General features: G+C 40.6%; 1 protein-coding gene and 1 non-coding gene across 6 annotated transcripts; both read right to left on the reverse strand.

Moving 5' to 3' along the window:
* Positions 1 to 203: 203 nt before the first annotated feature.
* On the reverse strand, positions 204 to 56,493 carry PCGF5 (polycomb group ring finger 5). 5 transcript variants are annotated; one of them, XM_063132905.1, is made up of 10 exons: positions 56,391 to 56,493; positions 29,487 to 29,794; positions 28,280 to 28,376; positions 21,863 to 21,918; positions 21,688 to 21,747; positions 16,489 to 16,634; positions 15,571 to 15,669; positions 13,610 to 13,699; positions 10,886 to 10,945; positions 204 to 8,751 (listed from the first exon to the last, which is right to left on the reverse strand). In XM_063132905.1, the coding sequence occupies exons 2-10, from the start codon at positions 29,596 to 29,598 to the stop codon at positions 8,740 to 8,742; spliced, it is 732 nt and encodes a 243-aa protein (XP_062988975.1). In that variant the 5' UTR covers positions 29,599 to 29,794; positions 56,391 to 56,493; the 3' UTR covers positions 204 to 8,739. The 5 variants fall into 5 exon arrangements, with proteins under 5 accessions (XP_062988975.1, XP_062988971.1, XP_062988973.1 ...); XM_063132901.1 differs by having other exon boundaries at positions 204 to 8,855; XM_063132903.1 differs by lacking the exon at positions 56,391 to 56,493 and adding an exon at positions 30,618 to 30,710 and having other exon boundaries at positions 204 to 8,855.
* Positions 56,494 to 63,343: 6,850 nt separating this feature from the next.
* LOC134403236 (5S ribosomal RNA) lies at positions 63,344 to 63,462 on the reverse strand. Its single transcript, XR_010025775.1, has one exon. It is a non-coding gene; the product is annotated as a 5S ribosomal RNA (ribosomal RNA).
* Between the last annotated feature and the right edge of the window lie 8,627 nt (positions 63,463 to 72,089).

Here is a 72,089-nt window from a genome sequence, read left to right on the forward strand (position 1 = left end):
TTCCAGGAAGACATATGAGTGGTATGGTAAATGTGGAAAGATTATCTGAACTGAAATTAAATGACAACTAAGTGTTGGTGTGAATACAGTTATCACAATTACGTGAAATGATTACCAGATGATGTGAAGTGGTTATAGTATTAGTGTTACATCCGATCCCAGAGAACACACATTCATTCAAAGCCTATTACAAATGAGACAACTTTTCAGATGAACCAAAGAATTCTTTTTATAGAACAAAATAAATTATATAGAAAACAAAAGTGCAACAAAATGCCTCTTATCATAGGCTGCACAACAGATGTTACAACATGAATATATTTATTGCTTTCAGAAAGCAGCAATTCAGTGCTAATACGCAAATTGGTTATACAACTTGCTCAACTTTATTTTTTAATAGGGCTTTATCCAACTGGGCTAGAAGCACATTGTAGCATACAGACTGTCCAGGATGTGGTGACCATTACATTACAGTGATGCTGTGGACATCCTTGATATTAGCATTGAACACACAATTTGAAACACACTCACTGTATTTAAAATGAATAAGTAACACGTAATATAATAACAGGCCTGTAAAATGACCACTCACCTGGCTGTGTGGAAAGTATGAATCACCTCCCACCATTTTGGAAGTGATGACTTGCAGGAGAAACGTGGTCTCCCCCACTACTTATGCCATCTATTTTGTATACTTTTAATGTTTACTGTTTTTAACTTTTGTAAACCGCCCAGAGAGCTTCGGCTATGAGGCGGTATATAAATGTGACAAATAAAATAAAATAAATAAATATATGCCAGGAATTACTAAAATAGGTTAAGTGGAAGAGCACAGATTCGTGTGAACTGGAACCTTTTGTGGGCTTGTTTTCAAGGCTGTTTATAACAGTATGCTTTAGCAAACTTTTTAGGATATTCACATGCTACTCTATATTTTACTGGTATTAACTTCAGATACAAAGCGGACTTCAAAACGACATGTAGTAGCAAAAAATATTGGCCATAATTAAATGCAGTATCACCTCAGGAAAAGTGACTAAAGCCCAAAATGTCCCAATATACATTAAACAGTTTCAAGTTCACTTTTGATGGTTGAAAACTATGAATTCTGCCATTGAGAGTAATAATCAGTGTTAAAACATTGACACATTCAATGTACAGCACTTAGAATGAAGATAAGTCAGCCACATGGGTTCAAATCCACTATATTTCTATTGAAGAGATGGTGTAGTTTTGTATGGAGCTCAACTAAGGGGATCCAGATCAGGCAAAATCTCCAAATCAGAAAATTATCTGAAAGCAGAACCTGACCATTAAACTCAGTCCCAGAGTTGTGCATTTCTTGCCGCTTTCTGCATTGGAGGTTAATTAGTGGCCAATAGCTGGGTCAAAAAGAACCATTAAAAAGAGAACAGGTTTCAGCTACTGCACAATTTCCAGTGGCTAGTTCTGGTTTTAATGCTATATCTGAAGCTGTTTCCCACCCCCTGCCCACCCCCACACAAGTCTCTTAAGAGAAGGAACCCCGCTTTGTATTAGTCACTCATGAATTGCAGTCAAAACCTTGAATGTTCCAACAGCAGTTTCCTAGGGAACAGCTTTTCAAAATATGCAGGTATACAACCCACCCACCCCTCCCTGCACTGTGAAATATTTTTTTATTCAAATTATTTATCATGCTTTGTGTTTTGTTTTTCATTTGTCAACTATTGACTGGATAAGACAACATGTTTTATAAGCCTGGTTGGTCCAGTACTTTACTGGACCAACCAGTAAAAGTGTCTTCAGTCAGCTATTTAGTAGAAGACACCAAAAAGCCAAATGACTTCAAAGCCTACCAGCCTCAAATTCATGACCCACGGTCTCCTCCATGCCCCATCTTGCATTGGCTTCTCTGCCCTGCTAGATTCATCCAAGCTCTGCCCAACTCACTAGATTTTGCCTCAGCTCTGCTTGCTCTAACTTTGTCTTCTGGCTCTGCAGGAGAGGCCAGTATTTTCCAAAATTAAAAGCTGGCAACCCTATCATAAGCTGCAAATGGAAAATAAGTTTTCCATTGATACATCACTCTGGAATGTGACCTTCACAATGACATTAGAACTTTGTTATAACATGTAGACAAAAGTAGGAATGTTGTTAAGGCAGAAGGGAGCTAATATCAAAGATGAAAACACAGCACCAATGTATATTGCCTTCAGGTAGATTTAATGAGGGACTCTGTGGCATACACACTTGGCTATGTCCAGATATAAAATGCATTTAGCCCAGTTGTAACTAGTCAGTACAGAATGATGTACAGAATGAACATGCCATGAATGCAAAGAAAAACCATTTGAGCGCAAAACTGAAAATATTTAGGTGATTCCCTAAGCAGCAGCATTTTCCCCCAAAACAAAACATAGGTAACAGACAGATTAAATATTTACAAGTGCATTTCTTTTACAAAAATACATATATTCTTAATAAGTAGGATAGACTAATAAGTCATTAATAATGACCTGGGTGTTATTTTTCACTTCAATTTGAATGATTCATAAGCTAAAATTTACAACCACAAAAAGGTTTTTTTAAAAATAAGATGTTACCACTTCTGACAAAAAGCTTTAAAAGTTTCATATTTTAAAAGAAAATTAGCAGTGGGATATTATGCATTAAGATCTTTACATATTGCAAGAGCTGTTAAAATACAAACTGTTAATCACAAATCAGATAAAAGGAAGTGTAGAATTATTATTCATGTCACACGCCTCTCGTCACTACTTGGATCACATCTTATGTAAGGGCACTTAAGTCAATCCTGTGCATATTTACTCAGAAGTTAGTCCCACTGAGTTCTGTGGCGCTTACTCCCAGGTAAGTGTGCATAGGAATGCAGCCATAGTCCCTCTCCTCCAGCATTTACCTGGAATATGTATATTTTTAAAAACACATAATAGTTTCTCTTTTTAACAGCTGATTGTGTGCCAGGATAGGGGTAGGGAAAACTATGAATTTTTGGTTGTTTTCTATTTTTGAAAATGATCACATAATTCAAGTGCTAATCTAGGAGGCAAATTGTATAATTCAGTGTTTTTAAAGGTTTTTTAAAAGGTAACTACTCTGGAAAAGACATAACAAATGGCCTATATTACATATAATGCATCACAGTGTTGCCTTATTTGCTCATTCATAGGGCAGACATTACTGAAAGCAATGCATTTTGCTAAAAAAGAAAATAAATACTACAAAGATCTGTAAAATGAATGTTAATACCTTGTCAAATATCTTCAAAAGATACTGTATTTAAACTTCACAGCTATTTTAAAAAGGCTGAAATTAATTTGGTCAGTATTTTGTGCTTTGTAGATTTACAAGATCGACAGTGCACTTAATTTTTGGTTCATTGGGCAGGTATAGCAGAGCCATCAGTACTGAAAACAAAAGCCTTTGTCCTTTTTTTGTTTTTAATGTAAGTGGGCATTACTCAGAACTTCTTTGCTGTTTTGCATTTCATGGTGCTTTCTGGCTGACTAACCTTTGGTGCTAGAAAATACCTAGTAGGTGGCAACCAATAGGGTGTTTGCTTTAAATCCAGTTAAATGCTATATTATGAAAAAAAGTGATTTCTGTAAAAGAGAAATTTTTAAAAAAAACATAAAATGGTTGCAGGGCCAATTTTGAAGCAACTCAAAATCCTTCAAGCACAATTCAACATGTAAAGTAATTGTTAATGTGAAGACTACAACAACAAACTAAAAACTACAGTTCTCAATAGAGATTAATTCTATCCCTAGGGGTAATAAACCTCCTGGAAATATTACCTTTTTTAGTGAGCAGCTTAGCAGCCAGGTTTGCACACTGCGATAAGCCAGGATTCTGGAGAATCCAGCTGATTGTGATGAGCTAGTGTACTAGTACACAATGCCGGATGATTCCCACCTGGCTCGTCTTACAAGTGGGAATGGCTAAACAATTCCTGCCCTCAACCCCCGCCCATCCATGGGTTATCACAATGTCCAAACCAGGCATTCTGATGTTTCCCAACAAATAAACCAGAGTTTGTAGTTTATGATTCTGGCTTGTTTGGGAAAAGACAAGCCAGAATTTCTGCATTAGACTTCATGAAAAACAAACCCCAGACAGCAAGTCTGTGATTTGTTTAGCCCCTCCCACTTGTAAGAGGAACCAAACGGGAACGATTAATCAGTATGTGCTTCCTCAAGCACGATAAACCAGGATCCTCTGGAACCCTGGTTTAATGTGACATAAGAATCGGTCCAGTGTCATCTTTTTTTTTTTTTAATCAATATGAACTTCAGTAAGCAATTAGGCATTCTGGAAATATTTCTTGCTTTTTGTGTCTTTCTTAAATTACTAATCCTACCTGTCACTCATTACCTTGAGGAAATACATACAAACTACATATGCTGTTCTCCTCTTGCCCCTTGGATTTATTTTATTCTTGTCATCTACTAAACTGTGCTTCTAGAGCATATATTCATAAAAGATGCTCCAAGAAAAAGCACGATGGATGATTGTCACCCTGCAATAACACTTTGCTTTGGCAAGAATCAAGAATAGCCATAGAAATTTATACTGTTTTTTCCTTTTTTACTATAGAGGCAGCATACATTTCTACCCCAAGATGTACAAGATGACCCCTCCTGCACAATCTTCAAAGTACTTTTTGTGTAAACAACTTGAATAATGGGTTTTGAAGGATGAGCTTTTTAAACTTGGGAAACTGAATGTTTAACACTACATATGTTTTGCTAATTTATTTAACAGAATTGCATTATACAGACATTTGAGGCTGGATATCATCCAAAAAAGAAAGTAAATCATTTGGCAGAGAACTAAACTGAATATATATTACTAGCTAGTTGAAATTCCATCAGCAGGAAGCAAAAACTTGTGCAAGAGAGACAAATCTAAGATATTAGCATGCAAGTTAAAGTCCACTGCTTCAATCCAGCCAACACAATCTACATATGTAACCCCATGTCATAGGGATCCCTTGGTAACCCCATGCCTTATAGGGATCCTAAACTTTACTAGTCACCGTTTCCCTGCAGGCACAGCAGTATATTGCAATTCTTTGGAAAGAGCATGCAAAACAGCAGCTTCAAAAGCTTAGGGCGAGATCCAATGCTTTCTGCTTTCTTCCGTGAGAGGAAAATGCCCAGCCATGGGAAATAGCTTTATGTACACAGAGCAATTCTCTTTCAAAGAACATAAAAAGATTCCTTATACCAGGCCAGCCTATTTGTCTATTCTGACTGTCAGTAGTTCTCCAGAGTCTTATGCAAAGGAGTCTTTCCCACCACCTGCTCCCTAAAATCCTTTTAGCTGAAGATGCCAGTGATAAAACCTGGGACTTTCTGCAGGCAAAGTATGTTTTCTACCACTGATCTATAACTACCCATAGCTTAGTGGTACAGAACCCACTTTGCATTGAAAAGCCACAAGCAATGCCAGGGTCACAGGACCAGAGCAGATAGCAATGCCCACCCCAAGTTTTGTTTTATGGCTTGCAATGGAAATCTCTATATCCACTGTACAGCTTTGGTGAACAATTAATGTCTTCATTTAAGTAACTGTTCTCTGGCACAAAAAAGTCTGATTATGTTCCATTAGTCTCTTGTCTTATTTTTTTTCCTTGGTGCACAATTTTTTTTTCTTTAGGAGCAATCAAATAGTAGAATTCTCTATCAAGTGTAGTAAGAACACATCTGCAGTTGGTTGGCCTTTCGACAATTATCCAACCAACTGTGTAGAGGCACTATGCAACTGTACCAGAAATGCAAAGTTGTAAGCCACAAGGAGGTTACATGTGCAAGAAACATTTTAAGGCTCTCAGTTTCACAGCTGACAAGTCTGTCTTGGATTTCCATGCTTTTTTCCAAGTGGAAAATATTTGCTCTCTTTGACCAAGGTTACAAAATGTTATAAAACACAGAATAGGTGATGGTTCTCAGTCTGAAACATGTGGGAGCTCAATGAATTGATATTGGAAGTTTTTTGTATTTAGACTCTAAATGCTTGTTTTTGCATGGCCTTTCCTGTACTGTAAAAAGCCAGGTTTCTAATGTACAAGGAGATTATATGTAGATTATTAGATTTTTGAGATTTGGACAAAATGTGTTAAATTAAACATATTAAAAATAGTTTGAGAAGGTTTTTTGTCAGTTGGATTAAAGCTCTTAAATGTTACATTTCCTTTCATGAGTCAAACAAAAGGTTCAGCTGCTCATTTTGCACAGGAAATCTGAAAATAGTTCAGAAATACATTTTACATATTTCATTTGTAAAAATAAATGTGTTTTATATTTGTATACATGTAAAATTTGTAGCAATGCTCACCTTAGCAGAACACTGATACGAGAAAAGAAATTGATACTTGTTACTAGAACTGAGTGAGTCTCCTCCATATCATCAGTTGCACTAACAGAATAGTCTCAATACTAATGAAGCAGCCATGCCTGCTGAAGGATCTTTCAAATAGTAATGGCAAAGATTTCAGGAATTTCAATTAAGTCATTGTAGTTTGTTGATCTGTACTGAGAGTTCTTTAGGTGCAGATGTCCTGAAAAGTAAGGCTTGTGCATTTAATTCTAAGCTTCTGGGTAACATCTAAAGTGGTGACATGCACTGATTCTTTGGATGTTATCCAGCACCATGGAAGGAAATACAAAAATCACTTACATATCTTTCCCCCAGTGCTTCAAGGTGATGTCCAAAGAACTCTTATGAAACACAATGCTAAAGGAAATTTGCCCCTACTTTATAAAAGCGAATGTGTGTATAGAAGCAGGTATCTGTAATAAAATGTGTGTATGTGTGCGTGTGTATATATGTGTATACTTCTGTAATATAATGTGTGTGTGTATGTGTGTAAGTAACTAAAAAATCTCTAGCTAAGTTTGAAATAACTAGTTCCATGAATCCAAGGGAGCTGAAGACTTGCTGTTTCCCAGCACTAGCCTCAAATACCATGTAGCAACAGCTTTGGAAACAGAAAGAAATCTAAAAAGTAGTTTTTGATATGGCAATGGAACGGTAGTCAACTGTTCAAAGGGGAAAGAAATAACTGGGCAGGTGCAAGCACTTACATGAGCCAAAGTAGCTATTTGTATCAAACAGCTACTGCATCTAACACAGGAGGAATATGCAGTGGTCCTCCTGCACTGTGCCCACAACATTTAGCAGATTATGTTTTGGGCATGTGGTCTGTGAAGAGCAAGTTTGGGTTTTGGTCTTGTGCAAGTATCACAATAGTTTTCTAGAAGTAACTGCTCTAGAAGTTACTCTTCTGGTAAGTAAGCTTTCAATTTAGATTCTCCTACTTTACAAGCTAGATCTGCAGTATTTGTTCTTCATAGATTCCTAAATTTAATTAATTACACCATAGCTTTCTAAAGTGAATTACTTATGGTATGTAATTTACTTTAAAAATAACTGTTTATTAGGAGCTGTACAGATTATTGAACTATATTGTAATTTAAGCTTTTAACTGCACAAAAGTAATGGAAGACAGAAAAATATATATCATGACCTCTGTAATGATATCCGTAACACAACTTTTTTTTTTTAACAAAAAGGAATGCACACGCTATCTAAGGCAACCATCAACATTTTTGTGACACCACAGCTTCTTCCAAAAACAACAATCCTGAATAGCCAGGAGTATTTGGTCAGATAGCTTTATCAACCATATTAAATCTACGTCAGTTTCAGATGTGACAATCAGTTCTGCAATAGCTATATTCCAGTTAACCAGAGAATGTGGTTGCGATGCCGTTAAATTGGTGCATTGAGTATGCTGATGCGTATTACTGAAATACGTTAAAATAATGCAAAAGCATACTTATGCCCATGGGCCCTAAACCAGTGCACCACCAATTTCAACCCTCTTCTTTACTGTACAGTTAGCAATATTTAAGGGGGAGAATGAAATTTTCAATGGAAAGCCTGCAATAGCAACAGTTTAAAAAAGAATGTCTTTTACATTAAAATTTACATGACAGTTCCTGTTTTTTCTTGTACTTAAACAAATTACCATGTTGTAGTCTTTTTTTAAAAAATAACCTTACCTGCTGCATGTGTGCTGATTTGCTACTTCTCCAAATCGAAACTCTAAGTCATATACATTACGGAAGGGAGACTATGAGACATTATACCATTTAAGGGCAATACAGACCAATTGCATGGAACTTCTCTGACACAAAATCTAAATTTTTAGATGCTGCAAAAAGACTGCTGCATACTAATGAGTGAGCTATACCTGGACCTATGAGGAACTGAACAAGAAAAAGGTAGTGGCACACTAACCACATTTCTCAAACATATATTATGTACAAAATATTTTTAAAGGTATAGCTTTAACCTTTTATACAGTACTTCTTTTAAACAACATTTTTCAGTAAAATAGTAAATGTGAAAAACAGCAACTGCAACACCACATGTGAAAGAGCAGATGGCCACTCTGCTAATGTAAAATCAATGTTATGGACCAGTGAAGGTTTCTAACAGGCAAAGCAAGTATTCCAGAGATTCAGACTCTTGACTATACATTTAACAATTTGGCTACAATTTGCAGTCTTTGATGCCACAAATATCGCATGAATGTTTCAGTAGCAGAATGGCACTTGGCTTACTCTAACGGGGGCGGGGCAGGGGAGATAGTTGATGAACTGAAGAAAAAGTCCATATTTGCATGCTGAAATTCTGGTTGTATCCCCCCAATCCAGGCACATCCATTCATTGTGCAATCTGTCGATGGGTAAACATAGTGCAGGATTAATCTCAGTGGGATCTGGCCCTTTGGTCTAACCGAAGTCAATTCTGGGTCGATACTGGAGTACCATGGGGTAAGACTAAAACCACAATGAAAACAGAACAAACAGAAACAATGACAGCATGTAGACATAAGTACATGTGTTGTAGTATAATTGTTAAAAACATATCAGCAGAATTTAGTTGGTACTTTCTCAACAATCTATAAATGTGAAAATGAACCAAACAAAAATATGGGTCTCTGTAAATTAAATTTTAGAGCTGGGCGAACTCCTCTCATATCATGTCAGATTGGCTTGGAATTTAGCCAATCTAGTTCCCTAAAAATCAGGAAATACAGTCGCTAATTTCAGAACAAACTTGAACTCACTGACAGTTTTCCTGGGTGCAGTCTTTCAAAGCAGCCCCTATCAAAATTTCATCTCCGTTAATTTGCATATGGATTGCTTTGAAGGGTGGAACTTGGGAAAACTGCAGCTGGGGCCCAAAGCCCACCCCCTGCAAGTGACCACCTTGCCTTTTGCTCCCCACCAGTTGTTTTGGGGATTGCACCCTCTAGTGTAATCAACTGAGAGACACTGTTCTCCGTTCGTTTCAAAAGGGAGATCTAAAGTGACTTCTGCCAGGAAAACAACTGACAAGGACAAACATCAGTCTAGTGCTGAAGACCCTCTTGCCCCAAGAGAGTTCAGTGTCAGACTGCTGTTTGGCCCCCTCCGCCCCCAAGGCTGGCTGGAGAATATTTGGAGTTATAGGGCTCTTTTCTGTCTAAACATGCATAGGATTGGTTCCTTAGTTACATAAAATATTGATGAAGTTAGTACAGCTATAGGAGGGCAACTCAAGCTGTATATTTTGGCTGACTATTTTGGTTTACTATTTTACAAAAAATAATAATAAGATGGATTGTCACCTTGGCATTGAATCATATATAATGAATTCTTTATCCAATTGTCTTAATGAAACAAGTCTGCAACCATTCATTCACACATACACATAGAACCTGTATCCTAACAACTGAACAGTTTTAAATCATAAGTGCTATAATTAGCCAGTACAGGGAGTGATCAAAGATTGCTGCCATCAGGAACAACAACAAAGGGAGAAGCCAAAGACTGCTCTCCATTTGCCATCTCTGTGGTAGAGCTAGCCAGTCAACATAAATTGCTAGCGGGGGTGGATAGTGATGTGGGTTTTCTGGAAAGCTTTGAACTGGAAACGTTTCTGAGAAATTAGGCTAATTTGCATAAGGTAATTTGTACTAAAAAATATTCCAATGCTCTAGAGAATGATCTAATTAAGCAGGATTATTTTTTCTTGTATTTAGCAAATGAACCTAAAAAAACCCTCATGTTAGATTTTGGGCCCAATACACCACCACTTTTTTGAACTGAAATATTGGAGGGAAAAAAATTAAAGCACACTTAGATCTGTGTATAAAGTACATTAGACTACTTGTAAAAATTTAAAGACAATAGCATGTACTTCTATTAGGTTGTTTAAATTTAAGACAAAAAAATAGCTGCTGAAAATTGTTGACACACTAATACATTTTAGAAACCCAAAGAACTGAGCATGATATGCTGACAACCACCATCAACTATTTCAACTTGTACAATCATTAAAAACAGTGCAATACATGCTCATTCTTGATGCATTGTTTGTGAATTTTACCCTGCCCCCTCAGCTTACAAATCAATGACACATATGCTTTTCCTCATATATTTGTCAGGGATAATTCCCTGAAAAATATTCATGACAACTTTGAAACTGCCAAGTTTGTCTAATATTGTATTTGCAACTGGCATGATTTTTTTTTATGCAATTCTATCTTTGTTAGGTGCCTTTTCCATGCTAGTGATGGTGGAATATAAATTTAATAAACGAAATTAATGAATAAGTCATCCCCATGTGCATTTTAAAGACTATGTAAGCATTAAAAATAGCAACAACAACTAAGACTTCTGACACTCGAGGGCTAATTTTAGTCTAGAAGAATGTTCTAATGCAAAATTAAAGGGACTCCCACCTCCCATCATATCTGAATTACAATGCGTGTACTGATATCATCCTAATGACAATAATGTGTACAGTCGGGAGTGCCTCTTACCTGATAAAGAGAGCCATCCTGTGAGCAGACTTGGGAAGATGAGCAGTTCTGACACCGAAACTGCGAAGGAGATGATTTTCTGATCAGATAAGAGGCATCCACAACTGGACATGGATTATTAGTCATCTCATTTCATTTTTGTTTGTTTGTTTCACATCTGAGATTTTAATTATTTTACACTTAAGTCAGGTGCTGTTTTGCTAGCAGAGATTAATAGGAAAATTTATAACTTTGATTGGGTCAATTTCTGTTGTAGAAATATGCAATTTTTAAAGTTGCATATATATATATTTAACCAGGACAAATGGAATTATATTAAGATTTATAGTGCTGGATCCAAAGATCCCACTGCACAAGTAAAAAACATTTCTGCTTGTATAGAGCTAAGTTTTTTTCTTTTGGTCAAATCTTGACTCCCTCCCAGTCTGCAACCGCCCACCCTCTCAAAACTGGCTGCAGAGAGTTGGGGGTGCTCTGGAAACATCCCCAGTTCTCTTCAGGATGCACTTGGTTGTGTGTGTGTGTGTGTGTGTGTGTGCGTGGGAGGGGAGGGAATTAGGGACTTCCCCCTGTATGAGTGGAAATGCCTTCCACTCCCTTGGGTGCAGAGAGTTGGTATTAAAGTAAAACCATAGTAATAATAATAATAATAATAATAATAATAAGAAGAAGTTCCAAGCCAGAGGGAGCAGGATTAGTCACAAAATGTGCAAATAATCTGTAAATTGCAAACAATTTAGCATTCAAATATTTACATATAAACAAATTTAGTTTTCATTATTTTACATTCAATGTAAGCGAAATCTCAGGATTAACCCTACTAATCATTCACCTAATGTAGGCAATAGATTAAAAATGGCAATAGCTTAATGGACAATTTCTTTTATTACAAGATATGATAAAAACGTAACAGAGTTTTTTTTTTTTTTTTTTTTTACAAAAAAGCCTTTCTGTGATAACATTTGTTGCTGATATTTTGAAGTAAATATTTTCCTTTACAGAGAAGCATGATCCAGACAGTTACACACTATCAATCTCTAATTATTTCAACTGAAAATGTGTAAGCACATGATGCAATTTATTTGAGTAATCCCACTAGGAAAGAAAAGAACTTTGGTTTGGCTGCATCATGTCATTTTAGTTCAAGCTGAAGATATCAGAATTCCAAAGATCCTATTCTTATTCTATATTAGTTAATTGGAAGGAACTACTAATTATTTTATAGATTATGCACCCTTCTTAACTTTGTAAGCTACCTCAAGCATGTGAAGAGATGGGGTAAAAGTTCATAAATTATGAACCACACCAAAATGCACTGAAGAAAGGTAATGTCCCAATGCTTAACAGATGTAGAAATATGCAACTGTCCTTACAGTAATAACATGGTTAATACAAAATGATTGCCATGTTGATATAAAGGACTATAACAGCCCTGTGGGTTGAGTGATGTTCTCGGCCCACATTTGTTTTAACATTAATATAATGCTATTGTTCCAACATAGTCAGTTATATTAGTGAGAAGATACCCTGACTGAGGACTTTTAGCAATCTGAGTCAATCCCTTACTGGGCCCAAAAGTTCATCAAAAGTCCTGTTGTTTGTTTCTCAACCTGTGGGGATCATTCCCCAGAACAACAGATGATACCAATGGTACCTATGTATAGAGATACTACCCCTGGTCATCATTATGAAATTATATTTTTATAATGGTACATTTCCTTGGGAAGTATCTAAACTACTTGATCTTTTTATGAAAAATGCTGAAGTAACACCCCCTCCCCCGGCAGTTTCTCTTCTTTCTGCAACTGCTTGGCATACAGACGATTTGACCTCCTTTGCACTTTTCAGAGATAAATCCATTTCTATGTTGCAAGCCTCCCTTCTTTCTGGACTCTAGGGGTGCTTCCAGACAGAGGATTCCTAGAGCTAACCATTAAGAGACATTGTGCAGCTGTTTCATCTTTTTTTTTTTCTTTTTTTAAAAGGTGAATAACATTGAGCGATGGTACACTCAACCTTGTCTGGAAGCCTTGTCTGGAAGCACCCCAGGGCTTAATTCCTACTTTTCTTTCCAGCAATGGGGAAATGCCCAAATGGTAGTAAAGACTTTTCCGTTTATGCCGTGCCTAGGCAGGCATTATGGGTGAAATAACTATCACTTATCATGGCATGATAGCATAGAAGTTTAGGAACCATGGACCTAAGCTATTGAGAGCCAACAGTGAGTGAGAGAACATTTATCAGTAAACAGTTTTCACTTGTTTCGGGATTGTGGTTGTGTAGCTGCAATTGGAAAAACAGGAATATATAAAGCTACCTTATAATGAATCAAGCCATTGGCCAGCTAGCCTAGCACTATCTATTCTGATTAGGAACAGCTCTCCAGGGTCTCAGGCTCTGTCGCATCACCACCTATCTATTTCACTGGTAATACAAGAAATCAAACTTGGGGCCTCTGCACACAAGGCATGTGCTCTATTTGCTATGGTCCTTTCCCTGAAGCCTTGTTACTTTAAGGTACAAAATTCAGAAAGTGTAATATACATTCTAACTTTGTGCAACTGCTAAAAGTCAAAGTTTGTTTTGAATTCAAACTATATAAAAATCAGAAATGGTGAAAAATAGTAGGAAGCACTGTTGAGGTGTCTAAATATAAATACACAAAGGAGCTATAAATACACAGAAATAGCAAACTAAAAAAAAATAACGTTTTATTTTATTTACATTTTCGCCTCGTAGTCTCCATCGTGTCATATAGATGAATTCCATAGTGTGATCCTTCCCCATGATTTCCCCATTGCATAGTACATCCAGCTAAAAGAGAAAATAAAAAATAAAATAGAAAGTACATTAAATCATAGAATAACCTTAAGAGTCATAAAGACAATTGCCAAGCATATAGGAGGAGCAAATGATGAGAATGTGTTGTATAAAATAATTGTTTATTTGAAAAAAAGGAAGATACAAATAAAATGGCCCTGATCCAGATAGCTCCTTTTATATGCTCATATGTATTTCACTTTCATTCCTGACAGGAGACTCAAGTTCCCTATCTAAACAGGCTGCTTAGAATAAGAAAAGTGTAAAAAGTAGCTTGGAAGGTGACATGGGGGGGAATATCCATTGCAGCTGTCAAACACTTCTTGGTGTTATTTTTAAACTACAAGTTACTTAAGGCCCATTTGGCATCAATAGTAAATACGTAAAGGGCTTCTTTACTTACTTTACTTTCTTGACTTACTTTACTTTTCCGCTTGTGACTTTTTTTAAAAAGTAAAGTGAAAGATGTACAAATAAAATACATTTTGTCATACTCACTTTAAAAAAACTGCATCATGTCTGATGAATGAGGAAAAGGGAGACTGAGGCCTGATTTAACATTAGAACATAAGAAGCTGCTTATGTTATTGGTTCAGTTAGTCCTGTACTCTCAACTCTGGGAGCAGTTCTCTGGGATCTCAGGCAGTGGTCTGTCACATCACCTGCTACCTGACCTTTATTCTTTAACTGGAGATACCAAAGATTGAACCTGGGACATTGTACATACAAAGCATGTGCTCTACCTACTGAGCTGTGGTCCTTCTCCAATTATAGCCATAAATACCAGTTTTCAACTTGCTGATATTTATGACTACAGCACAAGGTGTGAAGGTGGGTTCAGACCATGGATAAAAAATCTGCCTTAACTCTTTTTAAAAACCTACACCTACTTTTACCTGCAGCCTTTTGGAGCCAGTTAAGATTACTAATGCCTCATTGTCTGACTCAGACAATGACTGGGTTCAGATGACACAATAACCAATGGTGGGTTAAACAGTCAATGGTTCGTTATTGTGTCATCTGTTGAGACCTTTTCACACCATGGTTGCTTATTTGGCTGAAATAACCAATGCAAATAATGTGCAGAGTTGATTATTTGAAAAACTGTTGGTTATTGTGTCGTTTGTTGGGCACCATTGACTGTTTCGTTGCACACAGCTAGTTATTTTCGGCAATTATAGAGTTCCTTGGCAAGAGCAACCAAAGCAGCAGATGCTGCTCTATCCAGCCAGCAGAACTCAGAATGGCTGATGGGATACCAGCAGGAGACTGCAAGGGGGGAGAGAGGGGGGATGTGTCAATCAAACACACCATTGACTAATAGGCAACTCAGTGCGGGCCTTAATCCACACCATGGTTGATTATAATCATGTCATGTGGGGAGTCCCCACTAAACAATCAACCGTGGAGTTGACTATTAACCCACCATTGACTATGATGTTGCTTGAATGCAGCCAATATTTCCTATTCTATTTTCTTATAATATATTCTATTCTCCATAACATAAATGGACTTAACTTTTCAGGAGAAGTGCCAGTTGTTCTGAGAAATGTTTATGCAAATAGTAATGTTTTTCAATGAAGTCAAGTTTATTCCAATTTCTTACTGAGTAAATTCAGTAAAAATAGAAACCTTATTCTGGATTGACACTTAAAACTGCAATCCTGTGTACATTTACATTAGAGTAAGCCTTCACTGAATCGACTTCTCAGTAAATATGCAAAAGATCGGATGATTAATCTCACACTCCATGTTTGGCATTAAAAGCAAAAAAATATTTATACCACTAAAGCTTTGACATCTAAGGCCACTTAGCCTTAATCAAGGAAAATAGTCTGCAACCTTTAAGCTGCTGCCCATCATACCTCGTAAGAACTTGGAAGTTTTAATTTTAAACTGAGAAACTTCTTGATAGTTCCTACAGTCACTCGCGTAGAACACCGGATGAATTTCTTCATCAATCCCTAAAGGAAAGGAGACAAAAACTATAAACCTGGATACAATTGGTCCCAAAAGCTACCAATAAAAGACAAACCTATTTGATAACATTCCTAGGATGAGGTGGGGAGGCTAATAATAAAGCATATTTAGGGCATGGAAGGTTTATGGCAGCTTCAGTGTATGAAAATACTATAAGCTCCGCCTATCATTTCAGTTGCAGCAATGTTGTTGTAGGTCTGCATGCAAATTTATACAAAGGTTTGCTCACAAGTGAAAGGCAACCTTAATTAATCATAACAGATTCAAACAGGACAGCTGTGTTAATCTGTAGTATGAAAACAAGAGTCAGTAGCACCTTAAGCACTAACGGTGTTTTATTTTTAAGGCATGAACTTTTGTGGCTAAACCCACTTCGTCAGATGCAGAAATGGATAGAAACAAGATGAAAACGTCATAGAACACTTCCATCTGAGAGCCAAACTACATGTTTGCCAACAGACTGTATTTTAGATTGACACAAAGCTGTAAAGTGGTGGAATGACTTAAAGTGGAGAAGTGTCAGTTGAGAGCAGGATGCTGGATCCTTCAAATGTTACTGACAGGTGTGTGTGTGTATGTGTGTGTTTAACTAGACTCAGAGACTGAAAATGAGCCCAGATGAGGAAAAAACAGCATGGGGTTGGAGGGGAAGGGTTGAAATTTCATATGGTTTTGAAAGAGCATAGTTATGGAAAATGAGATTTTTCAACTGTTAACACACCTAAGGGATTTATAGCACACCACTAAAATTGGTCTGTACTGTTCTAATAACCTTAGGAGCAGAACATGTTTTCAAAACTCACTTTTACTACATTATCCCCTGACTGCCCATTGTTGCGTAAACAATCCAGACAAATAGCAATCTGCGGATCACTCCTGTGATAGTCTTTATCCTCTTGATTTTCATCTCCATCTTCATCATCTTTGGGATTTTCAGATTTTGGATTTTCTTCAGCAAAATGAAAAAAAAGAGATGATGGTGATGATGATGATGATGATGATTAATATTAATATTATTATATTTATTTATATCCCACTTTTTCCCCAGTACTTGGTGATTTACATAATTAAAACATGTACAATTAAAACATATAAATATAAATTTACAAAAGTTAAAATTGAATTAAACCTACAGTAAAATTAAAAGCATGTTAATTTTTTTAAAAACAGTAACAGATCAAAAAGGGGGAGGGAATCCAATACATTAACACAGGTCCAGAGTAGCTCCAAAAGCCTGCTGAAACAAAAACGTTTTTGCCTGCCTCCGAAAGTGTAGCACAGAGGGAGCCAGTCTAGCCTCCCTGGGAAAGGAGTTCCAGAGCCTTGGAGCAGCTACTGAGAAGGCCCTATCCTGCATACCCATCAGGCATGCCTGGTATGTTGGTGGGACTGAGAGAAAGGCCTCCCCGGAAGATCTCAGAGCATGGGCAGGCTCATATCGGAGAATATGGTCTTTCAGATAACCTGGACTCGAGCCGTAAAGAGCTTTATAGGTGATAACCAGCACTTTGAATTGTGACCGGAAACAGACTGGAAGGCAGTGAAGCTGTTTTAACAGGGGAGTTGTATGCTCCCTGTAACCAGCCCTGGTCAACAATCTGGCTGCAGCTCTTTGAACCAGCTGAAGTTTCCGAACAGTCTTCAAAGGCAGCCCCACGTAGAGCACATTACAATAATCCAATCAGGATGTAACTAAGGCATGTGTCACCATGGCCAGGTCTGACATCTCAAGGAATGGGCACAGTTGGCGCACTAGCTTTAACTGTTCAAATGCACCCCTGGCCACCACCGAAACCTGGGCATTCAGGCTCAGGGCTGAATCCAGGAGTACACCAAAGCTACGAACTTGTGTCTTCAGGGGAGCGTAACTCCATCCAGCACAAGCTGACTCCCTATTCCCCAATCTGCCTTTCGACTGACCAGGAGCATCTCCGTCTTGTCTGGATTAAGCTTCAATTTGTTTGCCCTCATTCAGTCCATTACTGCTGACAGACACCGGTTTAGCACAGAAACAGCTTCCTTGGAATTGGGTGGAAAGGAATAGTAGAGTTGGGTGTCATCAGCATACTGGTACCATTTACAGATGTACCACATAATTCAAAACAACGGATTTTGGATTGTAATCTAGGCAATGCTTACTTAGATGTATGCTCCATCAAAATTAAGGAGATGTAACTCAGTGGCAAGATTCCCACTGTGCACCACAACAGTTGCACTATGGAATTCTGAACAGCTCTATTCTATCCCCTCCTCTGTTTGATATCTACATGAAAGTGGATGCTTTATTATTTGGATGCTGGGAGGTTATTTGGATGCTGGGAGAGACATGTCATCAATATGATGATGACCTGGTATGCACGGCATGACAGCCCACCATGCCTTTATTTACCCGAGTAGGGTGTTGTGTTGTGCTGTGCTGGGCAGCTGACTGGCACCCATGGGCACCTGATTTGTCGTGGCTTCTTGTGTCATTGAACCCAGATGACAGGGGTTGTTTGAGCGTTTGACAACCGTCAAACCACCCTAAAATAAACCACGGGTTATCTGAGGGGTGTCTAACCCTCAAACATCCCCTGCCACTTGGGTTTGTACAGCATGACAAACCACAGCAAGCCGGGCATCCAAAGGTGACTTGTTACAATGGTGTCCATGGTCATCCGACACAGCAGCCATGGTGCAAACCAGGTAAATTTCTATTTTTCATACTCAGGTGAAATAGAGGAAGTTCTGAACAAGATGCTTGAGGTCAGTGATTGATTACACGAGATCTAATAAACTGAAGTTCCATCTATATAAGATGAAGGTATTGTTGGTGGATGGTTCATTTGTTCCAGAAGGTGGTGTTCATCCTGCTCTTGATGGTATTTCATTCCCATTTAATAAACAGGTTCACAGCCCTCTTAACCCCAGCTATTTCTTCTAGTTCAAAGGCCCTGCTGAACATGCTTCCAATCTTAATCTTATCAACACTAAATTGGTTCATCCATTCCCCAACATACTTAGGGAGAAAAGATCTGAGAGCGCAAAACTGGGGTCCAGGGAGAAGGAGAAATACAGCTAGCATAGAAAACAATTTCCTTTGATTCCAGGAAATTATGCCTAGAATATAGGCTTGAATGCCTTTACATACCATAATCTATTCATTGCATATTTTTTCTTAAATTAAACGTGAGCAGTATCTTATACTGCCCCTGTGCTACTGGAATGGACCGCTAGTGCAAGAGGAACTAGCAGTTCCTGAAAGAAATGGAAACAAGTGGTTCCTCTCATTTCTGTAATGCGACAGGTCACTGGAGCTCACAGAAGGGAGCTCTGCTAACTTCTTGTTCTGGAAATGAGCATTGTTGCTCATTTCCATGCTTATTTTAGGAACCATGCTTATTTATATGTTGACATTTCTAGATTGTAAGCCATTTGGCCAGGACATTGTTTTATTGTTTTGTTCTCTGTACAGTGCCATGTACAAGTCTGGTGCTTTATAAATAAATGATAATAATAATAACTGCTGGTTCCTGTTGCACTAATAATCTATTTCACTAGTGTAACAAAACTAGCAGAGGTGCAGTGGAGTTATAGGATATTGCCCCTTGATTCCAATTTAAATCCAAAGAGTAAATAGTGGAAACAGGCAATAATATGAGGCAGAGGTAATGTTAGACACTGCACATTTTCATAATAGCATTTTTTGTATTTCTTATTAACATTTTATAAAATTAGGATATATTCAGAATTGTGCATAACCCTTGGGCAATCTAAATTTTGTATATAAAAAGCTGGATTTTGCAACTTGTATAGATTCTGCAATTTCTGATTCCTAACACACACTGCTTATTTATTTATTTATTTATTTATTACATTTTTATACCGCCCAATAGCCAAAGCTCTCTGGGCGGTTCACAAAAATTAAAACCATAATAAAACAACCAACATGTTAAAAGCATAATTACAAAATACAGTATAAAAAGCAGTATCAAAGGGAAAATTTAAATTGTTTAGTAAGAAACCTGTATTTGTAAATGTTTTTTTCCTATACAGATCTAAACACCTTTTATAGATGAGTTATGTTACACATGCTACATTACCCTGCCTTGCAAACATATCCAAATACCTAGTTGCTGATTTAAAGTTAGATATTAAACTTCCAAGTCCATGGTCATCTTCAATAATTAAGACACCTGCATACTATAAGCTGGACATGTTGTAAATTAGAGCCAAGCTAAAACAAAGTAATCATCTATTTAGGTAATACTCTATAAATCATTGGTCTCGGCTACAAGAATAACTGCAAATATTGACTGAGGATTCAGTTTGAAACCAGCTTTGAGGCAAACCCCACACCCACACCCACTAGTGATAGGAAGAGTGTGACCTAACATGTTTCACACTCAATAAACAATTCAGCAGGACCCTTCCCAGGACACAGGGTAGGTAACATGGTATGTAATCAAATATTTGCCTGGTGCCTCCAGATAACAAGGCCATGTCTATATGATGCCGCTTTGCCTCCTGATTCTCCTAAAACCCTGCAGCATTGCTGCTGTGAAGTGGAATCGAAAAAGTTACACAGAAGGAGAGAGCACGGGCTATGCAGCCTGGGAAAAATCACAGCATCGTTGTTAGATGGCAGGAATGGGAAACGGCGAAAACTTTTTTTAATGGCAACTCTGTGCAGCTTTGAAAACCTGCAGCAGCACATCTGCACTGCTACAGTTCATTTAATTTATACGTTATATATCTTAACTGCCCTTACTTTTGTTCCCTGACTTTTACATTGCCATGGTGGCCGTTATGACGCTTGTCGAGCCCGCCCCCTGCCCTGCAATCCTACACCTACCCTCGCTGGGATCTGCCCCTTTGGTTCAGGTTAAGAAAGTATGCCCACTTTCTTAACCTGAACCAAAGCCACCACTGACAGATGAAAAAACAACGTGGTGACATCGGAACAATTGAAAAAGTCACAGTAAAACAACACTTCAAAGGATGAAGTTTAGCAGGGAAAAGCCCAGTGTGGTTGTGAGTTGGCGGCTGCATCATTTAAACAACAGGGTGCAACTGTGAAGCAATGACGGGGTAGATAGAGCATATAGACAAGCCCTTAGACAAGTTCTCACTCCCACAGGGATAAAAATATGCATGTATCTGTAATAATACTGGTTTGCATTATTACATGAGGTTGTGCTATGAAGACTGTTTAAATGACTTTCTCATTCTCCATCAGAGTGTAATGGAAAGGCAAGATCTCAACTTAAGTAGGAGAGAGTTGAATTATCTGCAGTGCTGATTTTGCCTAAAGATGCACAAAATAACTATGAAAACATACTAAACCCTAAAAGACTTAGAGTTCGTAGTGATATGGAAAAACACAGAAATAGCAGTATGCATACTGCTAAGTGATCTCAACTCAGAGACTGCTATTGGCAAGGTGTCAAGAATACTAGTTCCTTGCCTGCTTCTGTTCGTTGGATTATTCCACAAAAATCCAGTTAGACAAAAAAAAATCTTTTATATGTATGCCCATGTGAAACATTCCAAATGCACAAGAATGCTTTTATAAAATATAACTGAATTTTTAAAACATATTTTAATTTAAAAATATAGTTGCGCTATATGAAAAGTGGGAAATCCTTGCAAGCCAAACATTCCTGGATACACAGTGGTATATACAGAACCCTAAACCTCTGGATTAGATAACAAGGGCCCTTTCTACACCTAAGGATTATCCCAGGAAAATGGAGGGATCGTCCCTGTCTGCTTCCGGGATCCCCTGTGTGTCATTTGAATGCAAAGATGATCCTGGGATGATCCCTAGAAAAAAGGCACGTATAGAAACGGCCAAACTCAAGTCTGGAAGTTCTTCATCTTACTGTATGATATGTTTTATAAAAATAGCCAATTATAAATAAGATAAGTAACATTTATTAGAAAGTGCAAGTGAAAATATCATCTGAAAACACACTGGACCTTATTAAGATGTTGCTACAATATCAAAAAAGTTTAATTACCTTCTCCATTTTCTTGAGGTTTGTTTTTCTTCCAGAATTCTGCCTCACGGTACAGTTCCTCTAATTAGCAACAACAACAAAAAAGCAGCGTGGTATTTCAGATCAATAATGCTAGAATATCAACAGGAATGCAGAAAAAATAAAGCAGCAATCTTAAGAGAGAGAGAAAACTTACGTTCTCGAAGTCCTGGAACCAACTTAAATATAATTTCCTCTAATGTGTTATCCAGCCTTGGGGAGAGAAGATATTTTTTTTAAAGAAGTCAAAAGATTTAAGATTTATTTATTAATTTATTTTAAAGTTTGTTGTTAAAACGAACATTTTAGACTGTAGAAATTCAAAGGAAAATAGTAAAAGAAATATTCCAGAACATTATTTTTGGCAGCAATGACTTAAGCCACTTACTCCCAAACAGTAAGCTATGTCAATACACACACACACACACTAATAAAAAAAAGTTCTGTGAGCCTACAGAACTCACTGTCCACTGTGTGTCTGTGTGTTCACTGCTCTGCCCTTGTCTTTTTCCAATCAGCTTTTGCTTGGGAGTGACAATTGTACAATATCTTTGCAGTAGCTCTGATTACACTGAGAATGTTGATCATTCAGAGACATAGCAAAATTACCTGTACTAATAGGAGGTATCTCCAGAATACTAACTTGTAGAGAAATACAGGTGCAAAATTCATATTTTTACAGCACAGTCCTACATGTCTACTTAAAAGTAAGTCCCACTGAATTTAACGGGGCTTTCCCTTGGCTAAGTGGGCATAGTTGCAACCTTACTGTACCTAAATTTTACAATCTAAAAGTAAACTTGTTCAAGTGGAAATGTCAAGTATGCCTCCAATTTTAATACAGAAAAAAAGTGTGCCTCAGCTATCTGAAGTTTGGGAAAGTACAATCTGCTTCCTATACGAGACAAAATGAGTTGATATAGAATCAGTAATAAGTATACTGCTTATTATACAGTAATAAGTATACCAGCTTTACATCTCGGTGGGGTCTGACCTCGGTGAGGCAGTTGCTACTCTGTCTTGGTCCCTGGCTGAGATCTGTAACTGGATGTAAACTAAAGCTTAACCCGGAGACGACTGAGCTGATGGTGATTGGCCAAGGTCAGTGGCTGTCAGATTTGAGGCAGGAGCTCGTAAATCTGCCTATTTCAGGAATCTGACCAAGGATTATGACTGAGGTGCGGGACCTGGGTGTTATTATTGACCAGTCCCTAACTATGTCATCACAGGTGGGGGCCGTGGTTCGGAGTTGCTTTAATCAACTACATGTGCTCCGCCAAGTTCGCCCCTTTCTGTCAGAGGCTGATCTTACCACCGCAGTCCAGGCCCTGGTTCTTTCCAGACTGGACTATTGCAACCTGTTATATACAGGGCTTCCTTTGAAGCAAATCCAACGCCTACAGGCTGTACAAAATGCAGCAGCCAGGTTGGTCAAGGGGCTCCCAAAGTGGTCTTCTATCACTTTGGTGCTTCAAGAGCTCCATTGGCTGCAGGTGGCTGCTAGGGTGCGCTACAAGGTCTTGTTGACTATGTATAAAGCCCTGCATTGCTTGGGTCCTGGATACTTGAGCACTTGCCTCTCTCCTGTGTCTCACCATTGGCAGACTTGCTCTCAGGAGCAGGGTGCCCTGATGGTCCCCCGCTACAAATTGGAATGTGCGGGGGCCAGGGCTTTTTCAGTGGCTGGCCCCCGGTTATGGAATAATGTGCCACTGGAGATTAGACAGGCTCCCACTCTCAATTGTTTCAAACACCTTTGTAAGGCGTTTTTATTTTATTTTTTATTTATTTATTTATTTATTACATTTCTATACCGCCCAATAGCTGAAGCTCTCTGGGCGGTTCACAAAAATTAAAACCATAGTAAGACAACCAACAGGTTAAAAGCACAAATACAAATACATTTTCACAAGAGTTTGGGGAGGGGGTGGTTTAAATTGGGGTTGAGGGCTTTTAATGGTTTGAGGGTGAGGGTTTTAATGGAATTGTCTTAATGTGGGTTGAGGGGTTTAATGGAATTGTTTTATATGTTATTGTAAAGCGCCTCGATGCCAGAAATGGTGAGGCAGCGCTATAAAAATGCTTTAAACAAATAAATAAATAAATAAGTATAAAGTAGTTGAAGTGGGCACATGTTAAAAAATGAGCTTGTAGCTGCTTCTGCCTTGTAGTCCATGTCATTGTAGAAGCACAAACCATGTGTGGGAGCCAATTGCAACTCCCCACAGTATATTTTCATGACGGGGAATATATGTTCAATATCTCCCAAGATAATATCAGTATGAGGTTTAATAAAAAGCATTAGATGGCAATGAAACATATCCTGAGCCTATTTCATAAGAGCTCTTTCTTCAGAGAAACTAAATATGCAAAGTGTGACTTAATATTAGGGCGGCAATAGCACGTGTGAAAAGGATTTAGGTGGATCAGAAGCTGAACATTACCCAGGAGTGTCATGCAACTGCTAAAAAAGCTAATGCAATCTTAGACTTCATTAACATAAGCATAGTGTCCAAGATCTCAGAAATAATCGTTTCACTCTACTTAGCGCTAGTCAGGCTGCATCTGGAGTACTGTGTCCAGTTCTAGGTGCTACATTTTAAGGAGGACACTAATATACTGGCATGTGCACAGAGAAGGGTGATGAGGGGCCGTGAAGGCAAGTCCTATGAGGAACAGTTGAAAGAGCTGGTATATTTAGCTTGGAGAAGACTAAGGGGAGATGTGATAGCTGTCTTCAAATAGCTGAAGGGTTGTCATGCTTATGATGGAACAGACTTATTCCCTGCTGCTAGACGGCAAGACTTGGAACCAAGGGGTGGAAATTGTAGGGAAGCAGACTTTTTGATGAACGTTAGGAGAAACTTTCTGATGCAAGCTGTTTGATAGTATAACAGACTGCCTCAGAAGGTAGTGGGCTCTCCTTTGATGGAGACTTTTAAGCAGAAGGTAGATGCCTATCAGTCAGAGATGCTGTAGCTGCATCCCACATTGACATTGCAGGTTCTGCACTAAGCAGGGGTTTAGACAATATGGCCGCCTAGGTCCCTTCCAACTCTACAATTTGATGATGCTAATCTGTTCTAATTCTGCTAAATATCTGTTAAACACTGTTACAAATCAAACCAGTAAGAAAACACGGGTTATTAGACAGTTTAAAAGCACAATCAATCAAGAAAAGTGCATATTTGGGGTTGTGTTCATAGTATACTTCCTCTTGGTCTGCTTAAGACAGCACAGGCTGAATTTAGGTGCCTCTTCTACATAACAGGTGATCATATATAAATGTTTTAAGTAAAAATAAATAAATAAGATCACCTGCTTGTGATGCATGTTCAGAGCCTGACCAGCCAAGAGGAAGAGCTAGATGAAGATTTAAGAGGTATGCACAGAACTCCTGATACAGTATGCCAAGCACTTTGTAAGAGCGGAGGAGGAAAATGATGGCAGAGAGGGAAAGCAGGGCTCTATTGAGCCCTGCGGTAATCCCTCCATGTGCTGGTACTGTAACTAAAATAGGATGAATTATGCCCATAATTATAAATTCTACCCCTCAACCTTCAAACTGTTTTCTAATCAGTAAAGATTGATTGAAAAATACTATATTAGTTAAGTATTTACAACATTAAGCCATTTTAATCTGAGCTGTATATGTATTGCCATCCTACAAAAACCAACAACAGAATGTGTAAAACTCATGCTCCTGGAGCATTTCAGGAATAGTTTAAAAATGGCAGAATGATTTGTGCAAAATGTGGGAAATTGTGCATATTTGCTTAATTTGCATCATTTATGCAGGATCTCATCTTTTCTTCATAGTAATTATTTTTTTCTTAAAAGCAAAGTACACACAGCCCTGGCTATAATTTTCATGTAAAGCAGGCATGTCTCTTTTTGTAAAACCCATTATATTAGGGTCAAACTATGGGAGGGTTCGTGAACTGCAAAACAGGCACTCTGACTTGTTTCTCCCCTGGCAAGTTGGAGAAATAAATCAAGCCAGAGACACAAGCCTGAGTTCCCGGTTTGCACATCATGCTAAATAAACATGGTTGGTTATAGTCCTGCAATTAAATTATATTTGCAGTCTTGCCATTGATTTCACAATGGCTTCTGTGCGTTTAACGGATGCAAGATTTCAGGCCACATGAATGAACTGCTCACAGGGACCAATCAGCTAAAAGATAAAATTTTCCCTCAAAGGAATCAGATTGCAACACTCTTCTGGAGAGGAGCAATTCACAAAAATCTACTAACTGCCTGGTCAGCTTACCAGTGTAGAGTCAATAGACCAGCTGTGTCCTAAGGCACTGCTGAAACACAGAGAACATGCTGGAGACAAGTCACTTCAACTGCCATTGATTTTAATGAAACTGGATAGTATCCATGGTCAGCTGATATTATCTATAAATAAGTTTAGATGTAGACTGAGCAGAGATCTTGCCTTTTTTGATCCACACCTGCTCAAGTGAGATTTATAATAAAATTATGTACATAAAAGTTACTTAAGGGTAAAGACACTCTCAATTCGACACATAGCACATATGTCACCTGTGCTTTGAGCACAGTTTCACAACTAAATTAACAGAGGAGAACGCAATGAATCAAACGCTGGTTCAAGCAATCAGTCTTGCCTCACCCACTCTCTGCCTTTCTGCTGCTGCTGCCGCCGCCATCTCCCACAGCTGGAAAAAGTTAACAAAATGCCCTGCAACTGGGTATCTGAGGTGGGAACAGCACAGGTACAGTTACTGTTGTTTGTGAAGCTATTCATACGATTATGTGGAGACTGAAATCTTTCATGAAGTGCTTCCTGTAGGTAGCCATTCAAGGCACAAACTATTATCTTTCTCCAGCCAGATGAGAAACAGAGGTAGCAGTAGTATATGGGCAAGCAAACAAGGGGGAACACGGTGAGGAGCAAGGTTGATGTTTTGATTCAGCATACAATTGCAAAACCAGCCTTGTAGCAGTGTGCATCCTCTTTTTGAGGTTCTTCAGACAGTGGTGGTGGGAATTGTGTTTCCCACCAATTGCTTTGAATCATGCTCCTGTCCCACAATAGGGAGAAGCAGCTTCCTCTTTCTTCAGATGCTGAAGAAAGAGGAAGTAAACAAAGACAGCTTGGCCCATTCAGTGGACTTCTCCCCCCCTCCCCCAGCACTGTTTTCCTGCACACAGCAGGAGATGGTGTCATGTTTTACTTCAAATCCAAAAAGACGGATTTTCTGGGTCTTATTTTTTCAGGGAAAAAGGACTAGAAGGAGTAGGAGATGCATGGGAGGCAGATGGCATCATCAAAAGGACCCGTGGACATCTGTAAGTAGCCAGTAATGAGCGTGTTATAAAATGCTTGTATGATGATCCTCTTTATTTTATATGTCTTTCCCTAAAGTTTTGTTACTATTCTGTAGTAATGCTACCATGAAACGTAGTATAAAGAAGACTTTTCTACATCTCTTGGGCTTACACTGTTTTTCAGCAATAAACGATTCATTTTATTCGTTTCAAAAATTTCAAATCTCCAAATACATTGATGCTGATCAAATTAAAATCAGTTGCAACTAACAACCATTGAAACCAAACAACGTCCTATCCCCCCACTTTCCCCCCATTTTACACTTTAACTTCTCCTCCTCCTATGGAAAGCATTTATTCAAACTCACTATATCTTAAAAGTAAGATAATTTTGCCATCACATTTTTGCCTTCTTAACAATGCAATAATTTTGCAGAGCGCTGGGTGAAGGAAGAGAGGCTGCAAATTCAGCAAAGGAACAGGGAGCTCAACAGCAGAAGCCGGCATGCTTCCCTGGCAGTGGCTTTGCTTTCCCAACAATATTTTTTGTCCATGCTCATGATTATGGAGTTTGAAACATTCATATTAGTTGCCTGCATCCTCTCCATCCTGCCTCCCTCCATATCTCCAATTCCCAAGCACATTGTAGATTTGTTTCTTTTAAAGGCCATGTGTGTCTGCACCAGCAATGGTACACTTTAGTAATACTTTAATTTTAAAAAAAGAAAATAATCTGACAAGGCACCATGTAGGTGAAATTTATTCAATGCAAGTATTTTGCACTGCTAGGAGCAGAGGAGTGGGCAGGCAGGTAACGTGAAATGTCTTGGTTGCAAACTATATTATAGGAATGCATCTCAGTGTGGTTGCAAGATACTATGGGATAGCATCCATAGTAGGCAAGTGAAGGAATGTGTGCTCATAGACTAATTGGAGGGATGCATTTGATGACATTTAAATCCAAGGAAAAGTATAATTTGTGAATTGTCATATTTCATATTAACAGAAAATGGGGAAGATTTCCAAGCAACAATTTAAAACACTTTAGAATGCACATGTGGTTTCAGCTTTACATGTTAGCAGGGTTGGAGCAACATTTTCTAATAATAACAAAAAATTATTTTACATTCTATGGATTTCAGTTATCTAAAATTCCATAATCTTGTCAATATAACATTTTTACAAATGGCTATTAATTTTCAATTTTGTCTCTCTGGTTTTCTCTATCCCATTAAGCTATGGCTTTCATTAAAATTTGTATTTAATATCCTCTTACCGTAACATTTCTAATGGATTGGTCTCATGCACTTGATTGCCACATCTGGGACAGTCATTGCTGTCTTCAAAATGCTGCACAATACAACTCTTACAAACTGAAAAATCAGATAAGAAATGCATTTTAGGCAAAAAATGCAAACCAGAGTCATGATTGTGAGGCATCAAATGCTGTCATTTGAAAGAGCATACCTAATGATGCTAGCTAGACCTGAGCATACCTAATGACGCTAGACAAATACATCACAAGTTCCCTTCAATACGAATACAAATCTTGCTAATTTTCTCTCCAGCACTGTCACCAGCACCATAGTAAAATCTGCTGATTTACTAGTGCCAAACTACTTCCAAACTTAAAACCAATGGAGAAGCTAGCTTGTAATGGAGCTCGATGTGTACATCAGAGCATGCATGGAGATACATAATATAGAGCTATGATATTTTAATATTAACTAAAATTAAGATTTCATTTTTCAAGACCACAATTTTCCACCCAAGCAGTTTATAGGACCAGAACTACTTAGTTTCAGCAGTAGAAATGTATAATTTACCTCTAGACCGTTCTATATACAATTTTTGCTGTACTCATGTAGCAAAATGCTTACCATTTTGGTATACATGTGGCAAAAATGCTTACCATGTAAAGATGTCTTAGAATGTAGATTTGTAGATCAGGTTACTACTTCAATCTTTCTGAGTGAAGTAGAGATACTAGAATGGAGAACTCATGGACTTCAGAATGAAATGTTCATAGGTTGCTATTTCTTAAAATAACCATCAAGAGCACTGAACTTTGTCCAGGATCCACCGCTTAATGCCACTCCGTGTCATTTTGGGTTTTGTACAAATATCTGCAGTCTCACAGCTTAGTGACATTTCACTATTAGCCCCCTTTTAGGAAAGCACAGGCAGATCCAGGAAAAAGTGTAAAATGTACAGAATCTAAATTCCCCTAAAGAGTACTCTCCGCTGATATTCTATCTAGCAAAACTTCCATCAACCCTTCAAAATTATCAATGTTAAGGAATAATTCCAACATTTTCTGCATATGGTGCGCTTTGAGTATTTGAAATGTATGCTATATAAATACCAGGCATTTTTATGATTCATACGCCAGTCATCCGGAGACTGATGAACTATTAGTAGCATTAATTGGAGCAAACAGCATTTTGTTCCAAAGATAAGATGCCTCACAAAATCCTACTTACAAGTATGGAGGCACTCAGTTACTGTAGTTGGTTTGATAAGATATCCTTTACAGATACAACAGGTGATATGGGGATTGAAATCTTTCACAAAGTGTTTCCTCTGGGTAGCCATTCGTGGCACAAGCTGTGGCAAGAAAATGTTTGGACCGGAGCCGTGAATTTGGAAGGCGAAGGTGACAGGATCACAGGAGTTGCTGAGCTGCTGTTTGCAGCTGGACTTCTCGAGGCATTTGATCAGAATCCAAGGGTTCTCAGGGGGTCACGATTCCTAACCTCTGCTTCTTTTTAGAGTTAGACATCTTTGAGCCCTGTAACATATACACACATACACACAAAATAAAACCCAGAAAATGAAAGTCTGACAACAAAAGGTGATACAACACCAAAATCAAAAGATGTATGAATTGGCCAGAGGAACAAATGGCTTTTCTTTCTGGTTATAATGGGGAAGACAGTTGTACTCCAGAGTTTGTGGTAAGAGCTTGAGGGACAGGCGAAATGGAGAGGAAGAAAAAAAGCCGGTGCCTCTCCTGCGGACTCTGAGGGGGCCGCTCTGTTTAGGAAGGAAGCCCTTTCCTGCCATCCGCAGAGCGAATGTCTCCTTTCTCGCTGGCAGCAGCCTGTAAAAACATGGATTTACAAATGGGACGTTGGGAGACAGGGGTGCGTTGTTTGTGAAGCCACCCATTTCTCTTCCCTCAACCCCCATTATAACCGCTCCTGAGGGAATCCGCTTCCTCCGCGCCATGGGCAGTTTCTCTCACAGCCTGGCACCATGTCAGGGCTGCGACCGGGACTTCCCCCCACCCACCCCTCTCTTTTTTAATCTCCCTCCTCACAAGCGCTCCCGCTTTCTCTGCCCAGCGCGTCGTCCCCTTCCAACCTCCTGCCTCATACCTGGCGGCTGCCGCCTGCCTCAGCCCCTGCCACCAGCGAAAGAGAAAGGGAAAGAGCAGGCGCGGCCTCCCTCACCCTCACTTGGCCGGGCTGCCAGTGCCGCGCCGCGCCGCCCTCCTGGTACCTTCCCCATTCCGGCTGAGGCCAATGGGACAGCCCCAAATCAAGTCGGCCTGCGCCACAGCCTCGGCGGCGGCGCTTCTCTCTGACACACGCGCACACAGTCACCCTCACCTGGGCTCAGCCCGTTCAAAGCAGTTCCCTTTGAACTCCGTCAGTCCTGAACTCATTTGAAGCAGTTATGAAGGACGCTGATCCACCACAGGCTGTACCATGGGTGGCGGCGGGTAGCATGTGCCACAGCAATGGGGATTTCTGTTACACCTGGAAAGAAGTAGGACGAGTCACAAGGCTCCAACTCTGGCAGAGTCAAGCGATAACGTGTGCCTCTCTGCTCTGTACCCCAGAACAAAATTACACACTACGGTAGCTTTCTCCAGCCTGGCACCCTCCAAACGTGTTCGATTACAATTCCCAGCATCCCCAGGCAGCCATGCTTACGGGGTGTGCTGGGAGTTGTAGATGAACACATCTGGAGGGCACCAGGTTGGGGAAAGTTGCTCTGGGGCATAGGTGGGGTACATATGCGCACACTGAAGTGACATCTCATATTATGTACTTGGCTTGAGGCACATTGTCAAAAATATTGGCCACAGTGAACTTTACTCTTCTTCATCTGCTAGATAAACCTTCTGCAACCTGATGCCCTCCAGATGTGTTGGACTACAACTCCCAGTAACCCCCCAAGCCAGCTGAGGAAGGCAGGTGCGTTTTTAGGTCAGATCAGAGGGTTTCCCAGTAGCCTTGAAGTAGGGCAATTTTTCCATATTTTTGAAAAAGATACGAGGCATTAAGTTTCACCATTACTTCCAACAAGGATTTACAAAACTCTTATGTGAGCACCTGTAGAATGGAGGTAGGTTGATAGTGGCTTGGTAAAAGCTAAAGCAACAAAAGAGTCCCATGTGCCACCTTAAAGACTAACAAATTAAAATTTGTTAGCTGTAAAGTGCCATAGGACTTTTTTGTTTTTGTTGCAACAGTCTAACATCACTCAATTTTTCTTGAAATCAGTAGGAACTGTTATATAGGGAGAGGGTATTTGAGGACAGCTCCTCGAGACAGCCGGTGGCTACTTCCCAGGTATAGATGTTCAATTTTAAAGTGTTAATTCCATATCATAATGCTATAAACTTTAAATAGGTAATGCTGTACCTATTTAAATAGGGGTCTATGTGATGCAGATATGAAGATGGATCTTCACACTGCCCTTTAACCAGAGCACACAAACCATACCCCAATGGCCTTTTTCCAATGAAGTGGGGAAGTGGGATTAACCATCCTTTCCCCTGTCTCTTCACTCCAAAATGTTCATCTGTGAAGCAGCTTTCCCATCCTGCTGTACCCACCACAAAGAAAGGGCTGTCAGGATTCAATTACACCTGTTTCTATGTAACATATAGTTAATCTTACAGGGTGGTTAAGAGAGGTATCTGAAAAGCACCTCATGCATTGGAAATAATTGTTACAGTACCACTTGTTGGTGTACATTAAATTTATGTCCAGTAAAGATTATATACTGGTTATTTAAGATCTGTCTCTCATATTTCTGCAAGCCTGTGATTAACTTGGAAATTCTGGAAATGTTAGCATTCAGGGGATAAGACTTGTGTGGCAATAAAATTATCATTAAAATATTCTATAGTTGTGTCAGCCACACTGCCATGAATATGAACCTCTTCTTCACAGCATAAAACAAGTATATCTATTTCCCCTAGATAAATCTTCGGCTATTGGGCGGTATAAAAATGTAATAAACAAACAAACATACAACCCCATAGAGCATTTCAAAATAGTACATTAGTGGTGTCCATGATATCTATCTATCTATCTATCTATCTATCTATCTATCTATCTATCTGATCACTACCACTTTTATTTGAATGTTCTCCTGGAATAGAAAGCTTTCTAAACAATGAATCTTTTTGGGACATTATATATTTGTTTTAATGATCTACTACTACATGTCACTGAAATAATCACATATTTCCCCTGTTTAGCCCTGCCTCCATTTCCCTTCTTCTGTTGTGCTTCTATTGTATCTATTATTAGCCTGTAAGCCAATCAGGGGACCCTCTCATTCTTTGTAAAGCACCCTGTGTATGGATGGCACTATCCATCTATTATATCTGTATACTTATGACTTCTTTTAAAACATTCTCCATTTAAATAGGTACATTCTCTATTTACATCTTTGATTCACACATAAGTGAATCTCCAGTGTTCCAGCAATTAGCCTGCCTCTTGACTATGGGGTATTTCTTCAATATTAAATGCAAATTGGCTACGCACAGTGATAAACTACTGCATTCATAAACATATAATAATTATTTGTGATAGGATCACGTGTAAATGTAAACTACAGCCTTCTAATCCTACATATGTGTAAAGGCAGAACTGATTGCTTTCAGTGTGACTTACTTCTGATTGTGTGTTTAGGATTGCAACCCTGAAGCTCCACCGTTGTGTCAGAGTAAAGCTGCAACCGACAGCAGTAACAATAGCAAATGGATATTGTTCCTGCCAACATTACTCCAAAGCAGGATTGTATCAAATACTCAGTGTTCTGCTGGTCTGAGGGGAGCATGGTTGCTCTGCAGCTGCCGCTCGGATTCCCCACCCCCACCCCATACTTTTCTCCCACTGTTGCCCTGCTTCTCCCCATGCTCGTAGGAACATAGGAAGCTGACTTATACGGAGTCAGACCATTGGCCCATCTAGGCAAATATTGTTGACACAGTGGCTCTCCAGGGTTTCAGGCAGGATTCTTGCCTAACCCTACCTGGAGATGTTGTGAAATGAACCTATAACCTTCTGCATACAAAGTATGTGCTCTGTCACTGGATACTGCTCCCAGTGTCATTCCAGTCTTTTCCACCCCCAGCATAAAAGGCAGCAGCAAAAAGCCTTCTCCGCCCCCATTTAAAACATGGATGCACAGTGCAGCAAAGTCGCAGCTAAATGAAATGTTTTTGGCTGTAAATCGCCTTTGGGGGGGCACTTGCCAGTTCGGTGGTATACACAACTAATAAATGTTTAAAAAAAGGGGGGGAAGAATCTTTGGGATATGTGGCTGCCCAAGCCTGATGCTGACACTGTGCCTGTTTCCTATTGCCACCAGCTATAATCAGCCACCACTGTCTCCTCTGGTAGTTGTTTGGTGGGTCTCCAGTCTGCAAGGCCTGGCCTTGTGCCGCAAAATCCACCTGAAGTAGAGCCACTGCAAACACAGTTAAAACTTCTACCTGAGGAAAGGTTCATGTGGAGTCTGTCTCCAGCTTTCTCAGCAAGACAGATGTTCACTGACCATCTCCAGAAAGCTGTGAGGAGCATGGGAGGGCAAAAACTTTGGCACACCTCAGTTGTTTTGTCACTTTCTTGCTGCCATTAGGCTATTCAGCCATAATGCAGACCCTTTCAAAACTCATCTAGGTTTGAAAAGGCTAGCTGAAAGTTTTTATGTTAGATTCTTTGGGAGGGGGGGTTGTTTAGTATAGATGGAATATTGTAACAAATAAGGAAATATATGCCCCATTTACTTCATATGCTTAATATGCAGGCAGGCTTTCCCTCAGGTACAGGTACCTTATGCTTCTGTCTGAAGCACAGTTACTAAGATGTTTACCTTCCCTTGAAATGAGTGAGATTTACTTTCAAATAAGTGCAAGGTGTTAAGAGCAAGGTGTTTTAAGTATATCTTGAGCCATGACCTAAGGTTGTAAAACAAGCAGATGCATACATACATTCCTGGTGATTGCTATCTGGTTGGGACACTGATCCTAAATTTATCATTAGAGACAAGCTGTAATAGTTTTGCATTTGTTTTACAACAGCCTACAAAACTGGTTTGATTACATAGCTTTCATGTGTATGATTAGGTCTATTGTTAGTTCTACGTCATATTACTGTTAATCCCAAACTGCTGTGAATTTATTTGTTAGTTCTGATTTCCAATCTCATTTATTCTAACACTAAGGGTGAAATCCCAGGCATATTCAGACAGAAAAAAGCCCTACAATACCCAGCATTTCCCAGCCAGCATGTTCCCTAAATGTCTCCATCCTTGCTCAGTTTTGTCTCACTGAAAAAAACACAAGCAAATCTACCCCTTGTCTTTCAAAACAACCCCCCTTTCAAATATGACATCTACTCTAGGGCCATGTTTATGCTAGCTGAAAGTGGGATCTTGCTGAATTCTACAATATATTATTGCAAAAATAAGATGTTAAAGTGGACAAGCCACTAGCCATGGCACATGAAAGGAATTTGTATAAACAAATAATTTCTAGGGCTGCAGCCTGATTGAATAAATCTTACTCTGTTAGTCCATACAAATTTTACCCATTTGCCAATTTATGCAAATTTAATTAACTGATTACAAGATGTGATTAATCAACAAGGATTTCTCCATCCAGGCATTGGGCATAGAAATTATTTGAGCAATTAAAGCCAAAAATACAGGTTTCTAGCCAATGGCTGCTTCAAATTAGCTGAAAGTGCTTCTGCTCATGCAGATTGGAGCACCCAGTTTCTGCTGGTCCCCTTACATTCTTAAGCCTTCTGTGTTATTTCTCATCCTGTTCTAGATGGTCTCACAATTCCGAGGAGCAGCTTTTAAAGAGCAGACGGGGGGGGGGGGGTTAAATATAGGAGTGGGGATCTGGGAAAATTGAGTGTCCTGAATTGATTTGGTGGAAGCAAAGGCAAAATCACCATCAGATACAACTCCTAATATACTTTGTTATGATTTAGATGTATGTGACGTAGCAAGCATCCTCTTCCAAGAGAGCTCCTCCTGTGTGAGTACTTTTTCTAAGCATTTGTGGGGTTTCTGGGTGTTTTTTTTAACCATTTAAAACAAATCTGTTGACTGATTCATGAGAACCACCTTTTCCATGGATCAGGAGGTTTTTAGACTGAAGAATCTACCAGAGTGATTAAACAGTGCAACCTTAATAATTTCATTAAATGTAAATGTATAAGCCTATTTCATATCTAGGTTAACACCTTGTATATTCAAGCTTTATTTTCTCCTTTGATTTTGTCATCAGTTAGTTGTCCTATAGAAAGCCTTTCACACTATCCTAGGGATAAACAAAGACGCTTTGCTGTGCTGACTTTCTTCCTTAGGATTTAAAGAATTAAAGCTCTTTGCCTTTATTTGGGACACAGAGTTTATATGTATTACCTACCACAAACTCAGAAGATACTAGCTTACGACTACATTTACAGTCTCACCTAACTAGAAATTCCTAGCTTGATAACTGATGGATGAAAAAATAGATAAGATGCTAAACAGCTTCCCACAGGTTTTAGAAGTTACACACAGCTAAAAAATATTTAAATTGGGACGTTCATAATATCTTTAGGTGTGTATGTGGGATTTTTTTAGACATGTTGGGATTTTTTTAGACATGTTGCATGTTTCAAGATAAAGAATTTTAAAAACCGTGTTGTTGTTTTTTAGCCATCTTCCTTCTCAAACATTTAGAATTTTTAAGTATTAAACTTAAGTTTTATTTTGAATTTAAGATGCTGAGTCATTTCCTTGCTTGCCCCTGAGATAAGATAAACTATTGTTATGGACTGAAACATTTTCCCCCCACAGAGGAATGAGGCTGGATAGTTTACATTTGAAAAGATGAAAAGCTAAGCAGCTACCCAAACAGCTTTGCCACGACTACAATCTATGCAATATCTATTGATTTTCACTATTTGAAAAATGAAGTGAAGTCTTTCATGTCACTGATCTTTTTGTAAAGAAACAAAAGAAAACCACACTGTAAGATAAAATAGGGCTCTGGCCAGCAATTGCATTTCTTGGTGGGCTTGTTTTGAAGATACCAACATCCAAGCTGAAGGACCAAGATTTTGTCTCCTGGCCCAAAGAGTGCTCTACCAACAAGCCCTTTTGGCACAGATACCATGCCCTCATAGAATCATAGAATAGTAGAGTTGGAAGGGGCCTATAAGGCCATTGAGTCCAACCCCTCAGAACACTTCTCTTGTCCCTGTGTTGATAATTCATGAGACTGACAGTACCCCTCTGTGGGCATAATTGGGTCACAGGCTTCTAATTTCTGATATTTATTAAAGGCTGTTAAAGGCTTAATCTAGTGATTGCTACTCACTCAGAAATGTCAATGATTAATATGTGGAAACAGAGCTTACACTGTATCCTAATATAGCCCAGAATATATATTTTTATTACTGTTGGTTCTTTTCATTTATAGAGTAACCTGAATCGAAAGAGTTACTTTAAGCATGCCCAATATTTTAAAAGAACATTACTGTTTAATTTAAGTTCCCCTCACCCCCAGATTTTGTTAACAGCAAACAATAATCAACATACTGCTTTTGATTTCCGCTGTGTAAGTTCACAGTGGAGGCGATGACTGTTGCATATTCTTTTCCTACAGATTTTGACTTTGTTCTACTGATGTTGCTGGAGTTTGTAATTACCTAGTTTGTTATATCATATGAATTTGTCCAGCATATAATGATAGGCTGTATGACGAACTGAGCATCATTTCCTCCAGATTTTCGTCTCCAGCTTATAACGTTAAACGAGATTGTGCTTGGTGCTTAGTCAGCATTCCACAGACCCAGCACCCAACACCAGCTGCTTTGTAGGTGCCTATATTGAAGTTCTTTAACATTAATTCTTTACTCGCAATAAAGATCCCATTGATTGCTAAGAAAAAGCATAACCAGCAAAGTCTATCCATATACTAAAATAAACCCCAAAATCTACAGTAGGATAAACAAAACGTCACAAAATAGAGAGCAAGCTTTTGAGTCCTTCAGAATATCATAATCAGGCTGAATGTTAAGCGGAACAGGGGTGGGGAGAGAAAAAGCAAGCACGATGTTAAAGCCACGAAGTCTACAGTTGTAATTGTCTAAGGATGCTTCCAGATGGACAGCTCCTTGAATCAATCAAAAGGCATCATTCTGTCTCTTCTTCCTTAACATAATTTCTATGGAAAGAAGTCCTGGAGAAGACTTGCAAACACAATGGTGTTAGCTAGGTTTTAGGTTCTATCAAGGTTATAGGGTCAAAGAAGCAACTATGGGAGATCTATTCCCACCCCTCAAATATTAAGTCTAGCTGTTACTTGGATCAGTCCCCAATTGGCTGTGACCTACAGCTGCCTTCTGTTTGGTGAGTATTTTCTCCATTTGAGTTAATCATCATGTCTGTTTCTATCCTCCATCCAGATCTAAAACTCTAGTTCGGAAGGGAGGCAACAGTGAAGATTGAATTTTCAAGTGAGGCTGGGTTTACGCAACATGCTAACCTATCCAGAGTGGGTTCTTGTTGAACCATGAGTTATTGTGTTGTCTGAACGGAGCACTTTTCCCACGGGGTGGGTTATTATGCTGTCTGAACTCAGTGCTTTCCCCACAGGGTTTCTTGTTAACCATCGTGAACAACCCAACAACAAGCCATGAGTTCTCAAGGTGGCTTTTTTGAGAAAAATAAACCATATGACATGGTTAACAAGCCACCCTGTGAAAAATGCACTGCTTTCAGACAACATGAGTCAATACCCCATGGCGTGTTAGCATGTTGTGTGAACCCATCCTGACTTTCCATCATGGCTAGTATTGTGGGGAGGTTGCAGGACAGGCAAAACCAAACTACGGTTCCAAAGTGGCAATCATACACTAACATTAAAATCTGGGAGAGACCTCTCAGAAAACGGACAAGCTTTTCCCAATGTTCCTGGGGGAAAACCTGTAAATGCCAAGTTGATTCCAAATCAAGCTGCTTGTACATCGCAAGTTTTCTCCTTTCAAATGGTAGATACCCATGAGAGCCAGTGTGGTGTAATGGTTACAGTAGGACAGGGAAGACCTACATTCAAATCCCTTTGAAGTAGCTCATTTGGCCAGTCGCCATGTTTTAGCTACTTCAAAGGGTTGGTGCAAGGATGAAATGGGGGAGAACCAAATTGATCCCAAAGGGAGCTCACTCATCACTACTTTTTCTCCTTTTAAATGGCAGACTCCCATATGTCATAGCTTCCTTGTTTCAAAAGAGATTTTCAGGTTTAGAGAAACACAAACCCAAAGCTCCCATGGGCAAAAGGAACTAGTCACATATTTTTTTGGATTCAAGCTGACATGTTTGAATGGATTTCCCAAATATGCTCAGTCAGAGCAATCCTATGCATGCTACTCAGATGTATGTTCAACTGTGTTCAGTGGGACTTACTCCCTAATAACGATGCTTAGGATTGGTGCCCCAACTAAAATAGGTAACAAAACATCACACAACAATATTATACCAATAAAACAAAAAAGAAGCTCAGTCAATCTACATCTATTCCTGCCTGTCTGAACAGCACAGCCTTACTTTGCCTATGGAATTTTATTGAGGCTGAGCTTTGATGGGTGAAACATCGAAACAGCTGCAGTTCATTCTCCTATTTGTGCTTAAATGTTTGCCCCTCAAGCATTTCTACAGTCTGGCCTTCAGGACGGTGGCTTCCCAAGCCTCAGGGGAAAAGGCAAGGAAAAAAGGAAGAAGCTTTTGTAAAGGATCATAGAATCATAGAATAGCAGAGTTGAAAGGTGCCTACAAGGCCATCTAGTCCAACCCCCTGCTCAATGCAGGAATCCACCCTAAAGCATCCCTGACAGATGGTTGTCCAGCTGCCTTTTGAATGCCTCTAGTGTGGGAGAGCCCACAACCTCCCTAGGTAACTGATTCCACCGTCGCACTGCTCTAACAGTCAGGAAGTTTTTCCTGATGTCCAGTCAGAATCTGGCTTCCTTTAACTTGAGCCCGTTATTCCGTGTCCTGCACTCTGGGAGGATCGAGAAGAGATCCTGGCCCTCCTCTGTGTGACAACCTTTTAAGTATTTAAAGACTGCTATCATGTCTCCCCTCAATCTTCTCTTCTCCAGGCTAAACATGCCCAGTTCTTTCAGTCTCTCTTCATAGGACTTTGTTTCTAGACCCATGATAATCATGGTTGCCCTCCTCTGAACACGCTCCAGCTTGTCTGCATCCTTCTTGAATTGTGGAGCCCAGAACTGGACGCAATACTCTAGATGAGGCCTAACCAGGGCCGAATAGAGAGGAACCAGTACCTCACGTGATTTGGAAGCTATACTTCTATTAATGCAGCCCAAAATAGCATTTGCCTTTCTTGCAGCCATATCACACTGTTGGCTCATATTCAGCTTGCGATCTACAGCAATTCCAAGATCTTTCTCGTTTGTAGTATTGCTGAGCCAAGTGTCCCCCATCTTGTAACTGTGCATTTGGTTTCTATTCCCTAAATGTAGAACTTGGCAGTTATCCCTATTAAATTTCATTCTGTTGTTTTCAGCCCAGCACTCCAGCCTATCAAGATCACTTTGAAGTTTGTTTCTGTCTTCCAGGGTATTAGCTATCCCACCCAATTTTGTGTCATTTGCAAATTTGATCAGCGTTCCCTGCACCTCCTCGTCCAAATCATTAATACTGGGCCCAGGACTGAGCCCTGCGGCATCCCACTCGTTGCCTCTCCCCAGTTTGAGAAGGTTCCATTGATAAGTACTCTTTGAGTCCGATTCTGTAGCCAACTGTGAATCCACCTAATAGTTTTTCCATCTAGCCCACTTTTAGCTAGTTTGTTAATCAGAATGTCATGTGGTACTTTGTCAAAAGCTTTGCTGAAGTCAAGATATATGACGTCCACAGCATTCCCACAGTCCACAAGGGAGGTTATCCTATCAAAAAATGAGATCAAATTAGTCTGACAGGATTTGTTCCTGACAAATCCATTTTGGCTTCCAGTAATCACTGCATTGATTTCAAGGTGTTTACAGATTGACTTCTTTATAATCTGCTCCAGAATTTTCCCAGGGATGGATGTCAGACTGACTGGTCTGTAGTTCCCAGGTTCCTCCTTTTTGCCCTTTTTGAAGATAGGGACAACATTAGTCCTCCTCCAGTTGTCCGGCACCTCACCCATCATCCATGATTTTGCAAAGATAATAGACAAAGGTTCTGAGAGTTCTTCTGCTAGCTCCTTCATTACTCTAGGATGCAGTTCATCGGGCCCTGGAGATTTAAACTCGTTCAAGGAAATTAGGTGTTCTTTGACCATTTGTTTATCAATCTCAAACTGCAATCCTGCCCCCTCAACTTCTGCTTCACTTTTTCCCGGGGGGTCATAGACCCGCTTTTGGGAGAAGACCGAGGCAAAGTAGGAATTGAGCACTTCAGCCTTTTCTTTGTCGTCTGTTATCAATTTGCCATCCTCATTAAACAGTTGATGCACCATTTCTTTCCTCTGTCTTTTACTACTCACATATCTGAAGAAAGCCTTTTTATTGCTTTTAGCATCCCTCGCTAATCTCAGCGCATTCACAGCTTTAGCCTTCCTGACGCCATTTCGGCACTTCTGAGCCACATGTATGTACTCTTCTTTTATAGTAAATTATAAAAATTTCAGGAGGGTTAGTTCAGTTAATATGTAGCAGCAAAAACAATAAAAACTTGTGGCACCTTAAAGCCTTACAAATTTATTCATTCTGGCACAAGCTTTCATGGCCACTGTCCACTTTTGCATGTGATGAAGAGGATAGTGTCCATGAAAGTTTATGCCGGAATAAATTTGTTAGGCTTTAAGGTGCCATAAGGCTCTTTGTTGTTAATTATAAAGTGGTATATGTGTATTTTCAGATCCTTCCAGGTGTATCCTCTCTTGTCAGGAATAAGCTATGAAAGCAGTCTTCTTCAGGAAGGGAATCCAAAATCGAGGTGTAATGATTAAGCTTTCAGAAATACCACATCATAGTAAGAAAGAAGCAAGAGCAAAGGGTGGAGTGTGGGCAATCCCAATGGTAAGTGCTTTGTGTGTACATTATGTGCTTTTCAGAAATCACAGTGACAATACTTTAACAATAATGAACTAAAATAACTGAAATTAAAATACTTCAGAATAGGTATTGTTACTTAGGTTATTTTTGATTGCCTTTCAACATACTACCGTTTTTGTGACTTGCAAAATTGTGCAGCGAAACCTGCACTCTGCACAGAGAAATGGCTTCTTCTCAGTCAGTTGAATGAGTCTAGTTTCATATTAAACATTTCCAATGCTTCAGTTCAAAGATGAATTGCCAACAGCCCGTGGAGCCTTGACAAAACTGGTCCCAAAGTGGCAAAAGTGCTGTCTAGCGAGGTTAACTTTTCCTTTCCCACGAAGGACTGAGCATAGTGCTGTTTCAGCATTTGAGCTGCTTGCTAAGCAAAAAATGCAGAGAGGGCAGCATGCATGCTAGAGACTGTAGTTGTCCACATGGGAACCAAATTTGTCTCTTTATACATCCCTATGCATATTCTTTTACAGTTGTTATGGCCAGTACCACAAAGTTTGGAAGGGCCAGTCAGTTGAAAGGGCCAGAACCCCTTAAGATTCCCACTAGCTGAGAACCTGAACACAACTTCTCATTTGGTATGGAGCCTTGCTAGGTGTGGGGCTTAGGGATTCCTGCACAAAGGGTGCTACCTAGATTTCCCTGTGATGATTAGGGGACTCTGTGGAATTCTCTTAGCTCATGGCTGCCTCATAGGTCCTCACCATCTAGAGGCAGTTATAGGACCATTCACAGGACAGGGTTTTCCCCCTTAACATTATGCCCTTTGCAGCCATGCCTGTTTCCCAAAAATGAAGGATTCCAGAATCTACAAAATTATTATTATTATTATTATTATTATTATTATTATTATTATTATTTATTTATTTATTTATATAGCACCATCAATGTACATGGTGCTGTACAGAGTAAAACAGTAAATAGCAAGACCCTGCCGCATAGGCTTACAATCTAATAAAATCATAGTAAAACAATAAGGAGGGGAAGAGAATGCCAACAGGCACAGGGTAGGGTAAGCAGGCACAGGGTAGGGTAAAACTAACAGTATAAAGTCCGAACAACATCAAGTTTTAAAAGCTTTAGGAAAAAGAAAAGTTTTTAGTTGAGCTTTAAAAGCTGCGATTGAACTTGTAGTTCTCAAATGTTCTGGAAGAGCGTTCCAGGCGTAAGGGGCAGCAGAAGAAAATGGACGAAGCCGAGCAAGGGAAGTAGAGGCCCTTGGGCAGGCGAGAAACATGGCATCAGAGGAGCGAAGAGCACGAGCGGGGCAATAGTGTGAGATGAGAGAGGAGAGATAGGAAGGAGCTAGACCGTGAAAAGCTTTGGAGGTTAACAGGAGAAGTTTATATTGGATTCTGAAGTGAATTGGAAGCCAATGAAGAGATTTCAGAAGCGGAGTAACATGGTCAGAGCGGTGAGCCAAGAAGATGATCTTTGCGGCAGAGTGGTGGACAGAAACCAACGGACTGATGTGAGAAGAAGGAAGGCCAGAGAGAAGAAGGTTGCAGTAGTCCAACCGTGAAATAACCAGTGCATGAACAAGCGTAATCTGCAGCCACCCAGACTGCCAGAGAGTGCTGTTAAATTCCTATAAAAGTAACCCCAGTATTTTCTGGCGATCAATCTGGTAGATAGCAGTGACATGAATAAACAGTTGAAGTGGGAGGGGGCAGCTATCCAAGGCACAGTATGCAGTTAAAAATATTATACAGGAAATCATTGGCATTTCTGTGTGGCAAACAGGAGAACATATTTCTAAAACTGGTAAAAGCATAAGGAATAGAAAAAGACTAGTTCCTTAAACCAGTGCCTTTTTCACAAGAGGTTATGCCAGCACTTGCATGGTTTCAAAAGTAATGGTTTTCAAGCCATCTCAAAGAATACCCCCAAAATCTAGTCAGGCACATGTTACCAAAGCTCTGTCAGTCCCAGGGACCATGTGGTGCACCTAGAAGATAACAATGACCACCACCACAAAAGCTTTTAAGAATTGCCAAGAAACTCCTTTTAATCTCTCTTCTGATTTTGATAGCTAAACTTATCAGGATTGGTGGACAGGCCTTCTTAGCTATTAAGGAGAGAATTAAGAACCAGACAATCACAAAAGAAGGGGCAAATACAATTTTCAAAGCTCATTCAGATAAAGGAGAAGTGGTTTCTTTCCTTTAAGTGTTATGGAGAAAATCCACATTTTTCCATATGGAAAGAAGTCCTATATAGAAAAGTGTACATGTGCACATACCAGCAGACAGCCTGTTTACAAAAGGATTTGCAGGGGTGGATTGGGCCTGTTGAAGAGATGAAGCTGGTCAAGTTAAGTTGACCAAACTTTAGAAATCCAGCAACATAGGCCATTTGCACCATAGGACGCTCCTAGACCAACATGCCCAGGGGTTCCAAAAAAGCTGGACATGGTCTTGACTATTGTCATAATGTACTACTTTCTTCTTCTTCATCACATGAATTGCAAAAGGCTTCACTGAGTTGGCCCAGTTTTGTTTTGATTTTAGTTAACCATTTCTCAACATATTGATTCGTTCGTTGTTTAATTTACATTCTATTTTACTTCCATCCCAAATACCTAACACCTCCTTTACGTAGAAAGCTACTGTTTACATCATCTGCACTGGATATGAATTGGCAATGATGTACCATGTACATGTTACAATCGAATCAGAAATACGTTAAACATATTGTCTTTTCTACAATTTTAGTACACAGAGCTAAACAGAATTTTCCATTTAGGAATTCTGGTAGGCTCTAGATTAAAAATATTCTGTGACCAAATCCACATTATACCACCCTAGGCAAACTGCCAGATTACATCTCAACTTCAGTCCTGCTGATACTACAAAATCTTATTGAAACCTTTGTTTCATATTGTTTACACTTGTTACAAAATCCCTTTTCCTCCTGTTCCCTCTGTATTCACACATGAGAAATTGGTTCAAAACACTGCAATTAACATTCTGCTTTGCACCTGAAAGAGCAGTGTTATAATTCCTGATCCAGCTCATTAGACAATGCATAGGTATTTTAGTTTAAACATATGGGTGAATTAAACTACTCAGTAGCTTTGTCTTTCCAGACTGTAATGTGATTTGAAAGAAAGAAAAATTCGAACAGGGAGAAGGAAGAAAAGGAGAAAGATCTCAGAACCCTTAACCTGCACTAGTTCTGTTAAACTACTTGACCACAGCTAGGCAAGTGAATTTGAACTGTTAAGCTTAGTCTGCTATGGCAGAGTAAACTAAATACATTTACTGCCCATTCAGTAACTCATAATCATCCCAAACTATTTTCTACTTTAGTTGAAATCAAGATCAGATCCCAGCTACAAAGAAATGTTGGCCACTGGTTTCAAAAGTAGATCCAAACACACCCGCCTCATGTCTAGGCCTAACCCTGCACTCTCCCACATACCACAGGCATTTACTCTTATTAGGTATTAGCTGTTTAGGCCAATCCAATGTCAGTTGTATTCCACAGAGAACTTGCTGGAGTTTTACTAGATCATTCATCTACCACATCTTTCTAGTACTATTTTTTGCCACTCCTTATCAGATGAGTGTACTGCAATACTTAAGGTAAACTGTAACCTTTTGAAGAGCCTGCAAATTTTCCCACACCCAACTTTTGCCCAGTCCAGTCCCAGTTGACTTTGTAATCAGGCAGAACCACAAGTTTTGCTGCACATAATTCCTCCCTCCCAACAGCTGCCCAAATTCCATCTTTAAAAAAATTAAAACAGGGTGGACAGAGACATATAGAGAGGGCGGGGGGTGGGTGGGTTGAAAATCTCAGCCATTGTCCAAACACTTGCTCAGAGACACTTGCATATGGACACAAAACATGGTAAGTCCACTGTGAACTGTTTCTAGTTTGAATCAACATTTGTGTGTTGTGTGGACATGTTGTAAAGTTAGCACTGAAGGCCCCATACCAAAAGTTAGGGATGGTTCTCTCTGCTCCTAGAAGTAGGCAACCTGTTGCTCTTCATATGTTTTGAACTAATAAACCCTGACCACTGGCCTTGCTGGCAGGAGCTTATGGGAGTTGTTGACCCAAAAATCTGGAGAGCACCAGGCTGTCTTTCCCTGCCCTAGAGAAAATCCAGAATGCTTTCTTAAACATGTGCAACCCTATCCACTTATATTTCACAAATCATAACAAGGCACAGGACCTGCTTCAAAATATAATGCATGCCTCCTGCCAGAGGCACAACGTTTTCTTCAGATAAAGTGGGTGGAAACATCAGTAGTTATTGCTGCCTATGAATTACAAGTTTTTTCTCAGGTATCTGTAGCTACTTGTAGTTAGCATTTGTCGGAGACGGAGTGTGAAACTTTCAACTTTGTGCATGTATTTAGTTCAGGCTTTAGTTCCCTCCCTTTCATGATGCGCAAAGACTCTTTGGAAAAAAAGGAACACAGCTAGAAGGTACTCTATATTCATGATTCTACCTGTGCAGTTTCTAGGTTGGTATGTCAGCTATGCCTGTTCCTGGACAAAGAAAGCCTGACCACTGTAGACGTTTAGATTAATCACGTTTAGATTATTGTAATGCGCTTTATGTTGGGTTACCCTTTTGCTTGGTATGGAAGCTGCAGCTGGTGCAGAATGCAGCAGCTAGGATGATGAGTGGAGTGCCTGGCTGTGCACATATTACATTAGTGTTGAGGCAACTACACTGGCTACTTATTAGCTACTGAGCCAAATACAAAGCCTTGCTATTAGCACATAAAACCCTGAACACTTTGTGAACAGGTTACCTGGCAGACCACCTCCCCCAATATAGACCTGTGTGATCATTAAGGTCATTGGAGGAGGCCTTGCTGATTGTACCACAACCTTCAGATTGCCATCTTGCAGCAACCAGGAAGTGTGTCTTTCCATGGTGGCACTCATCTTATGGAATCACTTCCCCCGCAGGTATTTGGAAGGATGCAGCTATAGCATGCTTTAGTCACCAATTAAAGACCCATTTCTTTCCCCAGGCCTTCCTTGACTGAATGTGCTGCTCAGTTTGTTTGCTTGCAATATCGATTTTGATGTTTTATATAAATGTTTTAGCAATTACGTATTTCAATCGTACTTTAATATTTATTTTAATGTTCTTAATTTTCTTGAAAACCGCTTAGAGATATTTTTAAATATGATCAGCAGTATATAAATCTATTAAATGCTAGCTTTAGACTCACCACTCCTTGTGGTGAGTTTCACTAAACATTCACAACAGCTTCCCACCCCTACCAATTATACAGACATCTGTCAATCTGTGCCAACTCTACTTTGCATTTTTACTTCCTGCCCGTGAAATTCACCTGTTTCTGAGCAATTCATTTTGACCTTCATTGGTCAAAGGATTTTATTATCAGGTATAAAAATCAACATGGAATTCAGATATGACCTTTGGGAGGAATTAGAGAGTCCATGTATAGATTACCTCATCTTTCTGGGAACATTAAAGAGAACCAAATTATCTGCAATAAGTATGACCTTGCCCCTTCTCATCCCCTTCTCTTTGCCAAACAAGAACAGAACAACTTATGTTTCTAGCCTATGAAGGTTTAATACATACATACATACATACATACATACATACATATAAAATTACGGCTTTTAAAGACTGCTACCTTCTGATAAGAATCCAATATATTTTATTAGCTGGAAATACAGAAAATCCTCAAGTTACAAATGCATTTAGCACTTGTTTGATCTTCTTGTGGTGAGTAGTTTTATTTAGTACTTTAACTGATCCACCATTCCATGTCTCTAGCTTACAGATGGCTTTCATGACGGTCTTGATTTTGTGTCCCCCTAGACCAAATACAGTGCACGTGTTTATGCTACATTTCAGCCTCCTCTGTACCACATACCCAGTGGTGGACAACAAAGTTCTTCACTAGGCAAAATCCACAGCAGCCACTGCATAGTGATCACTGGGAGGTGGTGGAGGAGGCAGAGTGTGCCGCAGCTAGCATTGTGCAAGCAAATGGTTGTGGACTGGATAATCACCCCAGTGCAGATAATCACCCCAGTGCGGACGTCAGCTTCAGCAACCTCCCCCCCCCGTCCCCCTTCCCACAATTGCAATGCAGCATAGACTTCCCCGCCCCCCAACAGACCATCTCACTGGCCATCGCTACACATAATCACTTTCTGCCATGCCACATAGATGCCACTAGCACTCAACACAGAGGTTGACATTTCAGTGTCAGACATTTCAGTGTCAGAGATTTCCTTGTAATGTTCCTGAAAAGGTATGTTACAGTGTTTTTTTTTTTAATTTAATATTTATTAAACTCTATTTAACAAAGCAGTTTTAAAAAAGTTAAATATATATATAAAAACATACAAGTCAGACAGCGTTTCTAAAAAATACACAAACACGATTTCTGTAGATGCTGAACCGAGCTTGTTTCCTTCAATTTACTGTGGTCAGAGGAAGATTTGTTAAACCAGAGTTGGATGCCACATCTGTACCATTGATGTAATCGAGAAAAGGAGACCATATTTCATTGAATGGGTCATAGCTAAGTTGGCCCGACGAGACTCTGCGGTGGTAGGTTAATTTTCCAGAGCAGGCTATATCCCACACTTTCCCTTTCCATCCAGTGAGTGTAGGGCCCTTCGGATCCTTCCAGTGTTCGGCGATTTCTAAACGAGCTGCTGTAAGGAGGATAAATACCAATTCTTTATGGGAAAGGGAGGGGTTTAGAGCATTGGGCAGGGACAGCAGGGCCAGGCTTGGTTCTGGAAAGATTATCTGATCAGTGGCCTTAGAAATTATATTGAAGATAGTTTCCCAGAACTGCTTCAGGGCCTTACACTCCCACCACATATGTAAGTGAAAGCCCTTTTCATCGCATCCTCTCCAACACAACGTGGAGATTGAAGTCGTTGCATGCGAGAGTTGATATGTTACAGTGTTATCTACTGGCATGCTGTTTACTTGGCCCCCTCCCAGTTTACACTTATGCACTGGTACAAGAGATTGTGGGATCAAACATCTGGGAAATAACTTCTGGATTTCTAATACCCCAAACAGAATCTCACCAATATGATTGTTTGGAAACATTTATATTAGCACATATTACTAGCAGCCTGATCCTGACCATCAACTCTACACTTCTGCAGCTGCTAGCATTAGTTTTAGTGGCTTTCCTCCTAACGCAACACCAAACTGCTAGAAAGTGACAGTTGTATCAGCTGTCAATATAGTTGCCTCCTGGTCCTACAATAGCCATAGCATGCAAAGACAAATGAACAGTATCTATCGGGAAGAGACCATTTTACCAATTTAGGAAGGCTTTAACAGAACTACAGTGCAGTTTTGAGCATGATTGACCAGTAGGAAAGGGCTCTGTGGAGACCTGCCTTATCACCTTTTCCTATCAGGCAGTGGATTCTGCTTTAGCAGCAACATTGCAAGTTTATGTCTGCTGCTGTTGCTAATGTGGACAAAATCAACACTATTTAAGGGCTTGCAGAGTTTATTTAGCTAAGACAAATAAAGCTAAAGAAAAATAATTAATTAACTAGACAGCAATACCACTTTGTATCCACAAAGGATGACATACACCATTCAGATTCCTCAAATTTCCACAACTAATGTTATTATGATTGGGGTTTTTTATATGATGAGAGAGCAATATACACAAAATGAGAAACTACAAATAACTGAAAATGTTTTTATCATTTACAACTTATTTATTTATTTATTGCATTTCTATACTGCCCAACAGCTGAAGCTCTCTGGACAGTTCAACCTACATAAGTTGACAGCCAGATAAAGACTGAAAGTTCTGTGAAGACTATACAGCCTTTAATTATGGCAACTTTCATCTTCCCTTAGGAAAAATGTAACAAAAAACAACAACAACTGACTATCATGCCACACATAACAAGGATGCTGCCTAATTCAATTTGAGGACCTTCAGATTGGAATGGACTGGGCTGGATTTTCAGGACACATCTGTAGAGACTGAAACAACTGGGCATTTTTAGCCTAGAGAAGAGAAGATTGAGGGGAAACATGATAGCACTCTTCAAATACTTAAAAGGTTGTCACACAGAGGAGGGCCAGGATCTCTTCTCGATCATCCCAGAGTGCAGGACACGGAATAACGGGCTCAAGTTACAGGAAGTCAGATTCCGGCTGGACATCAGGAAAAACTTCCTGACTGTTAGAGCAGTATGACAATGTTACTTAGGGAGGTTGTGGGCTCTCCCACACTAGAGGCATTCAAAAGGCAGCTGGACAACCATCTGTCAAGTATGCTGTAGGGTGGATTCCTGCATTGAGCAGGGGGTTGGACTTGATGACTCTACTATTCTTCCAACTCTGCTATTCTATGATTCTATGCATTAAACTACAAAAGTATACACAATTTCAGACATGTTCCAATGTCCTGTGGGATTTGCATTGTGCAGTGCACCTGCCCTTTATCAATCTGCAGTACAATCAGGGCCAGTAATGGGACCTTTGCAGTGATAGGATTGCCAGTGCAGGATTATCAACCAGCATATGCTTCCTGTTGCACCAGGAATGCTACAATAAAAGTCTTAATCAAAACAAAAGCATAACAAGGCTAGATAACCTTGCTGCTCCTAGCCCCATTCTATGGACACTTGATATATTTATCACTTCTATCAGAAATGAAATCTGAGATAATGACATCAGGGGTCAATGTGTATCTGAAAGAATCTAGCTTTCATGGCTATGATGCACACTGCCCACCCATGGAGCTATCCACAGCACTGGTGCTGGCTGACCAAACCCTATAGTTAGATCTCAGTAAATGCAGACTGGCTATGCCTAACTCGACTCCATTTTCCAAATATACTCCCTACCCCACCTTCATTTCTTGCTTGTACCACAAGATAGTATCTGGACCTGTTCTTGGGTTTTCTGTGTCTTTGCATCTCCCTTGTGGGCCTTCTTTTTCTCTAAATTTGGATGAAGTTTCAACAGCAACTGAAACTCTGCTTTGAGTCACTACATAGTGCTTGCAAAGAGTATTTCGGAAATTGCCATTTTAAGTAGCTATAGCATGCATATGAGGGCACCACCAGCAGCAATGGCTTGATGTATATAGAACACTGTATATTAACCTGCTTTCTGAGGGGCAGTGAAGGGGAGCATACGAACTTAGGGTATCATAGCAAAAGTGACACTTGACATACCTAAGGCAACAGAAGTAACAAGCCGACATCTAACTTTTAACATCCTCTTCTGAAGCTCGCCCATTTTATCATTCAAGCCTTGCTTTGTCTGACATGCAAATCCCATGGGAGGTGCCATGTTCCATGTGCCATAAACACCCCCATGAATTTGGTATCTGAAATTCCACATCATTTGATCCAGTCTTCTCTGGAGGATAGAGAATTAACTAAATTCTGTTTTAATTCAATCCATGTGTTATCCAGAGAACATAAAACAATAGTATGGAATGATGTAGCACCTTAGAGATTAGTTGATATACTTTATGACTTGCCATTTGAATCTGGCTTACCTTTAGGATAAAATAGTATTTGTCATTTATTTTTAAAAGACGCCAATATTTAAGAAAGCAAAATACATCATGAGGAAGCACAAAGACTAACATTTTCATAATTGGGGTGTGCCCTCCATCTGATTATTATGGATACAGGCGCTCTAACCCAACTAAGGAGGTCCATGTGTAAGCTGGCTTCTACACATTTATCACTGACTGGACTGAGATCTCATAGCATAAATTAGATGAACGTTCAGATGCATATCCAAGTTAGGATACAGCCTATTGGCACTAGAATTCTTTGAATGGGATGAGGGATGAACATTCCAGTGTGCATTCAAGCGTACAGTCCATAATCATGCAACTAGTTGCATGTTAACACCTGATATGGATGCAAATAGAACTGGATTAGGATATGTCCGGTACAGACAAGCCAATAAGGAGTTTTGTATAACACAAAACTCAGCATATATTTACACAAATATAAATTGATATTTTAAAAGGATCACACATTCACTGTGACCAACACAGCAAAAGCTATCAAGATGTAACTAGCATTGCTCTGCAACACTTAATATATAGAACTTCCTAAAATCTTATGGCATTTTCTGCTGAATAGCACATGACAGTAGCCACAATTTGCAAAGTTAAAAAGATTCCCTATTAAACTGATTTGTCACTCATTCTTAGGAATTAACTCAGCAATGATAGCCCAGTCTAAATAAAACGTTTAGGCATTATTGCATGACTAGTTCTTTTCCCATGCAGTATCTGGGCTATGTCTATTATTATGGACAAATGCCAGTCTATTACACATGAATTAGTTACCTGCTTTGATAGAACTTAAGATCCGGCATGCATAGCTGTGATGGCTCACACACCCAGTAGCTTTCATAGACATAGCTTAAGCAACACCCTACGAGACACAAATGGGCAAGTCCACTATGCTTATCATATGCAACCCTACACAACATAGGACTGCCCTAAATTTCTGTGCACGTGTCTGTTGTCATTTGAAAGAAAATGAATTAACCAATGCAGTCCTACCATCAATAGACTCTGGCAAGTACTGTGCCACACAACATTGACATCCCATCCCCAAAGTTTAGTTGTTTGCTCAGAGCTCCTGTTATATCTAGGCTATCGGAGACAATTCTGTATGCCTTTCCTCGAAGAATGGTAGTCTGCCCAGCAGTTGGATGCAAAGGAATAGTTTATTGGAACAAACTTTAGCAGTGGTTAGACTCACCATGTTTCTGTACAACTACTATCTAGGGATTTGAACTGCACCTTCCTCTGAAGCACTGAGAGATTCTTGCCTGTAGTTTGTGCCACTCCCACCCCCACCTGAGATACTGTATCCTTACTCCCTGTTTCTATCCTCTGCTCTTGGCTGTACCACAGCTAGCAACAAGTTCTGCGCCCTTCTATAATTTCCCCACTCTGCAGCTTGTAGGCAGGCAGGTTGGCTTCTCTTCCCCCAACTCTTCTCTCAGCTTTTTCCTGCTCCTTTATCTACTTTATCTCAATAATACAAAATCTCAGCATTATGGATAAGCTAGTGAGCCCATGGTGGACTTGTGATTATAAGTCCACCATGACTAAAAACTTACCACTTATCATACTTCTAGCCAGTATACTACTGTAGAGCCAAACTACATATACATCTGTCACCATTCTAGATACAACCTCAGAGACAAAAGGTTATGGCGAAAGGTTATTGAAATATTGACTCTGATTTATCATTGCTCTATATTATACTAAGGTTTGCAATCCACAACCCATTTATTCCAGAGTATTCCTATTAAAATAAAAGAGGATGCTTCAGAGTGCAGAATGTATGGCCCTCTCTTATTAGAAACAGAAACCACTAACACCAAGGGTAACAGAGTAAAGATATAGGTGTGAAACTGCAACACATTTATGTGTGAAACAGCAATTCATGGCCTTTTAGTATAGAGCGGCTTGCTTACTTATTTCATTTAGATCTCACTTTTCTTCCATAATGGAACATGGGGTCCTCTTGCAATCTTTTGTTCAGACACTGACCAGACCTGTGCTTAGCTTCAACAAGGTGGCTGAATCCGTTGCCATGCTCTGGGACATGGTACCAAATTCTTTTTGAAGCATCCAACCTTAACTGTTCAACACCAACATGAGTCAGGACCCCTAAAGACCATGGTTCCCATCCAAGTAACATGTGTACTCACAAGGAAGTCCCACTGGGTTTAGTAGGACTTCCCAGTGTCTAGGACTACAGCCGAATGTTATTTCACGTCAATAAGCCATTGAAATCAATGCAACTTAAGTCAGTTGTGGACAACATTTCCCCACCAATTTCAATGACAGTGCAACATTATACACGTCTATTAAGGATTTCTCCCCTGGAAGTGTGAGTTAGGACTGTAACCTAAATTTAGTTAGATTGCGCCCATGGGTGCAGCCCTCCTCCTGATGGAACATTATAACAAAACTTCAGTCAATGAATGCCCCAGGACTGCAGCTCATGAGATCAATTTTAAATATTTTGATATTAAACAAAGTAAGGACTTTTTAAAAAAACAACTATGTTGCTTCTATTGGGGCACGCTCTAACCATGCAAATCTTATTGCAGAAATGAGCACAAAATCTGTAACTTTTATAAAAAATTAAATTATTGCAGGTTTTTTTGTACAGGATGTAGTCCTATGCATGTTTAGATAGAAAAGAAGTCCTACAACTCCCAGAATTCTCCAGCCAGCCAAGCTGGGACTTGTAGGACTTTTCTCTAGGCCTGTTAAGACGTCATGCTAAGCCATGGTAACTAAGCATTTTTGACCTATGGTGGCTTAGTGTGTTGTTTAGGGGGGAGGAGAGAAAAATGCCACAACGGTGGTTACTGAACCACCCTAGCTAACCACCCTGCTGCAGCAGGGTTAAGCCCCCACCCCCTGGAATGGCTTACCATTATGTGTGGAGGGATCCCTGGTGTTTAAAACATGTTCCATGTGGTTTGTAGGCTGTGACCACAGAGTCTGCCAGCAAGAGCAACTGTGACATGTCAATGGGGCCTCCGGCAATGTTCTTGATGCCACAGACTTTCTCTATGGTCATATGGCCATTTTTTCCTCTTTTACCAACAAAGTGGCTGTCGGAAGTCCTTTCGCATGCAGGGGAGGCTGGGACATGGTTCAGCAGTTGTGCAGTGGGCCCGCTTGTCATGGTTTCACTATCCTCCGCTCTCCATTGTTATTTTAACCACCATCCCTCCTTGCACGTGTGAATGGGGCTTCTGTCTAAACAAGCATAGGATTTCTCCCTTAAGGTTTTATCATTTATTTAGGTTAAAAGTTAACCATCATATCATGTTCAGTTACTATGGCCCATATTATTATTAATGTGTAACATTGTGATAAACTAGCCTCTTGCTGACAACTTCTTTTTAAACCACAACAAAATGGCCCCGTTCAGACAACACGCTAAACCATGCTGCTTAACCACAAAATGGTTAATGAAATGCATTGCATTCCGTTAACCATTTTGTGGTTAAGCAGCACGGTTTAGCATGTTGTCAGAACGGGGCCACTGTAACTTTTTAAAAGGCAGATTTGCTAGCTATTTCCCCTCCTATTTAAACAGGGAATCTAAAATACCTCAATGATAGAGCACCTGCTTTGCATGCAGAAGGCCCCAGGTTCAACCCCCAGCATCTCCAGGTAGGGCAGGAAATATTCCTGCCAGAAATCCTGGAGAGCAGCTGCCAGTCAGTGTAGACAATGCTGGGTGGGATAGACCAATGATCTTACTCAATAGAAGCCAACCTCCTATGTTCCCAAATCAGATATAAACTGCATAATTTTAAATAGTGGACTAATAAGCTCAAATGCCACAATTTCTTAGCGTTCATTAACAACACCAAGACAATATCCAAGAAGATGTTCCACAGGAGGCATAAATCAGCACTTTCTCAAATCTTCCCCTCAGCCCCCCACAAGCTATGGCAGGAAAAGCAACGTAAGGTTGCAGGACAAAGTTCAGAGCTCCTATTAGTTTCATAGGATGGCATCCTGACTCTAAACACTTCAAAATTAAGCATGTTCAGGGTTACAATTTAACACTCCAGTTCTAAATGCAGATGCATGAAAGTGGGTTCCAAAACCACGTGCCACTGAGGATGGCATGAAAACTGATTTTGGGGGTTTGGTTTTAAAAGCACTAAGGGTACTTTTTACATCCCTCAATTTTGGCCTGAGAACTACAATCAATACCTTCTACAGCGTGTGTAACTGTGTGTGAGGGGAAAAAAGAGAGAAGTGAGTCACCATTCCGTGGAACTGATGATTCATCCATTCAGTCATCATCTCCGGGCCATATTAACAAGCAAAACACACGTGGGTTGTAACCCACAAACCACTTTACACCACAGCCCTTCTCAACCGGAGGGATTCGGAACAACAGCGAGTTTTTTTAACTCCACCCACGCCCCCAACTCCCCAAATATTTATTATCTATATTTCCTCCATGACGAAAGCGCGGGGGTAGAAGAATTATGTGCCCAGCGAAATAAATATCACAGCCAAGTGGGTAACGCTGCAGCCCCAATTAAAAGCCCTCCTAGATACGCACACCTGCGAGATCAGGTGTACGATTCGTCTGTCAGTTTCACTTTGGAGATCAGACAGGTGTGTGTATGTCGTGGGCCGGCCCGTCACTATCGAGGAAGCAACGCACAAGGAAGCGTGAACGGCTCCCTTCGCCACAACCAGGACTTGCGTCGTTCCTCCCTCTCCTCCTCCTGTGACATCTTATATAATAATGATCCGAGCTAATCAAAAGCGGAAGCCTGTAACAACCAAGCCGCCTTTAGATGTGGAGATACATTTCCTTAGGAACAGTTGCTCCTCCAGACAAGGAGCCCTTGTTACTCTTCAGTAATAATAATAATAATAATAATAATAATAATAATAATAATAATAATAATAATAATAATAATAATAATACAAACAGTAGTGACACCGGCGGGCGGTTTTGCTAGAAAAATCCGGAATGGAAGAAGCGACGCAGCAGGCAAATGCAAAAAATGCTCGTTACCCAACAGAGGATGGGGTGCCGCCGCCACCTCTCTCGGTTCCCCATTACAAAGCTTAAAACAAATATCGCCAAACTGACTTCAGGATCTGCTCCCTCTTTTGGAGGGATGGAAAACAGAGCCCGTGTACTTGAAGCGGGTTCCTTAATTAAAGGGAAAGGGGGCGGGGGGTGTCAAGAGAAGATCAGAGGAGAAAGTTAACTCTCCGCTCCAGTCCCTTCCAAGAGCCACGGGAAAGCAGCCTCGCTGCCCAGCTCTCCTTTGCAGCTGCAAGGCGCGATCCGGCAGGAGCGACGGCACCTTAGGCAACTTGTTATGACAGACGAGCTGCCGCCGTCCTCCTCCTCCTCCTCCCCTCTGCCTGCCTCCCCCCAACCTCAACTTTCCTCCGGGGTGGGGGAGGGAGCGCGAGAGAAGCACGGGGGCAGACGGTCCCTTACCTTCCCCCACACAGCCCCGAGAGCGCGCCCGGAGGACGCAGCGCGGGAGTTCTGGATGTTGCAGGGGAGCGAGGTGCGCTTGAAGCTGCTGTTCAGCTGACAGGAGTTCCACGGGAGGGGGGAGGAGGAGGAGGGGGGAGGGAGCGAGGGAGGATGTTGAGACTCCGCGAGGAGGAAGACTCGAACAGCGGAGCGGAGGGAGCGGTGCAGGGGGGCGGAGGACTTTCCCAGGGCTTGTTGTTTACGCATTGCTGCCCTGCTCAGTGCACACAATTCACTCTCTGATTGGACACAAACTGGGGCACAGCCTTTCGCCGCCCGCCCTCTAGTCCCACAGCTATGGTGCTGCCACACGGAGCCCCGGAGGGAATAGCAGCGGCGAAGCTGGCAAGTTTGCCCCACTGAAGGCACTTCGGCTCCCGTCAGGCTAGCTAGCCCTTGCGGCGCGCGCACACAAGCTCAGCCAATCGTATTTAGCGGCCCTTGGCAAACGCAGACCCGCGCGCGCGCGCGCGCGCTCCCCTCGCTTTTACAACCTCCCCTCCCCTTCAGAGACATTTTTTTTTGCCCTTCCTGGCCCTGCTGCACACATGCTGCCGGGGCTCTGGCGTAATGAGCATGTGCGTAACGCTTGCGCAGGCTCACTAAGATCCGATGAAGTCGCACTGAAGCTGCTTCCCTCAGCCTGCCCTTTCCCGTGCCTCAAACCTGACAGGAATTCTTGGCCGTAAATTATACAGCATTCACGCAGTCTGAATGTGCAGCCTCCCCTAATAAACACCCTTCCAAAAAAAACAAACAAAAAAAAAACCCTGCTGCATCACCCACACACTGAGGACTACAATTCCAAGATCCCCCTAGATAGAACAATTAACATTGGAGTAAGGGGGGTTGCTAAGAGAGCGATATTTCTGTGAATCCAAATCGAGATGCAGCCCGATCCAAAGTATGATTACGCGAAAGCAAGTCCCACTAAGTTCAATGGGACTCCCAGTAAAACTGTACATGAAGATCAAAGCGAAAATGCTGGCGTGTGTGCAACAGAGGACTGCCGGGAGAATGTGTCCCATCAAGCAAGGCAGTTCACCTCGGCATAAAATAAAGAGATGCAGTTCCGTTGCAGATTCCTGCAGCACGGTTAACTCGCGCCTGTTGAAATTCCCTCCACTAACTATTAAACGCACAGAAACGTCATCCTCTGTCTATTACCGTTACTCTGAAATCGATCCGTGCTCGAATTATTGGGGTCGGGGAGGTAGGGAGGTGCTTAATGAAAGCCACAAGCCCCATGTCTTGACTCTCCGAAATTTCAGATCATAACCCTCCCCCAACCCTGGCTTCTAAACAGAGTAGCTAAGGGGGCTGAGACAAAAAGTGTCCCTCTGCCACCACCACCCTCCTTTCACAATTTGAATACTGCCAAACAATCAAAAATGAAGGTTTGACTTTCCATCTTTAAACAGAAACAGTGTGTTACAGGAGCTAGAGTGCTGGCTGATAACACATGGGACAACCAGTTTCCCTATAGCTTAGTAACTAAGGCTTAGTTAGCTATTGGGAAGGGCCATAGTTCAGTGGTAGAGCAACTGCTTTGCATGCAGAAGGTCCCAGATTCAGTGCCCGGCATCTCCATGTAAGGTTGGAAAAAAAGCCCTGCCTGAAACCTTGGAGAGCTGCTGCAAGTCAGTGGGTTGGTTCACATGACCGCCATATCTTAATCAAGCCTCGGTGGCTTATTTACGCAGTGGTGTGTGCCAGATGCTATTCACCTTATAACCGATCCAGGTGTGGCTTACTGTGTCATCAGAACCTGGAAGCATAACTTGTTTGAGGGGGAAACAACCCTCAAATAACCATACAACAACCCATGGGCTCGCTTAACCCACGGTGATTGTGCAAACCAGGTCACTGACAACAATACTGAGTTAGAAGGGCCAATTATTTGACTCTGTATAAAGTACCATTTTCTGTAAAGTTCACTGCATACTAATCTTGCCAGGTCTTAACCCTGAAAGCTTTTTAACTGTATGATCCCATATTCACTTTCCCAGGAGTAGGCTCCATTTATCTCTACTGGGCTTACTTCTGAGTAGACATGTATAGGATTGCATTCCCATGCATTTTTAGACCAAAAAACAAAAACAAGCCAACCTACAATTCCCAGCACACACCCCTCACATACAGTTTGGGCCTTAGTTTTTCTGTGATGGACTGGGCAATTTCTCTGGTATTCATTGACTAGATGCGGTTAACTTGTTTTTGGATAAACAACACCATTAGCCATCAAATAGCCATTGCAGGGCATCCATCAATAAATGGAGTTCATCATTAAATTTAACTACCATAGTGAAGGAAGAGATCTGAGTGAGATCATGAATAAGGAGTCAGGACACTTCCAGCTAATCCTTATTTGAACAGTACAAGTTCTGTTGCAACTCTTTTGCCCCAACTGTTTCTCCCCCCCCCCCACCAACCCCTCCACTCTGCCCCAGGGAGAAGGGGGCATTTCCCTTTTGCAAAGTGCTCACAATTTTTCAGCTACTCATACTGCAACATTTTGTCACAGGGAACAGAAACATTCATCCTAGGTAGCACTTCATTTGTGACTATGAGTGCTATGCAAATGAAATGTGATGTTGTATGAGTGCCACGGACACCAACTTAGTCCCAGTCACATTATTAATGACAAGGGACACAACTCTTCCCCCACCCCCCTCCATATTCCTATGCCATTGCATGAGCGTGGGATTGCATGCATCGATTTCAGTTTGTTTGTTGTTATGAGTCGTTAGACTGTATGTTCTCCTTCTCCAACATTCCAGTTCCAATGGCTGCAGTCCTATAAACCAAAGGAGTTGAACCTCAGGTCCATGGTCGAAATCCAGCATTGGCCAAATCCAGTCCTCCAGACCCCAACTGGTAACACCCCCACTCATTTTCACCCAGCCACTGATGCTTAGGTATTTCCCCAGCTTTTGTGCAGTTTTTTCCCCATTCTAAAAAATTAAAATACCCCTCCTAAAGTTGTGGGCAGTAAGAGCTTTCAGCTCAAATATGCTGCTATTTGGGCATTGCCCTCTTTGCCTTTGGATCTGCCCCCTATGCACACTTCCCAGAGATCAAGTTCTATCGAGCAGTGCAAGTTCTGCTGCAACTCTTCCCAGAGATCAAGTTCTATTGAGCTCAATGGGCCTTACTTCTGAGTAGACATGTCTAGGATTGCACAGTATGTCCCATTTTTAAAACAAAAACAGGGACGGGGAGGGGGAGAATGAGGAAATGGCCATTCCCTCCTTCTCTTATTGGAGACATGGCATCGCATCAGGCCACCAAACCTACCAGGTGTGTGGGAAGTGTTTAGGGCTCCCAATGCTTTTTCAGATATTTTTTAAAAACAACAACAACCCTGGAGCTCTTCCTGTGTGACATGCAAAAATGAAGCGAAGGAAGCTTTTCCTGGCATGGGGAGAAGTCATGGGGAAAGCTTAACCTATTTAACTTCTGCACAAAAGCCAGAGGAGGAAGGCCAGCAAAAGTTGCCAAGCCTAATAGCACTAAAAGGAAAGGGTAGGTTTGTTTTCAAAACATCTGCAGTGGCCCTAAGAGTGCCTGGCTGAAACAGCAGGAGATTCTTGACCTGGGTAAGCAAAGGCTGTTGATTCAGGATAACTCTAAATCAACAGCTTCTGAAGCATTCCCAGGGACTTTCAGACTTTGAGTAAATATTCTACTGAGAAGATGTTTAGCCCTTTGCATACTTTTTGTTTGGCTACAGGCAGGATCCAGACAAAGTTAACACCTTCAAATCCTATCAGCTTCAAAGGGAAAGTTAGGCATGTGCTTAACTCTTTCCCACTGAAGTGAATGCAAGACTATACTCAGCTTTCAGGAGAGGATCATATACAGTAGCTTGTTCGTTTCATTACTTTGATGAATGTAGTTGTGTTTGTGGAGAGCTGAACACTTCTGCAGCCAGATTCTGCATCAAGGGCTGTGTTTCAGTTTCAGGTTTAAAATTGGTTTCGGTTACAATTTTTTCTCTGTCATTAGTAAGGTACTTTGCTGTTTAGTATCACTGTATGGGAATATTCTAAATGCAGAGAAAAACGAGGATATCTAAATTACAAGAAAAGTCTATTAAACCTCTATTATTAGGCTGAGATTTGTTCAGTTTAGCCAAAAGGATAAAACTCTTGCATATTTATATAATGCCTTTATTCCATCATGAAGACAGTCTATATGAGCCATCCCCAACCTGATGCCCTTCAGATGTACTGGACCATGGCTGCAGGCTAGGGCTGATAGGGTTGTGGTGCAACTCACCAGGCACCAGGCTGGGAAGGCTGGTCTGTATCAAGTTCCCAGGAAGTCTCCCAGGCATGACCAAACCCAAAGGAGGCGTCACCTATCCTCAGCCCTTGCCCTTTTATGAATCAAAATGAACCAACCCTAACCCAACCCAAAGTGCTTGTTGGGCCTATTCTACCAGACAGTTTCTCATTGGGCACATAGCACAGAAGATTTCATCCGGCTGGCAGGTTTTCCTCCCTTGTTACTTTCAGTTCCTCCACTGGTGGATTTTGTTTCCATTTAAGATGATACTACTACTACTACTACTACTACTACTACTAATAATAATAATAATAATAATTTCAATTTACAGACATCAGAACCTTTTTTCTAATCCTCTTTGCAGTGGAAATAGACAAGAGGCAAAAACACATCACTTTGCATTACATTGCATATTTCTGTTCCAATAAGCTCATATTGATTATGTTCCATGCTACATGGCACTTGACAGCTTAATGTAGCTTTGTGATGGGGTTCTACCTGACTTGTTTGTGTTTGCGTAATAAATAACACAAAGCCATATGTAAAGATATTGTATGCTTTGTTCTTATTTCTCAAACACCATAACTGGGAAGTAAGTTTTTCAGCTAATGCTGTTGATAGCTTTTGATACCATAATTCTGTGGATATTTCTCTTGTTTTTCATTGGCTTTGCAGTGTGTGTTGCTGCACATGTCTTGCTTTGGGTTTCCCACAGGCAGCTGGTTGGCCACTGTGTGAACAGAATGCTGGGCTACATAACCCTTTGGTCTGATTCAGCAGGGCTCTTCTTATGTTCTAATGATGATACACACCTTTGGAGATCAGATGAAGCTAATGCTGTTTTGCAGCAACAACAGTTGTGGTTGGCAAATATTCGATGAAGTAGAACATTGAAAGAACCCAAGTGCTGCTTAGATCTGAAGCTTAACAAAAACATAGGAGTGATTGATTTGACATCTTGTTCCTTATATACCAGATCTGCCTTTGAGTAATGTCCATCCAGGTATTATTGGGAGAAGGGCATACTGCGAGTGGTATAGATTTACATGTCAAAAAGAGCAGAGAATCAAATGAACTAGACAATTTAAGAGGCATAAACTCTTCTACAGAATTGCTATGGGTGGAAATATCAACCAAAACTCAAAGAGTGATCTTGAGATAGGGAGAGAAATATGGGAGGCAGCCAAAAGAGGGGGAAAGTGCTATAATAATGAATGACCTACTATAGTCACATTGACTAGCTATATAAATGTCCAGGTTGCAACAAAAAGACAAAGTTTCTCAATACAATAAAAGATTGTGCCCTGAAACAGTTGGTCCTAGAACTAGCTAGAAAGAAAGCAGCCCTGGACTTAATCCTGAGTGGTGTCCAGGATTTGGTGTGAGAAGTAACTTCGTTTTCTCAAATCAGTTGGGAACGGTGATCACAGTGCTATCAAATTCAGCATACATGTAAGTGGAAAGTTTCCCATAAAGTCCAACACAGTTATATTGGATTTCGAAAGAGGAAACCTCAAAAATAAAATAAAAAAGTTAAAAGGAAGTTAAAAATTATAAAAAGGATCAAGATGGTCAAATGACTTCAGGACACTCAGAGGTTATTTAAAACCACAGTAAGAGAAACTCAGCTAGAATATATACCATAGATTAGGAACAATATGAACAAATCAGAAAAGAGGCCAGTGTGGTTAACAAGCACAGTCCAGGAAGCCAATAAAAGACAAGAATGGCTACATTTCAAAAATAGAAATCCTGCCCAAATTAGGAAAACAAAAGAGAGCATACTTTCTAACAAAACAAATGAAAGTTGATGACTGGGCAAGTAAAGCAAGAATTTGAGGAGCGTGTTGTTAAGAACATTAAAATGCACAACAAAAACATCTTTTAGTAAAGCAGAAGCAAGGAATTGGTCAGAGAGGCTGTTGGACTATTAGACCACAAAGGAATGACAGACTATATGGTATGAAGATTATAGGGAAGCTGAATTAATTATTTGTTGGATTGATGCTTGAACTGCTTCTTTTGGGGTGGAAATCTAAGTCAAATTGAAGAGGCAGACATTAAGTTCTATGGCTATTTGAACATGAAGTACTTATCGTAATTGTTCACTCACAGACGTTTGTGGGTCCTTCTCATGATGTTGTCAACCTTCAGTGCCTCTCCCATTGTTTTTAAGCTTTATTCCACCATTTTATAAAGCTCTGAAAATTCAGAAATAAATATAAACCACCATAAAAAGAGGTAGGCCATTGCTAGATAAGGGTTTAGCCCGGGGTGAACCCCGGGCTCACCCCTGTGCGTCCAGATGATGCACAGAGGATCCCAGGGTCAGGCAGGGGTAACCCTCCCTTGCCCCGGGGTATTTGGCTACAGTTGTAGCCCAGTATTTCCCGCGGTCTCAGGCTGAGCCCAAGACCGCGAGCGTGTAGACTGGTCCACCACTTTTCACAGCTACCACAATTACTTGCAAGGGAGGGCAGGGAGGGCAGGGCAAGGAGATCGGAGCCGGGGGGGGGGGGGCAGGGAGATCGGAGCCAGGGCAGGGAGATCGGAGCCCGGTGGGGGGGGAGGTTGGGGCAGGGGGTGAGTAAGAAGAACGATTTTTTTTTTTTTTTTTTTTTAGCCTACAGCACCCGGTATTCCCAGGCGGTCTCCCATCCAGGTACTAACCAGGCCTGACCCTGCTTAGCTTCCGAGATCAGACGAGATCGGGCGTGTTCAAGGTAGTATGGCCGTAGGCCGATTTATTTTTTTTAAAAAAAGACTTACCTTTGCCGCTTGTGCGCTCCTGTGCACCCAGCCCTTTAAGACTACAAACAAAATGGCGGACGCGACTGGGCTTTCCTGCATCCCATCGCGTCTGACGTGTGGATTGGAGTGACAGCCTGGCCCCTCCTCACCACCAGATTATCAGGTAGGTCTAGCAACGGCCATAGTGTACTTCCGTAATCATGCAATATCACAGCACCATTTACTGGCTGTATAAATGAAACATATAGAACTTGTTCACAAAAGTAATGGGGTGGGGAAAGGGGGGGGAAAGAGTTGTATTGAGCTGAATGTAATCCTGGTAAGACTCTGGAAGATGAAGCACCGGTCAGGATGTGGGATTTTTGCTTCAATGTAGAGAAGACTTATGACTAACTGACAAATTAACAAGTCATGGAAAGTTTACCTTGTGAGCTGCCAGCCCCAGCAGACCTATTGCAGAATGGGTGCTGACACTGAGAATGAAGAAATGAGGATTTCTCCCCCCAATAAACTCTAGAATATGTGCCATCAATGATTTGGAGAACTGAGAGGAACTGAGGGAGAAACAAGCCATGGCAAGCCACCAAGTGAGTGATTATATGTTGGGAGTAATGGACAAGTCACCTCAGCCACCATGACTTACTCTCACCATGATGTCTGAACTCACAAATTGTCTCTGTGCAGCAGCTGTGAAAAAGGTAAAAGGGATTATTGAGAAAGAGCTTGGAAATAAAAATCCCAGCATTATAATGCTGTGGCCATATTTTGAATAATACAGAGATTGTTCCATGTCAAAAAGGATATCACAGAGCTAGAAAAGGTAGAGAAAGAAAGCAATGAAAATAATCCAGGGGTGGGAGGGCCTTCTTTTGAGGGGTGACAAAAACATTAGGGAACTTTTAGTTTAGAAAAAAAGCAAACACCAGCGAGGGGGAGATAGAAGTTTATAAAATTAGAGCTCCATCACACCTACTTTTTAATCCAGTTTTCATCTGCGTTTCCCTCCACTGTTTCCTTAGCAATTCATGCGCTGGGAACTTTCACATCTGTGCATTGTTGCACTCTTTCAGCTCATGCATCTTTTCACCTGGAGCGCTGCTATGCTGGCAAAATCTCCACCCCGCCTCCTACGTTCTCCTTTCCTCTGCAGTTAATTTTTTAGCAACAGATGACAGAAAGCTCTGGCGTGGGCTGGTCCATGAAGTCACGAAGAGTCGGAAGCGACTGAACGAATAAACAACAAATTTATTTCTACCAAATACAATAGTACAGCAGCCAGAAACAGCACGATTACAGTAAAACAACACACTATACTTTCCATAAGATCATATTAAACAAACTCCAAGGAAGGGAGGTCGTTTGTAGGAAGCAGGAGGGAGCGCATGGGCCGGGACTGTTGCTGCCCCTTGGCTTGGGAAAGGTTTACAGGGGAGGAGGAGTGAACTTTAGACTGCATAACATTAGAACTTGGTGTTATTCAATAAAATTGTTTGCCAATAGATTCAGGAATGATAAAATATTTTTTCCACACAACTTATACATAAGTAACACTCTGCCATAAGATGTGCCAATGGCTATGACGTAAAATGGCTATGAGAAAGATGATGGGGAAAGAGTGCTAAATGTTAGGAAATGTGAGACTATGGTCATCCAGTGAACAATTTGCATTAAGAAAAGATATTTGAAGGAGGGAGAGACTGTACCACTCAGAGTATTGCAAAAGCTTCAAAGTACAGCAAAAACTACAAAAGTAGGAGTGAGTGAAATTGATTTCAGATACATTGAATGTCTCACCTGTTCTTTATTTCAGTGTTTTTAACATTAAGATATTATGTAGAATATTATGTAGAATTTGTCTTAATTGTGAGCTGTAGAATCAGACATGTGACCAAGGCCATGTTAGGGTGGGCACTACCCTTTGGGGGCTGACCATGTTGGGCTGTCCTCCTTTTTGGTTTCCAAAATATGGTCACCCTAGAGGTACTATGCCACTAAATACCACTTGTTGGGGGTGGGTGGAGGTGCAATGGGAAAGAAAAAGTGAGGGAGAGTTGTCATTTTCAGGCCCAGGTTTTTGGCCTCCCAGAAGCCTCTGGTTGCCTACTGTTGAAAACACACTGGTGGGCGAAATGCATTGTGGCCTTTGGTCTAATCCAGCCAGAGCTCTTTGCACATTCATACAATACCTTGGCCTTCAGGGCATGTCAACATTACAGAAATAGCTAGGTGTGTCTGGAAGACCTGTAATTGTGTTGTTGTTGTTGTTGTTGTTTTGGCTTACTTTTAAAACACGTCACTTGCTTTTTGAAGAACTATACCAGGGCTAAGCTTTGCAAACCTGTCAACATTGCAAGCTGCCAATATTGCAGACTCATAATGGGTTAAAATGAGGTCAGCTGAGGTGGATAGTTAAAGCTCCATCCCACGAGTGCTTTATTGCATGCTTGTTTCTGGGCACTCAAGGAGTTTGTTCAGGTCCCTCACATGATATCATCTGCCTCCTGCGCGCCTTCCACCCCTTCTGGCCTTCATTGTGCAACAAAAAAACCCTCATTACGTCGCATGTTTGTTTAAACTCAGAATTGCTGCTCTCTCCTGCTGTGTGCGGGAGAAGCAGCGCCATTAGAGCAGCGGACTCAATGGGCCTCGTGCTCATCGTGTACTTCCTCTTTTGAAAAGAGGAAATAACTGAGGAAGGAAAACACAGGCGGAGAAGCGAGGTAGGGAGCGTGTTAATCCCCAGTGTGATGGAACTTTTACTCATCACATCCAGGGGCTTGAGATGTCTAACATTAACTAGCTTGTAATTGGTTGGGGAGCTGGTTTCTGAGGTTAAGAAATAGCTCAGATAAATTTATTTCTTTTATGTATTTTTGTAATATATTTGTTTTCTGTCTAATAACAAACATACTCTCAGCAGATTACATACATTATATATAGATAAAACTATTTAGATATTTGTTTCTCTCTGCTGAAGAATTCTATGAGGTCCAAAAGCTTGTATAGTTTTTACACCAACCATAGCTGTCACAGTACAAGATATTATCATACCATCTGGCATCATCGTTGATCTGTTCTCGACTGATACTTGCCATTCATCTCCAACTAATACCCAAACCTTGTCAACCAGGGTGAAAATGGTTTGGGGAGCTTTCCCACCCCCTTTTGTTTTTAATGTATTTATTTCAGGATTTTTATTCCACCTTTCACAGCAAGAGTCCTCTCAAGGCAGTTTACACAACAATATCATAGGAACAATTTAAATATAAAATGTGAAATTTTATAATAAAAACAGTAATAATAATAAGCTTTAGCAATATTCCTCTATGCTAGCTCATCATCAAAGGGAGAACTAGCTGTTCTGCAGAATATGATTCATCTCTCAAAGCAAACTCCGTTGTGGTCTTCTCTTTCCTTTTTACTCTCTTGTGCTTTGGCCTAAATCAGGCCATAACTTAGACCAGATGGAAGCTTATCTACTCATTAGATGGAGAGAAATTAGTTTAGTTGTCATTTTAATATGGATTGGCCTATTTTACACTTTCCAGACTAATATGTGAACTGGAATGCAATTATCTTTCATTTTTTGCACTTCTCCAAATTTTGTGATGTAGGTCTGTTATGGAAGGTGAGAAGAAGAAGAAGGAGGAGGAGGAGGCGGCGGCAGCGGCAGAGGAAATATATTAAGAATAATTGTGTATAGAAATGCATACATTAGGAAAATACAGTACAAAATCCTCTAAGGCATATATTAGAGGATATTGCTTGCAAAAATGTGTATGTTAGGGAAAATGCATACAAAATGTGTACAAACTTTTGTGCACATGCAAATGTATGCATTTCTGTACAGACTTTTTTTAAAAAAAGTTCATAAACTGATGTGGAAATGGGACATAACAAAATTGTGCTTGAAAAAATACAAATGTTATAAAAAGCAAAACAGACAGATTTGTCCATTTCTGCTCCTCACTGCTGTGAGCTTGTGGCTGGCTCTTAGACTTGCCTGGTCTCCTGTGGATGGGAGCAGCTGAGTGGAGGTCACCTGGCTGCACATGTCTCCACCACATAATCTAGAAACACAAATTAGAGCTGTCTCCCTGCAGCTTTCCAGTGAGACTTGGCTTCTCCAGGCAAACTCAGCTGGTGTAGAAGACCTCATTCACCTCCGAGGAGTGCTGGCAAAACCTTTGTTGTTCTGTCTGAGTAATAACTTTACTAAGTACAGACAACTTTCTTATCAGCCAGGAAAACATTTAAAGCAGTGTGTGTGTGTGTTTTGCCTAATGACATTTAAGAGTAACTTTCATGTTTACTATAAAGTACAGTATTTTACACAGATTCTTGTTCAGACAAGTCTGTGGTTTTTCCTGTCTTTGTAGTTTTGGGGTTTGAGCCAACTGTACTATGAAGTAAGAATGTGTTTAGGGGGAAAATACACAACCAAGCTGAAGGTATGCTTTCTTGTATGAACTGTAACTATTATATTACGTATCCAAGAAAGATCTTATTGATATGCATCAGAAAATGTGTACCTCTTCCTAATGTCCACATTCCTTATCATTCTTCCTCATCGTTTGTAGATGTAGGGTGTTCTCCTGTCATTTTTAAACTGCTTGAGAAGGTGCTTTAGTGACATGTGTATTTTCTCTTCCTTGGGCAAGATGGTTGGGTTGCTTCTGGAGTTGTAGTCCAACACATACGCAGGGCACCTGGTTGGGGAAGGCTAATTTAACCTCATTCTTCCTGCACAGAAAGGGCTTTCCTTGAAAAAGTGTTACTTAATGAGGTTCCTATATGAACACTCTGATAGTTCTCCAAATCTGGAATAGCAGAGATTTGCTACAGGCAGTGGACTAGGGCTAGCCTTAATACTCCAACCAAATGATACCCAACCCTCCTTCTACACTTGCATGGAATCCAGTTCTCCTGTCTGATCTTTTGGCAGCTTCCTGATGCAGCTTCCATTTCTTTCTTATTCTCAAAGTCAACATAACCCACACCCCTCCCCTCTCCATGCCTTGAGGGCCAATTTAAACATTCTTAATAGAGCTGGTACAGTCCTAATGCCACAGCTCTAGTCATAGTTTTCATGTGGGAAGAAACCTTGCTGACAGCATAAAGCCAACAATCCTGGTACTACCTCTTGTGGCATTACCTGTTCTGTTTGTTCATTTCCTCCCATTTCTTCACAAGAAAAGCCGTCAACTAAGCATGCTTTACTTAAAAGCTTTGAGATGCATAATTTCATCTACATTCCAGGTTGCCATGGCTTTTTGGAGGGGGTTTCATCACCAACCCCACTTGTGAGAAGTTTTTAATTATATTTCATACTTTCAAACATCATTAGCAACTTGTCTAGACTACTGTAACATACCCTATGTGGGGCTGCCCATAAAGGCTGCTTGGATAATTTAACTATTGCCAAATCTACAATATACCAGGGATCCAACATCTACAGCAGTTTTGAAAAGTCTGGGCACAAACTGCTGGTTTTGAATGTCTTAAGAACAACTAAACATCATTATAGTGGGATAACATAAAGAGGTATTCTTAATGAGAGAACTCTGCTTCCTGGGAGATCAGGTAAAGCCCCAGCTAACTATCTTCAGTATTATGTTGTGTAGGCTAGATTTATGTGGCCAAGATTAAATTTTGCTAAGTTTTATCAACTGTCTGAAATATGACTGGATGCAGCTCTAAGAAAATTAATGAATAAATAAAATAAGTTTTAAGTAGGAAGCAGGATCCGGAAGGAGCGGTGGGGTGTGGGAGGAGAATGAGAAAAAGGAAACAGCATGAAGGAGCACAGATGGAGGCATGGGGAAGGAAATATTTCACATCTGCGTGTAGCTAAAACTGTTCCACTTGGAGATGTGGTTGTTAACTGCAGGTGCTGCCAGGTTTGTGTGTTTTAAAAAAACCTACTAGCAGATTTCATTCATAAAGTCTGTGAGAAGAAATTGAGAAAATCAGTGCGTCCTTTATACCACCGTTGCTTCAGAGATCAGGGGTATAAAACCTGCCAATTGTGTTAACAAACTGGTGGGTCGTGGTGTGTAGTTTTTAATTGCTGCACTTTCCTTCTTTCCTGCTGTTCTCTTTTCTTCGTCTTCTTCTTTGCAGCTTTTAGCCTAAACTCCCCAGCCTTCGCCGTTCTCAGAAGCAAAATATAGTAAAAATAATTTGGCACATCGTACCCCACAGGTGAAGTAGTGGTCAAAATAGCAGAAGAGAAAGGTTATTTGCAGGGATGTAGTTAACCTCGGGTTTATAGCCTCCCTCTTTACATATTTTCATGACACTGTCAGCTACTGTTTGAGAAAACAACAAGCAGTATGCTTAACAAGGTTACTTTCCTTATTTCTGGTCCCAGCAACTCATACTGCTGCATCTCCACTTTTAGTCCCATTCTGCTGGGCAAGGGTTGATAACTGGAAATCCCTATATTAATCTACTTTGCAGACCTGCCCAGCAGTCTCCACTGCATCAGAAATAAACAAGGCAGCTGGTGAAAATTTGCAAGTCTCCAAAACTCCAACCTGTGACCATGGTCTGGCACAACTGAGGGAAAATGGTCTCCCAAAATTCTCCATCCTATTTGTGGGTGGAGACCATTTTGCTGAAGGAGAAATTCTCCCAACAGTTTCCTGGGGGCAGGGCTCACACTATTAGCAGTGAGTGAAAAACCCTAAGGGGATTCTTGCTGCTCCAAGAAGCAGTAGTGGCAACTGGGTTGGCAGCCAGCCTGGACATCATTTTGCAGCCTCCACAATGCCTGGGCCTGGTGTTGTTCTGGGGGGAGTGTGTGTGTGTGGGGGGGTGTATGGCAGCTGCCATTAAAAAAAATTGATGAAGAATATTTGATGCAGAATAGTCACCAAATGGTCCTCATTTTCTTGAGAGAGGCGAGAGGCGAGAATAAGACAATTCTCAGAAAAATCTCTTCTAAGAAATTTCAGCTCCATATCAGATATGGAGCTTCCAGAAGCTCCATTTCCTGTTGCCAACTTCTGCTGCTAGGCAGTGGTGCTGCTCAGTGGAGGCTGGTGGATCTGATTTCGGCGGGTCTATGATTCCATTTTGGGTTTCCGCCAGAACTCCAAATGAGCTTTCCAAGGTGCTGAACCTATTTTGGGGGTGAGGATCAGCACCTTGGCTAACTCCTTTAGAATTCTGGCTGGTTCTGACTGAAACCCAGGATGGAATTACAGTCCCACTGAAGTTGGAGCGATCAGCCGCCACTGGTGCCACTAGGGCTGGACCTTGGGGCTGAAGACCATGCCCCTGCCCCAGATGACCACCCAGGAAGCAGCAGCTGATGGGGGCTGTAGGAAAGAGGCCTGCTGTCTGCACTTGGGCAAGCCTAGATATGCCCAGGGCCCACCCGAACTGATGCTACTCACAACAACCTTCTTATTTCAAAAGCAATTTATATTTAGGGTGGCCATTCAGATGTATACGTGATCGTAGATGTTCATTTTATTACATTTACTTTAAAATATATTATTCTTTTGGGCAACAAAATGGTGCTCATTCCCAAGTAAATACGTTTTGCAGCAGAAGCAAGATCCATTTTATTCCTGTAGTTATGATGCAGCTATAATTTATGTGAGTTTAAAAAGCAAAATTCCACTTGCTCAGAATATTTGTTTTTGATCATGCTTGGCAAGCAGGTTTTGCTTTTGTTTTTCATTCCAACATATTTGGAATGTAGAAGAAGTTGTAAAACATGGGATGGCAGAGGGAGAAAAGTTCACTATATGCCTCACAACTGAGGTAATATAAGTGGCCTAAAGAGTGTCCCAATAAGACTATTAAGTCCAGGTTTTAAAATCACCTAGCTCCTCCACGGCTCCCAGCTAGAGGAGATTAGTGGCATAGATGTCAGTGGGGTGGTGAATCCACTCTGGGTTTCAGTCAGAACCAGTCAGACCTCTAATAGAGCGGTCCAAGGTGCAAACCCCTTGGAGAGCTCCTTTAGAGTGGTGAATCTGGAGTGGATTCACCACCCCATTGATATTGGAGGCACCAGCTCCCACTGCTCCCAGTATAGCGATAGAAGTGTAATAAATCTCACCCCCTGGATCAAGCTTCTACAAAATGGCCTAATCTACACCAAGCAGGATATTGCACCATGAAAGCTGTAAATAAAAGTCAGGAGCCACACTACTGCTTTATTGCGGTATTGAATTGCACTGACAACTGTTGGGGCCCATTGACACATACCATATACCACTTTCATAGTGCTTTATCCTGCTTGGTGTGGCTCCTGCCTTTTATATACCACTTTCATACCACTTTCATAGTGCAATATTCTGCTTGGTGTAGATTAGGCCTAAATCCTAAAACAGCGTTACTCAATTGCCCAGCGTACCTAAGGGACAAGCCCTGTGTCAACTTTCATTCTGTTCTTTTGGACTCCTCCACAGCCTTGATGCTTGAATTGTTCATCTCAAACATTTTGGTTTTTTTTCTCTCTCTCTCTCTGCCATAATAACCCAGACACCCATTTTTATCCATCTGCAAGATAGCAGCATAAAAAAGGCCTCACATTCAGCTCTACTCAGCAAAAAATGGAACAAATGCTCCATGGTGTTCCATTGCAGGCCTGTTTAA

The sequence above is a fragment of the Elgaria multicarinata genome, chromosome 8, assembly GCF_023053635.1.
Source record: "Elgaria multicarinata webbii isolate HBS135686 ecotype San Diego chromosome 8, rElgMul1.1.pri, whole genome shotgun sequence".
Lineage (NCBI taxonomy): Eukaryota > Metazoa > Chordata > Lepidosauria > Squamata > Anguidae > Elgaria > Elgaria multicarinata.

Excerpts from the sequence above, each read along its gene's own strand:
- PCGF5 (XM_063132901.1), bottom strand. The coding sequence starts at position 29,598 with ATGGCTACCCAGAGGAAACACTTTGTGAAAGATTTCAATCCCCATATC. Across the intron at positions 13,700-15,570 it reads AACTTCCAAGTTCTTACGAG|CTGGATGTACTATGCAATGG; the intron begins GTATGATGGGCA and ends TTTCTCTTTTAG. Across the intron at positions 10,946-13,609 it reads GGAGACTACGAGGCGAAAAT|TTTCGGTGTCAGAACTGCTC; the intron begins GTAAATAAAATA and ends TCTCCTTCGCAG.